Raw genomic sequence first — 72,089 nt, forward strand, 5'->3', positions numbered from 1 at the left:
TAGAACATTTGGTTGGACTTATTGAGCTTTATATTATGAAATACATTCTTGTCCATATCTTATATACCCCAAAAAATTTTAAGTTAAGACCCGAGTCATTATTTAAATGCATATAGGCCGGAATCTGATGACTTCTAATTGTATATATGCTTTAGGATCAATTCCTAAGTGTTTAGAGTCTATTAGAGGTGAATCAGGATCGTAAGGAACCTCTAGTACTAAGTCGAGTTCAAAGATCTTTTACTGATTAAGTTTTTCTATAAGATCTTATAAGGTTCAACTCAAATAATTATATCTCTCACCATACAAAGATTTAGGTGGCCTATGACTTATCAAATTAAAGGACTATGAGTCTTCTTTCCAACGCCACCTAATTTGCATCAATTGGAGTTTGGAGTAAAAAGTTATGCCCGTTTTACTGGGACTATCTTGTCGCGCGCTTGAGGCATTTTCCGCGCACTAGAGCAATGAGGCAGTGGCTACTTACCTCTCTGCGCATTGGCCGCGCGCTCGAAGAATTTTTCGCAGGCCTGTACTGGCCTTAATTCTTTTATAAATCCCCAAAGATGTAATTCATCTTTCTAGTTCAAATATTTACCCTAAAAAGAGAAGCTCTCAACAAACTAACTCCTTCCAAGGTTCATCCATCATCCAAGGTAAGATTTGACCATGAAATTCCATAATTTCTTCATCTTAACACCAATTTATATCTTTTACCCATGGAATCTATAGGTTTTCAAGAAACTCCATCTCTAAAGTTCAAGAAATGGATTCTTGCCATCTCTTCCTCCAAAGATCTCACCTTTCTCAAGAATTAGGAACGTATAAGGTATGTAAGTCTAAAATAAAACATGGACATTGTTCTTTTATGTGTTCCATGATTGTGATAAATTTATTTATGAATGATTTGAGTTTCCATGATTCTGTTTCAAGAGAATTTCCTTAAATTTACACATTTTACATAATATTGCGTAATGGATATTTTTCTATGAACTTCTTTCTTGAACAGATGATTTAAACTACTTATTTCATAAATTCTAATACTATTTTGACTAATATTGAATGTATATGTCTAATGATTGAGTCTAGAGCCTTGAACTTGTGAATGTATGATTGTGATTGGGATGTGAGCATGATGATAGTCTTGATGAAACTTGATAGTCTTTGCATCTTCTTTATTGAACTCAATTGAATGGTCTCAACTAAATGTTGTCATAAATGATTGTCCCAACTACTCATAAATGAATGATTTAGGAATGATTGGAAGACTGATTGTCCGAAAGGACTGCTTGGATAGAACTGATGAACTAATAAAAGTTCATATGAGACTTGTTCATTGGTTGATTGAGATTGATTGTCTTATGAGCATTGATTCTTGAGAGGCGTATCAAGCACCTAAGTGGGTAATATTAAGTAATAAATCTCATCCAATAACTACATAGCTAGCGTATGAGAGGATTGAACCATTAAAGTTGAATGTTTCTCTCTATTTTAATGTCCTGAAAAGATAGGACTTGATTGCTTAATTGGATCCTTGATTGGATGATTTGTCCTTTACCCTGGCAAAGTACTAGACGGTTGTGTCAACAGCAACAACCTTGTTGTACAGTTATTGGCTCATAAGTGATTATTGTCGGATAAGAGAAACTCTCATATAGGTCTTTGTAGTACTCTGATTTGATTGGATTGGATCAGATTGGATTGGATTGGATCGGATTGGATTGGATTGGATCATATATGATTGGTCTCTGTCTAAACCTTACTCTTGCTTTAGACTTATGACATCCTAAGTGAATTCCTTATCTTTCTGATTGTGATATCTGAACTAGTATTATTCTATCTTATACATGTTTCATTCTTCCATATTATATACTCGTACATTCTACCTACTGACATCCATTTGGGTCTGCATCATTTTATGATGTAGAGACAGGTACTAAAGGCCATCAACAGGTGCGTTATTGAGGATCTATTTTTATCCAACAGATTGGTGAGTCATCCCTATTTCGGAGGATGCCACTCTTTTATCATCCATCTTCAAAGTTTAGAATTTCATCTTTATTTGATTTGAAGTAGCTATGAACCTGTAATTATCACCACTTAGACAGTTGATAGAGGCTTCATACACTAGAATGTTGACTTGTTGATTTGAGATTGTCTTTTGGCTAGTTTCATTCGTACTAGTATTATTGATTGGATTAGACAGATTATTGTCTTTTGGCCTTATTCTATAAGTATTTATTTGATCATCTTGATGAGTTAAGTCTTTCACTGATAGAGAGTTGACTTAATGATTGTGTGAACAGGCCAAGTGGTTCGCTTAGAGACTAGCAATAGTCTCTAAGTGCCGGCCACGCCTAGGGTACCCTCCCGGGGCGTGACAATATCATTATGTGTTTATTGTGTAGATGTATTTTCTAACTCTTGTTCTAGGGATATTAAAGTAGTGGGTGGAGGATCTTACTGGGTTACATTTATATATATCTCACTCCTTACTTGCATGTTTATGCAGATGTTGTTGTAGAGGGTGAGGCTTGTGGTTGGGGTGAGCCTTCACATTGATCGTGGAGGCTACTGTTTCAGCTCTAATTATTTATAGCTTACACCTTATTTTCTTGGGGTTTTCATGCTCGACATTCAACTCATGTAACTCTATTACATGCCTCATGGTCTTATTGTAGGATTTGGGCTAGAGATATATTATTTAAGTGAATCTTTCTTTCATAAATTGATATGCGATTTTGGTTGGATAGTTATTTTGTTTTGATGAGTTTTGGAGTTGCACATGTTCTATCTTAGCACTCCAATAATTTGGGTAAGTGTATGGATATTTGGTTCTCCCTACTGGTGGTGTTAAAGGATGCTAGTCACGTCGAGGGGGTATTTTGGGATATGATAATAAGACCTTTAACAGACATATAAGACCATACGATCAATAATATAGAATCTGATGTAACTCTCACATCAAGAAGAGAGAGGCTACTTTGTCAAGGTAGACTCTGTGAGAACCTTCTTTAACATTGAACTATTTGTGGATCCATTAGCTAGGCCATATTGGCAAAAACTTATGCGGGCGACGTAGTTAGGGACTAAAGATTTCTACTAGGATTTCCTTGGGTCATTACTTGAGCTTCCGTGCCGAACCCCACCTTAAAGTCCTCTCGGTGCTTAGTCATTATCCCAATGGAAAGTCATAAATCATAGTCATTAACATCATTAGAAAAGACAATAATAGATATCAATCCACATCATAAAATATTCATAAGAGTAGTTCATTAACATGATTGATTCATACAAATCCATGAGTTGATGAGAAAATCCTTTCACCTCTTCAATATGATTGTGTGAGGGAAACCCATCAAAACCTTTATACATTACTTGAAGCATCATTGAAATCATAGCTCATCATCATTCATTACTTTTTATGATTTATTCATAAGCCTTGATAATCATTCATAATTCATTTATAGAAATCTTTTATGAATTATGGTCATAAATCCTTAAAATCATACTTGAAAATATCATATGACATGTGTCCATGAAAATCAATTTGAAATAATGCAATGCGATGTGAATTGTGCATAATTAGATCAATAATAATAAAAGAAATTATAATAGAGATGACCTAATGTAATTCCATAAAAATTAGGACTTAGAAGGATAATTCATAAAAGAAATTTGAGAAGAATCATGGGACTCCATGGATGGAAGGATCCATGGATGAATTCCAACATACCTCAAATTATAGAAGCCCTAAATTGCACTTGAATTGGAGACTTGAGCTTGAAACCCTTGAATTCTTGCTTGAGGAAGAAGTAGACCCTTGAGAGGGAATTTTAGTGAGACGATTTTGTAATTTGGGTGATAGGGAGTGAATGAGGGATTTAGGAGGGTTTAGGGTAGTTAATAGGATAGAATTAACCCCCAAAAACCGTCAAAATACATTAATGAACCAATGGAAAATAATCAAAACATCCATAACTTAACTGAACAAAGTAACCTGGACAGAAGGTCACCACGGCCTGTGAAGCTCACCACGGTCCGTGGTGATGGTCGTGAACATGAAGGAGAACTTAGGCCTGAGGGGTCGACTTCCACGAGCCTCATCACGGCTCGTGAGAAGCTTCACGGTCCTTGGGGCCAGTCGTCTTCCAGCTTTGGGGCCTTGGGTGGTGAGGTTCATGGATGGGTCCATAGTCCTTGGAGTCCACCACAATCCATAAACCCTGTCGTAGACTTCACCCCCTTCCTCAAATTTTCAAGGCTCTACCACGGTGCCTTTCACGATCCGTGATGAGGTACACGGCCCGTCCAGCGAGCCCGTGAAACCTGACTAGTGCCCAAAAACTGAGATTTTTTTAGAACTTCCTTTAAACTCCATTTTTTCTGCTTTCCAACTTCCAGGGTCTTACATCCACCCTAGGTCTAAGAATACTGATAATATAATTTTGATCTTATTGGTCTAATTCTATAAAACATTATTTTTGTGAAGCAAGACAATTAATCTTCAAGCCTCTCATTGATATTTTAATTTAGGTCGTCATATTTGATGATTCACCCTTAATTGTGAATTGAATATTCAATAACCGTGAAAAATAAGTTTAACTTACCTAATTTATAAAAATTCAGTAGCAAAGGGTATCAAACGAGAAAAGTAAAATCAACAATTATGGGCCAAAAGCCCATAACATTATTATCACCCATTAAATAGCATTTTAGGGCTCCATCTAAGTATAATTCAACAACAACAACAACAACAACCCAGTGAAATTCCACAATGTAGGGTCTGGGGAGGGTAAAGTGTATGCAGACCTGACTCCTACCAAGGTAGGACGGCTGTTTCCGAAAGACCCTCGGCTCAGTAAAATCAAAAAAGGAAGTTAGATACGAATAAGAAGTTCAAAGCAATATGAAAAAGCAAGTAACGAAAGTAGTCCAGATAAGATAGAGCAATCAAAATACAGAAAGTATAGAAAGTAATGAAAATAATAAATAATACCAGGTATCAGACGACAGGAAATTATAGTGCGCTGATACGCCTACTAATAAGGAAGAATAGCGAGACTATGAACTAGCCTTCTACCCTAATGTGGGTCCTCGACACTCTCCTATCTAAGGTCATGTCCTCGGTAAGTTGTAACTGTGTCATGTCCTGTCTAATGACCTCTCCCCAATATTTCTTCAGCCTACCCCTGCCTCTTCTGAAACTATCCATGGCTAACCTCTCACACCTCCGCACTGGGGTATCTGTGTCTCTCCTCTTCACATGCCCAAACCATCTCAGTCGCATTTCCCGCATCTTGTCTTCCACCGAGGTCACTCCTACCTTGTCCCGAATAGCCTCATTTCTAATCTTGTCACTTCTGGTATGCCCATTCATCCATCTCAACATTCTCATTTCAGCAACTTTCATCTTTTGAATGTGAGATATCTTAACTGGCCAATACTCCACATCGTATAACATAGCCGGTCTAACCACTACTTTGTAGAACTTGCCCTTAAGTTGTGGTGGCGCATTCTTGTCACATAGCACATCGGAAGCGAGCCTCCATTTCATCCACCCTGCCCCAATACGATGTGTGACATCATCGTTAATCTCTCTGCTGCCTTGCATAATAGACCCAAGGTACTTGAAACTACTTTTCTTTTGGATGGCTTGATCAGTAAGCCTAACTTCTGTGCCAACCTCCTGAGGTGTCTCACTGAACTTGCACTCTAAGTACTCTGTCTTGGTCCTACTCAGTTTAAACCCTTTAGACTCTAAGGTCTGTCTCCAATCCTCCAGCTTAGCGTCAACTCCGCTATGAGTCTCATCGATCAAGACTATGTCATCCGCGAAAAGCATACACCATGGCACCTCACCCTGAATTTGTCGCGTCAATCTATCCATCACCAAGGCAAATAAAAATGGACTAAGAGTTGATCCCTGATGCAACCCCATCACAACTGGGAAGTGCTCTAAGTCGCCTATGACTGTCCTTACCCTGGTTTTGGCACCCTCATACATGTCCTTGATCACCCTAATGTATACCGCAGGTACGTCTTTAGCCTCTAAATATGTCCATAGTATCTCTATGGCACTTTATCGTAGGCCTTTTCTAGGTCGATGAATACCATATGCAAGTCCCTCTTCCTCTCCCTATACTGCTCCACCAGTCTCCTCATAAGATAGATGGCTTATGTAGTTGAGCGTTCAGGCATAAATCCGAACTGGTTATCTGAAATAGACACGCCTCTCCTTACCCTCATCTCCACCACTCTTTCCCACACTTTCATAGTATGGCTTAGAAACTTGATACTTCTATAGTTGTTGCAACTCTGAATATCCCCCTTATTTTTATATAGAGAGATCATTACGCTCGACCTCCATTCTTCGGGCATCGCTGTCGTTTTAAAGATGACATTAAATAACCTAGCCAGGCACTCTAAACCTGCCGAGCTCGCGCTCTTCCAAAATTCCACAAGAACCTCGTCAGTTCTGATCGCTCTTCCCCAGCGCATCCTACGAACAACTCCCTTAAACTCCTCGACCGTAATACTCGTACAACACCTAAAATCGCGAGACCACCCTGTATGTTCCAGATCTCCCAACACAATCTCTCTGTCCCCTTCTTCATTCAAGAGTTTATGGAAGTAGGACTGTCATCTCTGTATAATGAGGGTCTCGTCTACCAATACTTTTCCATGCTCGTCCTTAATACACTTTACTTGATCCATATCGCGTGCCCTTCTCTCTCGCGCCCTAGATAGCCTGAACAATTTCCTATCCCCGTCTTTCTCTTCTAGTTCAGCATAAAGGCGTTCAAAAGCTACCATTTTCACTATCAAAACCGCTGACTTCGCCTCCTTCTTCACTATCTTATAAAGTTCCCCATTTGTCCACTTCTCCACCTCATCCTTGCTTTCCATCAACTTCGCATACGTCATCTTCTTTGCTTCCACCTTCCCTTGCACTTCTCTATTCCACCACCAGTCCCCTCGATGCCGGCTACGACTACCTGTCGAGACTCCCAACACTTCCCTTGCTACAACCCTAATACAATTAGCCATCTTATCCCACATACTGTTCGCATCCCCGCCACTATCCCAGTCCCCCATATCATTCAATTTCTCTCCCATTTCCAAGGCACTAGCCGTGGTCAAACTCCCCCATCTGATCCTAGGTCGGTCATCCCCGACCCTCCTCTTCCTCGTCATCTTGATCCCTAAATCCATCACCAAGAGCTTATGTCGAGTTGTAAGGTTGTCGATCGGGATGATCTTACAGTCTTTGAACAGACCTTTGTCATTCTTTCTAAGAAGTAAATAATCTATCTGAGTTTTAGTCACCGAACTGCGGTAGGTTACTAAGTGATCCTCCTTCTTCGGGATCACCTTAATGGTCGTAGAATCTTAACTAGCTCTATGGATTTTCCCGTTAACGTACCAATTTCCAAGAACCTACTCTCAGTCTAGACGCTCCTTTAATCTACTTACCTCTCCTTACCCTTGACCCTGTCCCTATTCCTGTCCCCGTCCCAGTCCCCGAGCGAGAACATGACTCTAGTCTACCATCACTATCTAAAGCCACTAAAATGCGTATGAGCTAATAAATTATTCAAATAGATTATTCAAAGGTCAAGTCAGCAAAATGTAACTACAAGTGTATGGACAAAGAATAGATATAAAAGGATAAAAGATATAAAAATCGGAGGTAACAACTCCAATTGAAATTAACCTGATTGCCGCCGAAAGTGAGTTACTCGGTGTGGACAGATCTGACCAGCCGTGTTCCTAGACACAAAACTAATGTCTTAAATGTGCGGCAATTACTGAGAATTTTCAACAGCGCAAAATGTATATCCCACTATCCGTAAACCTCAGATCTAATAACCCAATAACAATGAAGTGGAAAAATTATACCATTATATGTATAGTTATATACACACACTTTTCTATAGATAAAAATCTCTTTGGATTTATTTTTTTGCTGTGAGAGAAGAGAGGAAAATAAATTGAACGAAGATGTCGGTGGTTTCCGGCGAATTATCGGAGTTAAGTGCCGGAGAAAATGGGGGCGGCAGTGGCAGTGGAGGCTATGTGTGTGAGACATCGCCGGCGAGTATTCGACCGGAATCAGCAATCCAGATGTCGGTGATCAACAGTAGCAGATCGGAGAAGGCAATGTTCACTTTCTGGTTCGTGTTTTTTTTTTTTCATCCAAGTATAATTCGTGAAAAATAATTGCCTCCATAGTAGAAGTTCTCAACTACAAGAGCTAAAATTTATGTTGTTAAAATAGAATTGAAAGATAAAATCTTCCATCAACACCCAAAATGAAGCAAAACCATTAACCATTCTCAAATCCATCAACAATGCAATCTTGAAATTCTCTATTCTGCCAGTAAGTGAAATCTCCTTAAAGTTACAAATGAAATTCCTCTTATAGATACGTTTTACAATCTTGGCTTGCCTTAATTTCTAGCCCTGAAATTTATCAAGATCCATGTTAATATATCTATTGATAGCAAAGATTACACACACCATAGCCTTGTTTTGGCTCAACACAGGTACGTATCTGGTAATGGATATCAATACTTTTTACAGAATTATTTTGTTAGTTATTTACTTAATGGGTGTATATTTGAGTAACTTTTTACTCATATTTTAAGGATGATATTTATTTAATAACCTTTTATATGATGCATATTCGTGATATTCTTTATAATTGATTAAAATATGTGATTAGATGCATTTCAGGTGAAAATTGAATTAAAGCACCCCCCCCCCCAAAAAAAAGAGCTAAAAGACGCAATGTAAGAACTGGTTTAATAATCATGTTAAACTCGATTAAGACTGCACGAAAATTGAACAACCTTAGCTTACGAATAACGGTGCCCAGGGTCAGCAAACTGCGGTTTATGTGACAGCCTTCTTTCAGCCTTGTACCAGCTGACAATGACTGAGATGTCCGCTCACTTCCAGCCAAATCGACAAAATTCTGTGTTTCAATGATAAAACAATCAGTTGTTACCTCAGTACATTATTATAACAACACTCTCGAAACATTTTCGTACCACAGTAGCTGAACGGGTACTCGAGTTGTTGTCTCTGCCTAAGTGCTCACCAGAAGAACTTTCAATTGTCTGCAACAACTTGTACGTCAAAAATCTGGTTGTTTTAAAGCTCAATGGCCTGTTAGACAAGAAGTTTCAGTTCTTTTACCAGTCTGATGATTTGGTGAGATCTGGAGCTTGTTTCATTCAAGGAAGTCTCCCCAATCTGTCTCTGAGCTGCAACATTGAGTCGTAAAATTCAAAACCATGGTTAACTATAAAGCCATGGTTACTCATTCTCATACCTTCACAAATAGAAAGGAGATGAATCACATAGTTCCAGTCCCTCAATGTTTCCTCGGTGAGTTTCTCAATAACAGTCCCTCTCTGTTGAAATTACTCTACATGATTTAAGATGAAACGAAACAAAAGAATACAAAATGACTAAAACCTTGTTGATCAGTAAATCAAACTAATTAACCTCTGGATCATCTAGAAGTCGGAGTGGAGTTTTATCTTCACCAAGGAGATCTCGGACAGATTCATTATATATCTCCATAGCAGAAAACTTCAAAACAAAGTCTCTTTCTGTGGGCTACAAGTAGTAAATTTTGATAATTAGAGCAAGCAAAAACTCTTGGAACATAAGTGGTGAACAGACAACTAATGATCGGTCATGAAGTAGCATTAGCTTACCTTCTGCACATATTCGTAGATATCTGCTATGGCATATTCAGTTATTCCAGTCATAGTGTATGTCTTTCCGCTGCTTGTTTGGCCATAGGCAAGAACACTTGCTAGTCGATACATAAATAATTTTAGATTAATCATACAGTACATGGACTAGAAGGTCCAAAAACTACAAGCAGACACACATGAGGCAACAGACAAAAGTAAATAATTTGGTTTATTACTCACAATTGAATCCTTTGACAACCGAAAGAGCAACTTCTTTAGCTGCTTCTTCATACACCTGTCTTGTCGAGCAATCACTGCTAAATACCCTGTCTATAAACCAATAACGCAATAACGTCCACACACACAAACTTATGTGATTAACATATGATAATATCGTAAAACAGGAACCACAACTCTTCCCGAACTTGGATTATTGAGCAACAACAGTTAACAAAAACAAAAAAAAAAAGAAGCTCAAGCCTCATTTAAGAATTTCAAATTAAATGTAATCCCATTAAAAGGGGTCTAGGAAGCATAGAGTGTACTCAGACCTTCCTCCTACCTCACGGAGGTAGAGAAATTTAATTTTGTATGGGGGGTAAAATCTTTTCATTGTGCTTGGTTCTCATTTCATTAATTTTCCTTTACAAGTATCACAAACTCTTACTTCATATCAACATTGTCAAACTCAAAATTATGTCAGAAGACTACCATCATACGTTGTACAATTACAATATGTTTTCGACCAAATTGATGTACGTACGTAATGTAAGAACTTACCAAAGGTATATGCAGAGGGATACATCAAACGTTCGGATGGGGAAGAGCTACTATTGTTGTAGATAATAGTTGTGTCATTTATACATTCCCAATCTGAAACATCATTTCTCTCTTTCTCATTCAACGCCCTTAACCGCGCAGATACATAAATACTCTCTTCATGTTCCTCCATTTTATTTTTTCTCTAAACCAAAAATCTCATTTAAAGTCCAGCGAGATATTGGAAATGATCATGCACTCTCCAACAAGCTACGTAATAAAACATTCTATTGGATGTATTCTCTTATAAAAATTATGGTCCAATTTTTTACAATGTATATAACAATATTGATAATAGTTAAGAAGATCAATTTATTTTTTTATTTTTCTGGAAAATTTGATATGATAACTTTTGAAGAAAAAAGAACCTCTCTTTCTCTTTTCTCCTTTGTTTGGAATTTGATAACAGAGAAAAAGAGAAAGAGAAGGAAATAGATATAAAAAACACTAGAGAATATATAAGAATTGAATTTGAGAATCAAAGCATAAATAAAACAAAGAAAAGGGAAATACAAAGAGGAAAGCTTCTTCTTTTTTCTTTTTACCGAAGAAAAAAGGGAAGTTGGGTTTTTTTGTTTTTTTGGCTAATTTGTCCTAATTTCTCTTCATTGTGTTTTGCTTTTTTCTGTTGTGTATTAAAATTTGTGTTTATGCAGCAAAAGTAAACCATCAAATTTTCGCAGGTCATTTCTTTTGGAACGTTATTTTAGCAAATAGCTTCTTTTTTTTTCTTTCAACTTATGAGTCATCAACGATTTAATTTTTTTTATAAATTATTGGAAACATTAGATAATAGTCTAATATTTTAGAGTTGAATGATTACCTCAACAATTGGCCATCAAATCACTCATGTTTGTTGTCTTTCAAAAGGCATATGTAATTTTTTTGAAATAACAAACAGTTATGTGCTTTTATGTATCCATAAGTTAATATGTTATTTCTAGTTCAATTTAATTAATTTCTTGGTGAGCCAATTAATTCATAACAAATGTAATAATCTAGTACAAGTAAAGAGCTAATACTAAATAAAACACATCTACATTAAAAGAAGAACAGCCAACAAAAACTTAACTAGTATTGTTGGGGATCTCTTAAAGAGAACCCCTCCAAAAATAATTAGCGTATGCCACTAATTGCAACGCACACACGGTATTCTTTAGTAAAAGGCGAAAGAATAGTTCGCTATGTGTTCATTGAGTGGCTGCGTGATTTCTTGAGTTGGCGTAGGAGCTTATTTTATAGTGGTTTCAACTTCTGCTTCTTCAATTGTAGCCGATGTGGGACTTTGTTCAACATAGTACAATATCACTTTGGCATGGCATGGGCTTTAGTGGCTCTTTCCCATATCAGTGCTCTTAAAATGGGCTGCTGGGAATTTCATAGTGGTCTAACAAATTGGGCCTTGAACATGAACTTCAATCTTAATTTTTTTGGAAATCCTGAAATGTTTCCCTAAGTGGATTTAAGTAGCACATAAAGTAGGAAAAATTATGTAGTAAGGCAAATATGTGATATGTATGTATTTACTATACACTACTATAGTTTGAAAGAATTATAATTATAGCAATAGTTACGATTTTATTGCTATTTTTTCTCTCCTTACTTCATATCTCTCTCTCCCCCCCTTTCTCTTTTCCCTCTCTCGCTCGCCTCTCTCTTTTCTATTGCGCGTGCGCCTTTCTCTGCCCCCCCCCTCTCTCTCGCTTCTTCACTCTATTTCAATACAAATACAAATGTTAACTGTTAATTATACATATTCTTTTCAGTTATACAAAATACAAATACGCATGACAACAGATGAATACAAATACACACATGGCAACAAATACAAATACAAACACACAAGGCAGTAAATACAAATACACGTGGCAACAAATGAATGTTTTCTTTCAAAGATACAAAATACAAATACACATGGCAACAAATGTATACAAATATAGGTGCAATTTATTGCGAAATACAATATTGATACAATTGTATTTGTTGATACAAATTGTATTTCGTTAACACACTTGAACTTGACATAACCTTGATACAATTTTATTCGTCGATACAATTATATTCATTAATACAATTGTATTCATTGATACATATACATACTAGTTACATATATATAATTATCCAACAGACACTTGAACTTGATACAATATTGATACAATTGTATTTGTTGATGAATACAATTGTATGCACTGATACATATACATACTAGTTACATATATATATTTACCCAACATTGTATCGATACAATTGTATTCGCTAATACAATTGTATAAAAAATATTTTTTGATACAAATTGTATTTGTTACTACAATTGTATTCAATAATACATATACATACTAGTTACATATATACAATTACCAAACAAATATATAAATACAAAATCGCCTCTCGCCTCTCTCCTCTCTAGCTTGCCTCTCGGATATTGGGCATTGAAGTTTCATCAACTTAGTGTGAAACACTTTCCCCTTGCTCAAAAGTTTCCACCCATACCACTAAGGGATAAATTGGCTTTGGAAAAGACAGATACATCCTTCCATCTCCGAAAATTATAAATAAAGCGGGCTTAATGCACAGCTTCCCTTGCAAGTTCAACCAGAGAAACAACAAATTGCTGAACGCTTTGATCCAACCTTAAATCAAGAGATAATTTATTACTTAATTTTTATGAGAGTTTAGGGTTTGATTTTTGGGTAAAACAAAACCAAGCTAATATTGGTCAGATTTTAAATTATTAAAATAAAATCAAACCAAATATAATTCATATTTATTGGTCTGACTGTTGGCTTGATTTGACTTTTTTGATTTTTAACAAACATAATGATAATTCTCTCTTTTATTGTTTCCCCCTAATGTTAGAAAAGAATTCTCCATCTTATAACCCACTACTTATCTTTTATTGTGGTGGATATAATTTTCTTGGATTATGGAAAAAAAATCTATTAATATCTATTATAAGTTTTAATCAAGTGAACAAAGTTGATAAGAAGTACAAAATAATATTACATAGGTGAATCTCATAGTTGATTCTTGCCCAAACTTCAGTAGATAAAAAATGTACATTAATAGCATACTGCCTAATGAACTGCGCCAACCTGATTGGGCATCGAAATTTTAGGGCGTGAAAAGATGTTAGACAACAATTAATCCATCCCCTGCTAACTGCATGAATCAAAACGATGCTTCCTTATTCTCAACGTTCGTTAAATATAGTAATACCTATATTGTCATTGTGATGAAAGTTGAAAACAAATTCTCCATTTCCTTTGAATATTTGTTGTATGTAGTATCTTCAGATTGTCGTGACAAACTTTTGAATAAGATTCTCCTATTCTTGAATTGTTTTTATATATTGTATCTTAAAATTATCGTGATAAAAGGATGAAAAAGCTTCTCCTATGCGTAAATTTCTTTCATATATATATGACAAATTTGGTACATGATTTGTCATGTTTTTACAGTTGCCACATAATTAGAAAATTAATTAATGTTAATTCAATTCACTTTGGCTCACAAAAAATTTGATTTAACCCGCGTATTTGATACCCCAAGTTGATACGTTGAATTCGATACTACAACTAACTTATGCATATGCTTTTCTCGGACCTAAGATGATTCTTTTTTCTTCAAATTAAATTTGTAATGAAATTTGGTTTAATCATTAGTAATGGACTAAAATGATTTTCTAACTATCATTTGAATGCCATACAGAGAATATTAGTAGTTGTAACACCCTAAAATATTCTAACTTAGATCAATTTCAAAAGCCCTTAAAAAGAGCTTAAGTTTTTACATCAAAACACTGCTACGAGTGTCAACTACGGTCCGTAATAGTTTTACGGGCCGTAGGAGGGACTCATATGTCACTCCCATACTTAGTGAAAAATTGAGTTCATATGAATGGTGAAGTCTTGATCTTAATTGAGTTGCATGAATGCAATAAGTTCGCGTGAATCTCTAGGCAAACCAAGAAGATTGATGCCATTGACTTGAGATGCTTTGAAATTGTGTTTGAAGAAAAGATTGTCTGAAACTGGTGCTTTAAAAGAGTTTTGTTTAACCTTTGCCTAACGAATAGTGGTGGAATCAATAGTGAGTGGTGCATGTTTTAGAGTCATGTTGTTTGAGTCTTTTATTTTTGTTTGTTTTGAGTCAAGTAAATGATTGTGTAAATCCTATCTGGAGTGCAGCACAACTTGAATCCTATGCTTAGTGAGTGTTTTGCTTAAGGACAAGCAATAGTTCAAATTTAGGAATTTAATGAGTTGGTATGATACCAACTCAGTAGACTCAAATTCTTGAATTATTTCCATGATTTAATGTTAATTAAAGAGTTTTTAGGCCCTAATTCTCTTATGTGTAGGCATTTCTTAGAATAAGCAAGTTCAAAAGAGTTGGAGCTAAAAAACCACTGAAGCGCATCGACGAAGGAATGCCTCAAGCTGTATTAGTACCTGCACTACAAACGGCAAAATACAATGGATGATCGGCGATTCGCCAGTTTTAGTACAGAAGCTCCTAGAAGCACTGAAGGTTGAAGTAGGGCAGTGAGTGACGTCTCACAATAGTGAATCGACGGTTCACCCATCTAACGCAAGTCTCGATGCAAAATCTGATGGACCAAAAATGCAATTATAAAAGTTAGTGTTTCCTTTGGAAAGTTTCAAGGACCAAAATAGGAATTTGTGCAATTATTTATCATTATTCTCATTATCCATTTACAAAATTGCAGAGAGTAGAGAGAAGTTTCTAGAGAGATAGAACCTTCATCTACATAGAAAAGCACTCTTAGCTTAGTGACAAAGAAACCTTGAATATTATATTCTCTAAAGTTTGGATTTAGATTTTGTTCATCATTTTAGCTTGGAATTAAGATTTTCTTTATGGATATTGTCTTTATTCCCTATTTTATGAGTATCTAAATCCATAGCTAGGGGTGTATGTGCTTGATGGGAATGTAAAATCCCAAATGAGTTTTGCTTAATCTTCTCTAAAATTGGTTGTCTGACATGGATCTATTGTTGTTTAGAAGTTTTAATCCAAAAAATAAGTGGTTGCAAACATTGATTGAGATCTCTAATCCAAGTGATTTCTCATTTAATAATGCAAGCTAGAGATAGTCCATCTAATCAAGCAATGTTTGGTGTTTTGTTTGAAAGGGTCTTGATGTTCGGGAGAAACCAAGGGCATATGCTTAATAGTTCGGGAGAATATCAAAGTGTATCCTAGACTAAACGCTATTCATATGTCAATCGTTTTTGTTGAGGTTAATCTTAGCCTATTCGATAGAGTATTGTTGGCCTTTTTAAAATTTTAACTTTAACCCCAAGAAATATATTAGCAAATGTTTATCTTACTTCAATTCAAAACAATTTAAGAAACAAAAACATTTCCTAGTATATTAGGAAAACAAAGTTATCTTTATCCAAATCAGTTAAAACATTGGGTTTGTTGTTATTATTGTATCCTAATCAGTTTAAAAAAATATACGACGTTATTATATTGTAATTGATAAAATGAGATTAACAAGAAGAAAAACTTATTTTACATATTTTTTAATTACTTAAAACGATTTTTTTAAAAGAAAAACTTTCCTTTAAATTAACGTTTTTTTAGAAAAAGAACGTGCTTAAAAATAATATGTTTATTAAGAAAATGGTATTTTAACACAATTAAGTAACAATATGGCATTTTTGAGTCAAACTATTAACAGTGGGGGCATTCATGGATCAAATTAATAAGAAATGACATTTGTTCAATTTCACATAGTTTAACGACATTTATTTTTCGTTAATTTAATGATTTTGTGTATCAATAAGAAAAAATGTATTTGTAAACCAATTTCATTTTTTATAAAATTAAAAGATTGAATAGATTAAAAAAAAACTTAATGTGACTATAATTTTGTGCAAATATAATGATATTTTAATCAAGTTCTTTTACTTATTTAGCTAGGAAAAGAAGAAATACACGATTGGAACAAATAAAAATTGCATCTAAAGAAAAATATGAAGAAGGAAAAAAAAAAACTCAACCAAATGTTTTACAAATTTGACCCGGAAAAAGAAATAATGCATAGTTGAAATAAATAGTCATTACAAAAGAAATACATAATTTATTTTGGAAAAATAACACTTATACTTCAAAAAGAGAAAGTATTTACCCTTAAATGCCTCATTATTTTTATACCCTCTTTTTATTTTACAATGAGATAAATTTATTTTTAAATTCGCGCGCTCATCATGCTGACGTCAGTGGCCACTCTATATGATACCGATATAATATCAATATACTGACGGAGTATCACAAAGGATTAAACTCAGTTCTATATGATATCAATATACCGTCGGAGTATTACAAATAATATATTTACTAATTTAGACTTTAATAAATAAGATTGTGATTTTAATAATTTTCTCTTAATTGTTTTATTTTTATTTCTTAAAAAAGAGTTTAATCTTATATGATAACGATAGGGTATCAATATACAAATAGAATATCACAGAAAATTAAGTTCAATCCTATATGATACTGATATGGTATCAATATACTGATAGAGTATCACAGAGGATTACTTCATAACATAACAGTGATGTTGATGTCAGCATGACATCATGCGCAAAATGAAAGGAGAGAAAGTGGGGTAAAATGGTAAATAGTTTGGGCCATTAGTCTATTAAAGATAAATAGTTTGAGTTGAGTCCAATTTAACTAAATAGTTTCACAATTGGGTCTATTTTGTTTAATTTTTCCATTTATTTTTTTATATAAAAATGCATTGTCTGTATTAGGATTTTGTCTTGATTTTTCTATCATATTTGAATTTTACTTTGCTCTCGAAGAAAAGTCAAAGTAATACCATAAATGTTTTCACTTTTCTTGAAATAAGGAAAATATAGATCCTTTCCATATTTAATTTATTCCTTTCTTGGAGCAAAGTTTGGAGATCTATAAATAAAAGATTTTTTTCTCATACCAAAAACCATAGCATTCACAATGAAGATGTTTTAAAGAGTTTTATTTATGAGGAGATATTCTCTCTACAATTTTTATGATTTTTATTAGTTTTTAATTATGTAGGTCAATTGGACAAATTATATAATAATATTATGTTTCTTTTAGTATAGTTTTATGTGTCCTCTAATTTATCGTCACCATGATTTGTAATTGTAAACTTACGCATGCCCTGATTATTTCGAACTCAACAGTTTGAACATCATTAATTTGGTTAAAATATTTTTATTTGGCTATAGAGTTTTAACCAATTTATGTAGATTTGGATCCAAAAAAGAAAAAGAAAAGAAATATATAGTTGAAACAAATAATCATTTTATCTAAAAAGAATTGGGATAAAATATACAATGTATATTAAGAATAAATAAATAAATAAATAAATATATATATATATATATAATTAGAAAAAATAAATCATTATATTAAATTGACTAAAATCTGGTGTCACGCCCCGGAAGGGTACCCTAGACGTAACCGGCACTCAGAAATCATTTCTGGCTCCCAAGCGAACCACATAGTCTGATCACACATCCGTTCATTTATTCATTCACCAGAAAGTTTTAAAATAAAGAATAATTTAGAGGGCAACTCAAATCACCCATCCAACTCAAAGAATAAAGGTCATGGGCCGACAGATCAAATAAAATATTTGTCATTTAAAAATAGTTTGACAAGAATAATTTAAGGAAAGAAATACTCAATCGACGCATCACTATTTAGTCTATGAAGCCTCTATCACTACTATCTAATTGGTGCCAATGACATGTTCATGGCTACCTCAAATAAAAATAAAAAGAGCTAACTCGATGTAAGAATACACAAACGGTGTCCTCCGAATGTAGGGGAGGACTCACCAATACGCTGAGTGCAAATAGATCCTCAATGATGCTCCTATTGACAATCTCATAAACCTGTCTCTACGTCATGAAATGATGCAGGTCCAAATGGCGTCAGTACGTGGAATGTACGAGTATGTAAAATGGCAGAATGAAACATACCTCGAGGAAGAATAACATCGGTCCACATATCTCAAATCAGAAAGATAAGAGGAACTCAAATAAAGCGTCGTAAATCTAAAGTAAGGATACAGTTTAGACAGAGACCAATCATATACCATACAATCCAATCCAATTATGTATAATACAGTTCAACCAAATCATTTACAATTCGATCCCTTTCAATAATGTACGATCCGATTATATACACTCAACTCAACAATCAACTCAATAATCAAATCCAATCTAGTCACCTACCATTCTATTCAATCCAATCACAATTCATCTATTCTAATCCGACCATATACATTCAACTCAACATTCAACTCAACATTCAACTCAACAATCAGCTCCAAGAACTCAACTTAGTAAATATGCAAATTAAATTATGCAACGTTTTACAATTCAACTCAAAGGACTCAACTCAATAAATATGTAAGAACTCACTCAAGTGTCCTAAGTCTAACAAGAAATAGTTTAGACAGGACCAACTCATAACCCACTCAACTCAACTGACTCGGAGCACTATCAAGACCTAAATGGGAGTTTCTCTTATCCGACAACCATCACTTATGAGCCAATGATAGTACAACAATCAGACGTCGTTGCCACGTCCGTCCATACCTTGCCAGAGCATGAACGCCTCCCTAATCATGGATACCATCGATTAGTCAAGTCTTATCATTTCAGGATAATAAAAATGGGAAACATCCGACTTTAACGGTTCGATCCCAAGGGAAGCATCCGACTTTAACGGTTCGATCCCACGGGAAGCATCCGACTTTAACGGTTCCATCCCTACCTACGTTGGCGGCGTAGTTTTCTGGCGTTCGAGTATGGACTGTGCTCTCACCCGCCTCGGTGCTTGATACTCCTCCCATGACTCCATGCTCATAAAACTCCTCCAATCATCTCAAACAAGCCCTCACGGCTAGTTTCATGTGGAACATTGCCACCTCATCAACTCTGTTCTCATTTCAACTCAATTAACTCATAATGACAAGTCTCATTGGACCTTCTTTCAAATCGATTCATCTCAAATCATCAAACTCTTCTCTTTAAAAATTTATACAATCTCAACTCAATGAATGCAGAAAATATTATGTACATTAAAATGTAATTTCAACTCCTCAACTCAAACTCAAAATAGATACTTTAATGTAAAAATACTCAACTCATTTAAAGGCTCCTCATACTCAACTCATACTTAAACTCCTTTCTAAATCAAAGATGAAACTAATAGTTCTTTAGACTCAAAGTAGTGTATAAATAGTTTATGCAAAAAGGTTCATAAATAATTTATTTAAAGCTCCTCCTCAAAAGATTATTTATTTTCAAAATATTCCTAAGACTCCAATCAACTCAAATTATACACATCATGTACTACAAAATCACATTAGACTCCAATCCACTTCATCACACAACATCCTCATCAACATAACCTCTTCATTCACATCATCGTCAAGTATTATCATTCACATCGTCATCAAACATCGTCATCAAACATCATCATCATATATCATCATTCACATCATCATCAAACATTATCATCACATCATTGTCAAACATCCACTCCGAAATCCTTATTTTAGTCATATGTTCATTTTATAGAAGCAAAGGGACATTCTTAACTAACCAATTCATTCTTTTCATTCCAATCAATACATATATACACACAACTATCCATATCTACCTCAAGACATTTATGACAAGAAATCTCATCTTGGGTTCATGTGAATGAAACATGAACCCATACTCTCAACAAAACTCAACTCAAGAATATCGTCAATACCTATAAATCTATATACAAAGATACATTTGTAGTTAATAATATGAAAATAACTATTTTGAAACTCAAGTCATTAAAATCATCAATCAACCATTTGTATCTAAAAACATTCCATAGTTTAGGGAAAACTTTCAAGAAAACCTTTCTAGAAGGTGCAACTCTTTCACAACTCCTAACCAACACATCTATGGGCATATGGAAGAACTCAATCCATATTTTTTGTTAGCCTTACATACCTTGTTTTGAAGACTTTGAAGAAAACCTTGTGGTTGGGTCTTCAATGGAGGACTCAAACCTTGAAGCTCTTGGAACTCTTCTTGTTGGAGAAGAAGAAGAAGAAGAGAGAGAGAGATAGGTTTCTAGGGCTTTTAGAGAGAGAGTGAGGGATTAAAAATGATCCCAAAATGTGTTAGGGCTGATACATATATAATTTGGGTAAGTTCCCAAATTACCCCTCCTCAAAAGTTCTTAAAATAGGCTAAAAATGCACCTGACGCGATAGTGGCGCGTCGCGCCCTTGCAGCGCCAGGCTGATTACGCATAAAACCTGCACATCTCGTAGTGGAGCGCCGCACCAAGGACCAAACTACTAAGGCACATTCTTGGCGCGATAGTGGCGCGTTGCGCTCTTACAGCGCCAAGGCCAATATTTTCTGGGTTTTGGAAATTGGCTTGAAAGCCCCTGCACACCTTTTAGTGGCGCACCGCGCCAAGCCCCAAACTACTGAGGCTGTTTTCTGGCGCTATAGTGGCGTGGGGCGCCACTGCAGCGCCAAGCCTGAATTTTGCCCAGGCCTGAATATTTCTGAAGTACTAGTCCGTAGTAAAATGACCATAACTTTTGACTCCGAACTCCAAAAATTTCAATCTTAGTGGCGTTGGAAAGAAGACTCAAAGACCTTTAATTTGGTAGGTCGTGGTCCACCCAGGTTTTTATATCCTAGGAGATATGGTCGTTTGAATTTGACCCTTATACTAACTCATCCGAAAACTTAGTCGATTGGAGTTCTTTGAACTCGACTTGGTGTTAGAGATCCCTTATGACCCCTAAACGCATCTAACACACTTAAAATACTTAGGAATTAATCTTAACTCATGTGTAGAATTACAAGTCCTCCGGTCCGAGTCTACCCACACGTGAAGAAATGTTCGAGTCTTTGCGAAAAAATTTCCGGGGTGTCACATCTTGCTTATTAAATTTTTTCTTAGTTGAACTATATTAAAAGTCCTCATATTTAAGACTTTAAAACCAATATTTTTACCTTATATAAATCTTATTTAAATTATGATAAATAAAATAAATAAGTAAAAAAAATTAAAATATTGAAGAAAGAGTTTTACATTTTTTTAAATATCTTTTTTTTAACCTTCTTATATGAAATTCTTATAATTTAAACAGATATAACATTTATTTTAAGACACACATATAAATTCCGTACACTAAACTAATTTAAAAAATGTTTATAAGTTGTAAATTAGAAAGGAGGGCATATATGTTGAGCATGTAAATTGCAAAGAAATAAATTTACAAATAAAAATAAAAAGGTAATTTGTGCAAATGGCGTAGATAACTGCCCCACTTCCTAACCCAAATAGTTTTCCTTAGGCAACGTGGAGCAACCCCACTTCCTTCACGTACTAGGAATAGGACTAACAAAATTTGTCTTCTATTTTCGTCTTATAAATACTAGTACTACTATCTATTTCACAAATATTATGGCTTCCTCAACAATTTTTCTTGTGTTTTTGTTGCTTTCAGGGAAGTGTTGCTTTTCGAAAGCTAGAAATCTTAGAGATTATGATCAGCAGCTAGGATTGTGCAATGAAATATACATAGTTGGAGAAGGAAAAACACTTCAAACAATATCTGACAAGTGCAATGATCCTTTTATATTGATAGAGAATAGTCACATCAATGATGATGATATATATCCTGGTCTTGTTCTCAGGATTTACCACTAGGAATCTACGACTAATGTTTAATTAGTAGTGTACCTTTAATTCTTCGTTTTATTGTCAATGTTTTATTGTTAACTACCCCATGTTGTAGGTCATTGTCACCTGATGGTGTATAAAAGTTTACATTGTCGACTTATTTCCTGTTTTAAAAGCTTGTGGCGCAAGTTTAATAGGATGTGTTAAGAAAATACTTCTTTTCAAGAAAATACATTCCAATGTATGTTCTTGTAGAATTTGCGAAGTAATCGCGTATCGTTACAAATTAGTAATTGCGTATTTTTATTGCTACTCTTGTTAATATAATAAGCAAACTCTGTACCCCAATTTGCGAAAAATGAAACGACTACTGACTTGTGTATTCCAAGTATTTCAATATGAATAAAGAAGAACTAATAAAGCTTTAAGATGACCAGAATTCTGACTTTAATGTCACATTAGATTAAGTTCAATTACTTTAATGCGACAAAAATATATAACAGCTTCGCGATTTTACTATTGTATTAATTTCTTCTCCAATTTGTTATTCAATTCTTGTCCTTTTTTTGGACCGGAAAAGTCAGAAACAACAGATTTTCACATAAAATCAGTAGCAGGAGAGCAAAAAAAAAACAGAGGATGATAAATCCAGCAGAAATTCCATTTCATGTACATAAACCATACAATGCCCCACTCAGAAAACAGAGGATTTCATGAATATCAATCCAAGAATCTGCTGAATATATCTAATTTTTTTACTCTTGCTAATACCATCATATGAATGTAAATGTCTAATACTTCAATTCTTACCATTCAACATAAATTTCTTAAGCCTTTCATCAGCACTAGTAAAGAATGGAGTATTCAAAAGCTGACCAGCAGTTGGCCTGTTCTCTGGACTCTCTCTAAGACAAGCAAGAACGATCTCCTCAAACTCCTCCGAAAACGCCCTTTTCTTTTGTTTAACCAAATTCTTGAATTTCCCATCCCTCTTGTTCATCATCTTTTTAAGTGATTTTGGCAGTTTGTTCTTCTCCCTTATCTTCTTGACTATATAATCCAAGTCTCTACGATTCTTCACAGGTAAATTCCCATATGCTAATTCCATTGCTGTTATTCCCAATAACCAGATATCAGATTTTGGTCCACTGCTGTTATTACTCTGTTTTTCACTTCCAAACACCTCTGGTGCAGCACCCCAAGTAGAAATATTTTTCGGATTCAAAAACAGAGAGTTTGGAGTGGCTTCTTGATTTGGGATTTCAGAATCGTAAACAGATGCTTCAAATGCTAACTTGATCGACATTTCTTGAGTAGCCTCATCGATGTTAACAAAGATATCTCCAGCATTCAAAGTCTTATGAACCTTTGGATTGAACTCAACATGAAGTTCATCTCGTAGACCAATAAGTACTTCTTTAAGAATAACAGAAATGAAATCCTCTGGCAATTTCTTTTTGGGACGAGCGGATAGAATAGAACGAAGGGATCCCTCAGACATATACGGCAAAGAAACATATAAGAAATGCTCATCACTGAAAATTCTCTTAGATCCAATTATGTTTCCGTAAGGAATATCAGTAATGCCTGTTTGACCTTGAATCCAGAGCTCTCGACTTTCACTTTCATAGCGGTCCATATCAAGGATCTTCAAAGTGACAACACCAGATTGGGAAAGTATTGCAGTCTCCGGTGAAGATTTGGAATAGAGAGCTCTGAAAACACGACCTGATCCATTAGAGAAAGACCCAATTTCCGAGTTGAGAAGATAAGTATCGTCAGTGACTGGATCAGTGATGGTTTGCTCAAGTCTTGGGTTTCTTCTTGAAATAGAAGCCATTGATGGATTACTTGTTGAAGAATCAATTTGGGTTTTTGAAAAAGAAGGAATATAGTATGATTGATTTGAAGGAGAACCAGCATAGGTTGGTAGACTTGAAGAAGAACCATATTCTCTGGGAATGTATGGGTTTCTTGCACGCTGTCGGTTTCTGGGATTCATCTTTTTCTTGGAGAAAAGTTTCAAAAAAAATGGAATTTGGTTTGAGAGGAAGACAACAACAAGAAGAAGAAGCATTTATAGCTTTTGGCCGTTTGGGTTATTCTTCTCCCGCGCCTAATTGCTTCAACAAGCCCTTATTTTTATTTTTTCTTTAGTTTTCCACTTATGTCGCGGCTGAAATTTAAGTGGAAAACTAAAGTGGGGCTCTATAGCTTTGGACATTAGGTGGGTATTTTATTGTAATTACTGTTCAGAATGTTTTATTATTCTTTCACTTCAATTTATTTTTTTCTTGATTGTTTTGGACTTTTTTTTTTTTAAGTCATTTATCGTAAATAACCATTCTATTTCTAAGGTAAGATTGTATTCTATCTTTCTCGCACCTTCATTTTGTGGGATCACGCTAAGTATGTTGATGTTGTATACCTAGGTAGATTTAGTTTTAAAAAAATTGATTGGAACTAAAACAAATTAAGTAAAAGAAAGAGGAAGAAAAGATTAGTTCTCTAAAATTTCTTAGTATTTGTTAAATTTTCTTGTCCATTATGTTCTTTAATCCAAACGCGTACATACATTACTCTAAATCTAATTGTTTAACAAGGTCCGACTGATTCCAATAATATCAATTATTTGGAGGTATTTCTGGGCAAGTTAAACTTGGGCGATGCGCTTATAAAACATAACTTGAAAAATGAGATGATAATACTCGATAAAGTAAAGTATGATTTTTTGTATATATTTGTGTGTGTTTTCGTCTGCCACTTACAAAGTAATGATCCTACAATTTATATAGGGATAACTTTCTAAGGGTTGATTATCTATAATTAAACCTCATAACTTATGATTAATAACATAACTAATGACAATTAAGGTAGGGAATAACGTTCAAATCTGCTAGTGGGACGGTTTTAAAACGTCTAGTAAGCCTTTCTTTCGGGTGCTTTGGTCCGGTGTAGTTTTTATGGGGCAAATATCGTAGAATCTTTAATGTAATGTCGTTACTTTGACATACTTTCATGTGTGTTTTGCATGATTTGACAACGTTTCTTGTCTTCTCTTTCTTTCCACATGTCTCTGCATGAAAGCTTTAAAATCCATCATTATTGAAGTTAGAGTTTTAAATACGATTTTTAATTTTAAAATTTCTTCAATGATTGATAAATAAATTTGATCCAAATCTAATTTTTTTTTGCTCATTGTATCAAATGTGTGTTTGAAAATATCGTTGTTGTGGTGAAAGGTTACATGAAGATATGTGTTTAAATGATGAAATAACTTTCAGATATTGTATACAAGATGGACTAATTTCGACAATATTTAAAAATATAAGTCAATTTTTATAGCATTATCATTTTCGTTGTATCAGGCGCAATTAATTATATCTCCTCCCCTCTCTTTAACCAAACAAATATTGCTAAAAGAATTAGAAATCAATATTCTTTCACCTAATGTATCAAAAAAACAAAAAGATCACACACAAATTACTTTCTTCAAAAATATTTTTTTTGTTATGTTAAACAAGTTGTAAAGAGGTAGAAATTGAAACAAATGAGTATCAATGACCAAATTGAACCATGAACATCTTTCTCTATTGGATCTGCTGGCCAACAAAGGATCAACCATTAAGCCCTCTTCTCAGTTTCAATTTCTTCTTGAGGGGAGAATAAATAAAGAGTAACAGTTGTGTGTGTGTATGTATCAATGGCTTCAAGTAATGAAGATTTACCTCAAGGAACAGTAAGGAATGTGTTGGAACATGATACCCTAAAGTGGGTATTTGTAGGTGGGAAAGGTGGTGTTGGAAAAACAACGTGTAGTTCTACATTGGGTATCCTTCTTTCTCAGGTCAGATCTTCAGTTCTTATCATATCTACTGATCCTGCTCATAATCTCAGTGACGCATTTCAACAACGCTTTACAAAGGCCCCTACACTTGTCAATGGATTCAACAATTTGTACGCCATGGTACTTTCTCTCATTTCTTTAGGTTTTTCCCTTTTTTTTCTTATTTGGGTAGAGAGAAAAAGAAGGGGTTGAAGGAATTGTTTATCTGGGAAGGAATTATGAGAGGTTGGCTATTGTGGTTAAGAGGAGATATAGAGTTAGAAGAGATGATTAAATAGGACATGACATACATGTAGCTTACGGATGACATTACCCTGGATAGGAGGATGTGGAGAAGGTCAGTAAGTAGTCGAGAGTTGTATAGTTTCTCTTTTCAGTATTATTATTATTATTATTACTCTGTTCACTCCGGTCCTTTGCTTCAGTTACTGCATTATTTGTTGTTGCTTCTCTTTTTCTTTATTTTTAGCATGACTTTTTCTCTAATGTATTTCCCTTCCATACTTGGTTTTGATATGCTTTACTTGAGTCGAGGGTCTATCGAAAGTAATCCATCTACCTTCAAAAGTTAGGGGGTAAGACTATGTACACACCATCCTCCTTAGACCCCATTTATGGGAGTACACTACACTGCTGGGTATGTTGTTGTTGTTGTTGAATTATGACTCTCTCACTTTTACTTAAACTTTTATGTTTGTGTTCTTGTGTATACTAGTGAGTCAAAGAGTAAGTATAACTGTGAGATTTAGACAACTCTTAGTTTTAAAGAACCATTACTATGTCCTGGAAAACAAATTGTTGCTGGAATGTAAAGAGCAGAATGGTGTTTAATGGTTATTGAGAATTCATACTTTTGACTCAACTAGTTTGGGAATGGGACCTAGTTGTTGCAAGTCTTAATGTACTGTATTCAAAGGCTGATATCAAATATTTTAGCATTCTGAATTTAAGGGCAATCTTCTTCAGATATGATGTTATGCGTCAGGATTTTATGACTGAAATTATGTTCTTTAGGAAGTTGATCCAACCGTGGAGAATGACGAGACAATTGGATCAGATGGTATGGATGATTTTCTATCTGATTTGGCAAATGCAATTCCTGGAATTGATGAAGCTATGAGTTTCGCTGAGATGCTCAAGTAAGTGATGTTTCTCCATGACAGCTAAATCCCATATATGGCTGCTGCTCCCAAAAGAATAAGACAGTTTATGAACTTCCAATATCAAGTGTTAAGGACTGTACTTACATTAAGAGCCCGTTTGGATGGGCTTAAAAAAAGTAACTTTTATGTATAAAGTGCATTTAGAATTTTGAAGTGCTGAAAGTTATTTTTATAAATAAGAAGTTGAGTGTTTGGATAAAAGTGCTTAAATGAGGAAAATGATGTGAATTTTAGGGTTAAAAGAATAAAAAGGGTAGTTTGGGAATTTAGTTAAAATATAAGGGATATAAAAGTAATTTCCATGGTCAAAGAAAATGACTTTAAGCACTTAGAAAAAAAAAGTTAGGAATCCTAACTTTTCATTTTTGACTGCTTTAAGAACTTTATGGCTTAAAGTTAGCATTAGGCAAACACGTCCAAAAGCTAAAAAGGGGCTTTAAGTTGATTTTGACCAACTTAAAGCCTATCCAAACGGGCTCTAAGTCTTCTCAATTCCTGAGTAATAAGGATTAGCATTGGATTATATAATGATATATGAGATGGGATTTGTGTTTTGTATGATATGGGATGACAAAGGGTTCTTTGGATTTTTTTTTTTTGAAAAGGTAAGCATTATATTATAGCACAAAGCAGCCTGGCACTAAGAAATTGCAAAGGTAGCACACTGTCTAGGAATCCCTCATAACAAACCAAAAACAAAAAGAGAGGATTCCTCACTACTGTCTAGGAATCCTTCATAACAAACCAAAAACAAAAAGAGAGGATTCCACTGTACAAAAACCTATTCCTGTAAAGTATCTATAAAATCATGCATTCATTGTTCATACTTTACATCCTGAAGATTACACCAAAAAAACAGCAATCACAAATATTTGTATTTGAATTTTTGTTCGGTATGTGTTTTCCCTTCAAAACATCTGTCATTTCTTTCCAGCCATACAACCCAGCAGACACAAGCAGGTACTGTGTTCCAAATCTTCTTCAATGGCTTACTGATTTCTTTGAGTCTCCAACAATATTAAACTTTCCCTTTAACTAAGTATGGCATAAAGAAATGTACTTCAATGAGTTCTTTGGATGCTTTTGTTCACTATAAATAGTGAATGGAAAAGTTGGCTAATTTTCAATATTAAATCCAGTAATTGCATTAGATTTTAGGTTAGGCCAGAATTTAGTTACTATAACTTGAATGATCCACGTCCATCATCTTAAGATACCTTGCCATCGTTTACATCACTGGTCATTACATCCTGACAGTTTCACTCTCTTTATTATTTTTCTTCATTTGCTAATATATTCTTCGAGGTAGTGGTAAGGTCTGCGTACATTCTACCCTCCCCAGACCTTACACGTGGGATTTCACCGGGTATGTTGTTGTTGTTTTCTAATATATTCTTCTTTCCTGTTTAATCCAATTTCATGCCCATATTTCAGCATCCGGACTTGCCACTAGACTCACAAAATTAAGTCGTTTTCTAGTCTCTTTTGATCTGCCATTAGATGTTTCCCTTTCTTGTTCCAGATAAGACAGAATGTAATTATGATTCCCAGAAGAAATTCAAATATGAGGGAGGAGAAAGTATTAGTAGCATATTTCACTTGCTTATCAGGTGAATAAAGATATTAAGGTTCTAGGAGATTAATGTCTTGGGGGTAATTTATATTCAAATTTCAAAGAGCTTTGGAGTTGCACTGGGTCCGAACTAGGATTCCAAATTATTTATGTATTTTTCAGTGGTTCCAGAATATTTATCACTATAGATACTCTTAACATGCCCAATTCCCAACATTCATTTGCTTATGGTACATTCTTAGTGCTCAGATGTTACTATTTTGTAGATTCTGTAGAGGCCATGAAATGTGCTGGGCATTTGCTAATATATATGGTGTGTTGTTTTTATCAGTTAAGACTAAAGTTCATTTGTATTTGTTTCTTTCTAGATTGGTGCAAACAATGGACTACTCTGTCATAGTGTTTGATACAGCCCCAACTGGACATACTCTACGGTTATTACAGTTCCCATCTACGCTAGAGAAGGGGCTTGCCAAAGTGATGAGTTTGAGGAATAAATTTGGCGGCGTTATAAGTCAGGTAAATCTCCCCCCCCCCCCATGCCTGAAAAAGCTTCTTTTTCTACTTTTCCCCCTTTGAGCTTCTAATATGATTATTCGAGGGCCAGGTGGGGAGGTTGCTACTTTTACAACGGAAGGATCATTTGGAATGTTTCAGAAAAGATGTTTCATCTTCATCTGCCAGCTTGAATTTACTAAAAGATTACATGTCTATTGCAGATGAGTCGTATATTTGGTGTAGACACTGAATTTGGTGAGGATGCGGTCCTAGGCAAACTTGAAGGCATGAAAGATATAATTGAACAAGTGAACAGACAGTTCAAGGATCCAGTAAGATTTTTACCTTGAAATGGTCATCCTTATAATGAAAAAGTTACTTTTATGTAGTTATTGCTGGACCATAGTCTAATAATTAGTAAAGTTCAGAAAATCTTCTTTTTGGACCTGGGAAACTGTTAATAAGTTTGAATAAGAAGCATCAACAAAATCAGGAAGCTGTGGTAGAATCTCTTTTAACGGGAGCTGAACTACTTATATGTCTTGTGTTTTAGTGGAAGTAGTGACACATAATATCTCCTCCTCGATGAGACATTAGCAGTTAGCACTAGAATTCCATACGACTGAGCATTCATACCTTTCCTTTTGCATTATTTATTATAATCCTGTTTGCACACCCCATCCCCAACTCAATCCCAACAGCTCCCCACCCCTATCCCAAAAAACCCACCCAATGTAGCTTTCTATTCAGTCTGTTGTTTTGGTGAATGGGGCTGGCAGTAGTACGAGAGGTCTTATTTGGCTTGAACAAGAACTAAGAACTTTACAGCTTTCAATTACTACCAGAAATGTTCACTGGAGTTTGGAATAAATCAACAACTCGATTTTTTTTAGCCGATTCTTTTTACAAAAAAATGCTCTTATCTAATGATTCCTTATATCAGTTTGGTTATGGAAGAGAAAATCTTCTTTATTTCTGGTGATGAGTTCTTCGAGGTAATTGATTTAAGCGATGACTATGATAGGAGAAAATCTTCTTTGTTTCTGTTGATAAGTCCTTCAAGGAGAGTTGGTTTCTGCTGATACAGCACATTAGGAGATTTACAAGTAAAAATTAAAATAGATGAAGAGAAGTTGCGTAAGCAAGCTTTGGTGTGGGACTGGGGATCGTTTTAGGAGACGGGGAAGAGAAATTCAAGTATTATATACAGAGTTTCAAAGAATTTCAACAACTTCTGTCATTATGTGAGAATGGATCTTGGTTGGGGGAGAGGAAATCTGCAACTATTATCCCAGAGAGCGATTACAACAGGAATGGGGAGACAGTTGATAAAATAATTTACTTCTTAGGTAAATCTTCTTATCAGAGATACAATCTCTCCAACCTTGGGACAAAGTCATATGCCGATGCGAAAAGAATCCATCAATGGCCAGACAGGTTAAGACATGTAGCTAAAGTAGTTCCTAACAGAATACTGATCACCCTGAGGCAGAAAATGACAGTTTTGAGTTCCTTTCAAAGTGCCTGATAGGTTGTTTCAATGATTCTTTCAGCATCAGCCCTAATCCGAAGGTGATTCAGAAAGATGAATGGGATGTCAATTCTTTTCTCTTCAAGTTTATGGATATGTGGTTACAAGTAGAGGATTTCTTGATGAAGTGAAGGAATGGCAGAGCTATTTGATCGAGGAGAGTTTTGAATTCTTGTTTATGCAGAAATTAAGGAATCTCAAAAAGGACATCATTATCTGGAACAGAGAAGTTTTGGTGAAGTAGAGGCAAGAAGGAGCAAAGCACTAGATGAGCTCCTACCATTAGAATAGGCCACTGAGAATAGACCTCAAATACAAGCATAAAAAAACATGATGTTTAACCTGAAACCTGAGCTACATCAACTTGCAAAGATGGAAGAGGTATCATGGAGATAGAAATCTAGATGTCTGCGCCTAAAGGAGGGGGACAAGGATACCGAAGTACTCATTGTGAATTACGGCTAAGGATCTTCTGAACAACATTGTGGAATCAATTGCTGATGTTTGGTCAAATCAGAACTCATTGTCAAAGCAAAGATCAGCAGATCATGCTACTTGGGAATTCTTTAAATGCATTGACGATAATGTTTCCTCATTTATATCCTTGAGGTCAAGGATCTCTTATAAGGGGGGAGTACTGATATCAGAATATTATAGTTTGTAGCTCAGTCAGCATAATTAGTTCGCTGATTAGTGCCATTAGCTGAAGGATACAATTAGCAGGAAGGTTGGTTAAATAACAGAATTAATTAGATAACAGAATTGGACTCAGAATCCATTCATTGTAACTCAGCTATAAAAGCTTGTACACTTTACATTGAATATCAACTGAATATACAAGTATAATACTTTTCCTACTGAATTCTATTCTTCATCTTCTTCTCTTTTCATCCTCCATAACTGTCAACTCGAGTTTCTCTGTAAAACTCCTGTCCAGCTGAGAAACCTTGGATTCCTTTGAGAATCCCTGCATTTTGGCTAACACCAACCAGCCCCCACATTCATCACCTATGTTCATTACATCTTTGTTCCATAAATGTAGGGAAGGGCCTAAAACTCTGATCCAGTACTAGTCGATTCTGGTTGCAGCTGGTAGGACACCTTTTATTGGTAACCACCAATTAAGTCTCAATGTTTGGCCCTGTCTCCTCCATTCACCCATGAGTACATGTTCTGCAGCTCTTCTTGACTGGAATTTGAAGAGAAAATGGAAGCCATTCATGTCATAAACCTGGATATTTGAAGCACCTTTCCATTTTTGAATCGCCCATCTCCTTACATCATTTCGAGTGGGTGCCTCATCCCCATCAAGAATATTCCTACCAAGCATCTTCGCAGCAAATCGTTGTCATCAGAGATGGAAGTTGTCATCAAAATATTACTGTTCTTAGTGACCTCAATCTCCTTCTGACACCATTTATTCTTTGTAATGGCCTCTTTATGGTTTCCTGCACCAATTAATGTATTAGTGTTTGAGTTCCCAGATGTAATAAATGTCCCAAGGGTGTTTAACTTCCTATTAATGAATTCAACTTTAAGTGCAAGTTTTCTCCATCATTAAAATTGTTTTCTGGCAAAATGATTACCGATCTGCTCTGTCCTATAACAGTTATGACTGAGATAAATCTACCATATTTATTGAACTTTTGAGAGCAATAAATATAAGTAGAAAGGTCTCTGCATCTCCAGGATTTGAAGCTCTTTCCTTTGTTTTCGGAAGCATCTTTCAGTCTCTTACATAGCCATAAAAGGGCACCCTTGCTTAGAACCATCCTCCTCATTGAGAGTTAAGCACTCTCCATCCAATCATACCAAGTTTCTGAAGCTGAGAGAGACTGTGATATCATAGGATTTACCCCCCATTCTGAAATAAAGCCTGTTATCCATATCAGAGGAGAGGAGAAAAGAGGGGAAGAAAAAAGGAAATTTTAATTAAACAGTCATCACGTGATGTAAAAACTGAGTTGTTTTGAAAGAAATATGGATCAATTTCCTGCAAGTCTACCGGAAAAGGGAAGTTCTGCAATCCTAGAAAGTAGGAGAGAGAATGTCATTGGTGAATGTGCCTGGGAGCATTTAAAGAAAAGAAAATTGTTTTTTGGATTCCTGAAAAAGTTTGCTTTCTTGTTTTTTCATCTTATTTTGATTTCTGGGAACCTAGGGCATGTTCATGGACTGGCAAAGCGAACTCTCAATTTGATCAGGAGAACCTAGAGAGCTCCCTATCTTTCCCCAGCTTCTAAAGAGACTACTTTCAAATTCACTTGCCCTGGAACCTGCTTTTTATTGATATTGATCTAGAATCAGACTGCTTGCCCTGGCCAAGGCAGGGGAAAATTCCTTACAGATAGTCTTACTGAAATGACTGAATATATTTCCGTCTTTCTTTGTTTCCTTGAACCTTCTAGAGTACTTCTTGATTTCTCCTGATCTTTAATGCCACTTCTTTAACAGGACTTGACGACATTCGTTTGTGTTTGCATTCCGGAATTCCTCTCTCTATATGAGACTGAAAGGCTTGTTCAGGAACTCATTAAATTTGAGATTGATACACACAACATTATAATTAACCAAGTGCTTTTCGATGAAGAAGGTACAAGTCTCGTATGTTTCCTGTACATAATATTAATTCTTTATAGTTTCTTTTCAATTGTGTTTGGTCTTGTCTGTATCACCTTTTCCTCCTAAGCTTGTTTTCTGTGAGAGAAAACTAACTCTTGGAACCTGCATCTGTTTTTAGTTGTTGAATCCAAGCTGCTGAAGGCCAGGATGCGGATGCAACAAAAGTACTTGGACCAATTCTACATGTTATATGACGACTTCAATATTACCAAGCTGCCTTTGCTGCCACAAGAGGTTTGAAGATGCTTTTGCATATATTCTGGATATTCCTCCACCCAAACCCCCGACATAAAATGACTTCTTTATTCACGGGAAGAACTTGATCATAAATTTTCTAAACTATTCAAGTTTTGCCAGTCTGATAAGTGATGTGCTACTCTCTGATAGGTTTGTGGTGTTGAAGCGCTGAAAGTGTTTTCACATAACTTTCTGACACCGTATCAACCTTCACTTCTTCGAGGTTCAGTGGAAGAGCTGGAAATGAGAATAGCCACACTGAAAGAACAGTTGAAAGATGCCGAAGAAGAACTGGAAAAACTTAGAGCAGGCCAACAAGAAAGTATAATGTAGAAAGACTTGGCGGACGGAGGTCATTATGTTGCCTTCACTCTTTCTTTATCTTTTTTTTTTAGGAAACATTGTCATCTGAAAAATTATATTTTTCTTGAGAGAATTTTTTTTTAAGGAACTTTTTCCATTTTTTTTGGTTCTTTTGTACCTTCAAGAAGACAATAAATAATATTCATGAAGTAAACTTGACCACCATTATAGTGTATTTTCAAGTGGACTTTGATGAATGCCAGCGATTATTAGTGAGAAAAAAAAATGTTATTTTCTGTGAAATTAACGTGGTGCATTCACCAGGTTTAAGTTTCATTGGAAGTAAGGACTAAGGAAAGACTCTTAACACCCCATTTGTTTGCCCTTAACGTAAAGTCTTAATTTTAATTATTCAGACTTCCAAGGAGATTATTGTGGAGGGTGGATTCAAACAGAGGAAAAATCATTGCAAGTGGGCGAGGGTGAAGGTTAAAGGCGATGGAAGTGTTGTGCTCAAATCTGTGAAGGTGAGGTGTGATGGTGTGGTGTTGGAGATCCAGGTATGGTGTGAGGCTCCGGTGAGAACTAGGATCGTAGCTCCAAATGGAAAGAATATAAAGGACTGCTGGACAATGGGTGTTTCTGAAGTTACACAAGATGGCTGGACAATGGGTGTTTCTGAAAGTACACAAGGTGGCAGCAAAACGTGGGTTGTTCAGAGGTTAGGGTTTTTCACGTTAGTTGGCATGTTAGGCTGGTTTAATTTTACACAAGTCTCAAAAGAAGGTCCGTGGGACCAAAAATCTGTTGGCCTAATCCATCTCTGTGTCTAATGATATGAAGGCCTGTGATGTTGTATTCAGAAACAGACCCATTAACGGCTAATGCCCTGCGTCAAAGGGAGAAATCCAACTAGGAAAATATGGTGATTGTCCCAACTACAACTAATCAGGAGATTGAAAGTGATGAGGCAAATACTGATCCACAATCACCCTTAGAGCAGGAAAAGTTGTTAACTATGGTCAACAATACTGAAGATAACATCAGAGAGACTCAGATGCAAAGAGACAGTGACATGCAAATACAAGTGAATTGGTTCCTGTCAAACAGGTTACTCTTGACAGGGTTGCTTCTGACCACTTTCCTGTGATGTTACATTGTGGGAATTGGTTTCCTGTCAAGTCATATTTTAAGTTTGAGAATTGATGGTTACAAACAAATGGTTTCAAGGACATAGTTAAGGAATGGTAGAACTCATTTTCATGTGAAGGGAGGCCTGGCTATATTCTGGCTTTCAAGTTGAGGCTCTCAAAGCAAAATTGGAGGAGTGGAGTAAAACTATTCAAGAAAACTTGACTATGCAGAAAGCCCATGTTCTCAGTCATCTAGTTGAACTTGAAGAAATTCCTGACCAAAGGAATTTGATCGAGGAAGAGCTGGTTAGAAAAGCTTCCCTTTCTATGGAGTTTGAAGACATAGCAAAACATGAACAAGTGACTTGGAGACAGAGATCTAAGGCTCTGTGGCTCAAACAAGGGGACAAAAATACTAAATACTTTCACAAGAGTGCCAAACCCTCATAGAAGATTTAACAACATTGATAAGTTGTTAATTAGGGGGGAATATGTGACTAATCCAGAAGATATTAAACAAGAAATTGCTTCATTTTACAAGAAGTTGTACTCTGAAACTGAGGAAGGGAGGCCCCAGGGTAATTTGAGGGACTGTCCCAGGACCAATGAAGTGGACAATGTTATGCTACAAGGGCCCTTTTGAAGCTCAGGAGATTTGGTATAGTGTGAAAGCTTGCTCGGGGGATAAAGCCCCAGAACCTGATGGGTTTTCTGTGGCTTTTATCATCCAGTGTTGGGAAGTGGTCGGATATGATGTGATAACATGTAACACCCCAGAAAATTTCTAAGCTAAGACCGGAGCCATTCTTCATATTGGTATAGGCCCGAACCCGATAATTTTAATTGTATATATGTGTTAGGATCAATTCTCAAGTATTTGAAGTGTATTTGATGCAAATTAGGGTCATAAGAAACCTCTAGACTTAGTAGAGTTCAAAGATCCTCTACCGATTAAGTTTTTGCATAAGAAAATGCAAGAGTCAACTTCAAAATATCATATCTCTTAGCAAATAATGAACTAGGTGGCCTATGACCTATGAAATTAGAGATTTATGAGTTTTCTTTCCAATGCCACCAAATTTGCCTCATTTTGAGTTCGGAGTAAAATGTTATATTCGTTTTACCAGATATTGCCAGATCAAAGTTCTCATGATCAGTAGCTACGGACCTGACCTTACGGGTAATAAGTCAAGTTACGTCCTCGTAGTGTTTACTTGTGCAAAAAGTCCTGTAAGTCAGCTTTATGGGTTCAATTCCTACGGACCCAACTACGGATCGTAGAAGCACCTACGGGTTTGGGCCCGTAGAATGAAGTCTAGAACCTCGAATTTTAGCCAAGTTTCTATAGTTGACTTCTATGGCCTATAGAAGCTTCTACGAACTGTAGATGGCCCCATAGACTACTTTGACAGTGTTTAAAGAAGGGTTAATTTATTCTTTTCCCACCCCTCCTAAGCCTAAACCCAGACAGTTTTTCTCCTAATTAAAGCCCTAACCATAATTATTCGACCTCTTTACACTCAAACACATTCTCAAGTCTAAGAGCAAGATTCAAGAGGAGAAAACTGGGTTTTCAACCATCTTCTTCAAAGTTCTTCAAGAAACTAGTTCTTCAAGGTATGTAAGGCTATCACAACGTTGGACTAAGTTCGTCCTCATGCCCTACACCTTCATTCAGTCGAGTTAAGTTTGAGTTTGAGCCCGATAAATTGAATTCTTGAGTTATCTTTATAATTTCTATTGAGTTACAACAACAACAACAACAACAACAACAACAACCCAGTGAAATCCCACAATATGGGGTCTAAGGAGGGTAGAATGTACGCAGATCTTACTCCTACCAAGGTAGGACGGCTGTTTCCTGGAGACTCTCGGCTCAGTAAAAGCATAAACGCATAAAAAATGTTAGATAAGAATAGAAAATTAAAAGCTTTATGAGAAAAACAACAAACAAATAACGAATAGATAACAAATAAATACAAATAAATAAATACAAATAACAAATAACAAATAAATAAATAATGAAAGCGTCACAAATAAAATAGAGTAGTCAAAGCATAGAAAGTAATAAATAGTAACAGAAATCATAAGTCAAAGCGCAAGAGATCGTAATTCACTACTACGCCTATGAATAGAAAAGAATAATGAGACTATGAACTAGCCTTCTACCCTAATGTGGGTCCTCCACACCCTCCTATCTAAGGTCATGTCCTCCGTAAGCCGTAACTGCGTCATGTCCTGTCTAATCACCTCTCCCCAATACTTCTTCGGCCTACCCCTACCTCTTCTATAACCATCCATGGCCAGCCTCTCACACCTCCGCACTGGGGCATTTGTGTCTCTCCTCTTCACATGTCCAAACCATCTCAATCGCATTTCCCGCATCTTATCTTCCACCAAGGTCACTCCTACCTTGTCCCGAATAGCCTCATTTCTAATCCTGTCGCTCCTGGTGTGCCCACACATCCATCTCAGCATTCTCATCTCGGCAACTTTCATCTTTTGAATATGAGAAATCTTAACTGGCCAACACTCCGCCCCATACAACATAGCCGGTCTAACCACCACTTTGTATAACTTGCCCTTAAGTTTTGGTGGCACATTCTTGTCACATAGCACTCCGGAAGCGAGCCTCCATTTCATCCACCCTACCCCAATACGATGTGTGACATCATCGTCAATCTCTCCGCTGCCTTGCATGATAGACCCAAGATACTTGCAACTACTTCTCTTTTGGATGGCCTGAGCACCAAGCCTAACTTCCACGCCAACCTCCTGAGGTGTCTCACTAAACTTGTACTCTAAGTACTCTGTCTTGGTCCTACTCAACTTAAACCCTTTAGGCTCCAAGGTATGTCTCCAATCCTCCAGCTTAGCGTTAACTCCGCTGCGAGTCTCATCAATCAAGACTATGTCATCTGCGAAAAACATACACCATGGCACCTCACCTTGAATTTGTCGCGTCAATCCATCTATCACCAAGGCAAATAAAAAAGGACTAAGAGTTGATCCTTGATGCAACCCCATCACCACTGGGAAGTGATCTGAGTCCCCTCCTACTGTCCTTACCCTGGTTTTGGCTTCCTCGTACATGTCTTTGATCACCCTAATGTATGCCACAGGTACACCATTAGCCTCCAAACATGTCCATACCTTGAGTTCTTGTATATAATTGAATATACTTTGATAATTTTCATGAGTGGAATTCTTGAGATTATGGTTTCATGTTTGCATTCATATGAACCCTAGTTGAGTTTTGCACTAACTATTTTATGCATTTTTTGAGTTAAAAGAATGATATATTTTCATCGTTTAATTGAGATAAGAGTTTGAGCATGAGTTGAGTTTTGAGAAATCCTACTTCACTAATTTTGAGCATGATTCCAATCAAGTTTAAATGAGTTAAAGTATTGAGAATAAATAGTATTTTTAAGCATGAGTTTGAGGAAAAGGTTTGACTAGTGTGAGTTAAAGATATAAGAAAGCTAAAAGAAGCATTTTGAGTTTTTACTCACAGTTTTAGTATGAGCATTTAATTGCATGTTTTGGGAGTAGTATTGAGCACCGATTTGGGCAAGAGTTCAGACAACTCAAGTTGCATAAATTACGTAGCCAGCGTAGGATAGGATCGTACTAGAATTCGGCTAACACCTCACTTGCCTCTGAGAAGGCCTATTAGATGGATCCATAAGTTAAAGTTTGTCCTATATCCCGGCAAGGTATAGGATACCTTTGGCAACGTGGGTATGACGTTGTATCATCACGAAACTCCTAGTGGTGGTTGTCAGTTAGAAAAACTCCCCAAGAAAAGAAAAGTTACTATTTTAAGAATTGTTTTTGTTACATTACTTCTATTATAAAGCTTTGAGGTTTTCATTACATTTGCATGCTTCACTTCAGTCGAGTTATTTTCAGTATTCTCTTCAGCATGGGCATTCAGTGTAGTATTTTCATTCAGCTTTATTACATACCGTATATTCCATGTACTGATGTCATTTGGCGCTGCATCGTTTGATGATGCAGATTTAGGTACTCACGATTTCAGACTTTTAAATAAGATCTCTTCGAATCAGCAGTTGGTGAGCTCTCCTTGCTTTCGAAGGGCTCTAGTTTAGTTTGTTCGAGTAAATTATTTTATTGGTCAGTTTTATTTGATTTATAGTCCAGTAGCCATAGTTCGTGTCTCGGCACCTATCTTCAGTCAGTAAAGGCTTCATAGATAGTCTGAGTGAGTGAGTCAATTAAGTTTATTTACTCTAATGTTTTAAACATTATTATTATTTATATTAAGATCTATCTCAGACTTTTACATAAGATGTCTTAAATATTTTAAAGGTTCACTTGATAAAGATTCCACATGTATGCTTAGTCTTCAGTTCAGTAGTCAGCCAGTCCAAGGATTCCTTCAGAAGCAATAATGATTTTTGAGTACCGACCACGTCTAGGGTGTACGCTCGGGGCGTGACATAGCGGCTATCTAAAACTTCTATGATCAAGATGTGTTTGAAATAAGCATTAATTCTACCTTTGTAGCTTTGATTCTAAAGAAAGTGGGCGCGATAGAGTTACAAGACTTCAGACCTATTAGTTTGATAGGTTGTATTTACAAGATCATTTCCAAAATTTGACTGAGAGGTTGAAGAAAGTTATAAATAAAGTAATGGATAATAAACATATGGCGTTTATAATAGGCAGACAAATCTTTGGATGTAGTATTGATTGCGAATGAGTGGTGGATACTAGAACTAGAATTGAGGAGCCTGGTATATTATGCAAATTAGATATAGAGAAGGCCTATGATTATCTCAATTGGAATTTTCTTTTAGATACTTTGAAACAATTAGGCTTCATTGTCAAATGGATAGGCTGGATTAAATATTGTATTGGCACAGTAAGATTTTCAGTCTTTGTTAATGGGTCTCCATCTGGTTTCTTCCCTTCAAAAAGGGATTTGAGACAAAGAGATCCTTTATCTCCTTTTCTTTTCATTATCGCGATGGAAGGACTTTATGATATGCTTCAAAAGGTTGAGGAACGAAATTGGATCAGGGGATTCAAGGTGAGTTCCAGAGTGGATAATACTTTGAGGATTTCACACCTACAATATGCATATGACACATTGGTGTTTTGTGAGAAAAATTGTGATCAAGTAAAAATGTTGTGGATCATTTTTATCCCGTTTGAAGCTATATGTGGTTTACATATAAACTGGACTAAAACTTTTCTTTATCTAGTAAATAGGGTAAACAGTTACACTCTTTAACCAGAATCCTTAGAGGAAAAGTTAGTGCCCTGCCTATTGAGTATCTAGGGATGCTTTTGGGAGCCAAAAGCAAGTCAAATGACATTTGTAATGATATCTTGGAGAAATGTGAGAAGAAATTATCTAACTAAAAAAGTAATTATTTATCTCGAGGGATAGGCTAATTTTGATAAACTCTATATTAGATTTCATGTCTACTTACTTGATGTCCTTATTTCCTATCCCAGAAAACATGAGCGAGAAATTAGACTATATCATAAGAAACTTTCTCTGGAAAGAAAAGAGTGACAAGAAAAAATTCATCTGGTAAAATGAATTTCTATTTTAGTTGGCAAAAGAAAAGGGAGATTGGGTATCAAGAACCTTAAGATCCAAAATAATAGCTTACTGATGAAATGATTGTGGAAATTTGTGTCTGAGGAACAAACACTATGAAAAAAGTGATTATTGACAAGTATGAGAGAGAAGGAATGTGGACTACAAAATGATTTAATGGTTCATATGGGATTAGTCTAAGGAAATCAATCATAAATCGTTGGTCAATGATTAAGGAGAAATCTTCAATCAGAATAGGTAATGGTAGAAAGATATCATTTTAAGAAGACAATTGAGTAGGCTAAGGACCTCTGCTTCAGGGCTTCCTAGAAATGTTTGTATTTTCTTTACAAAAGGAGGCAATTGTAGCTGATCTATGGAGCCTCAAGGGTGGAACCTCATTTTTGGGAGATCACTTAATGATTGAAAAAATAAAATCTAGTAGAATTATAAAAAGTTTTGGAAGAATTCAAGAACCTGTCTATTGCTGAGGATAGTTTAAGGTGGGATGGTGAGAGTCAAGATAATTTTATTGTCAAATATCCTTACAACGAGGACAACATTTGCAACTTTCAAATTGAAGAGTGTCTATGAAAGTTGATATGGAAGGTAAAAATACCTTACAAGGTTGCTTGTTTCACCTGATTGCTAGCTAGAAAAGTAGTGCTCACACAGAATAACCTTGATAGGAGAGGATATATGTTGATTCTAAATATTATTTTTGTGGAGAGGAGTTAGATACTATTCCACATGATCCCTTTTGCTCTGTAAAGTGATTTTACAATTGTGAAGAATGTTTCTCAGCCTCAAGGGTATAAGTTGGGTTATGCCTATCAACATTGTAGATGTTCTAGTAAGTTAGAACAGAGAAGGGGCCAACTCAAACCAGAAGGAGAGATGCAAGGTCATTTCGGCCTGTATTTGATGGACAATATGGGAAGAAAAGAACAAAAGATGCTTCAAAGATAAGTCAAGTCATATCTAAAAGATAAAGCTGAAGTGTTTGGTACTTATGTATTTTTGGTGTAAAGGAACCTATGTCGAAGATCATGATTCAATTTTTGATGTTTTAGATTCCTTGTAGATGATAGAGCAGCTGTAAGTGTGGTCCCTTTTACAGTACTATAATTATACCGTCTTTGTATAGTCTTATTATTTATATAAGATATTTTACCCGTTTTTAAAAAATATCTTAATCATGTCAATCTTAACTATTAAGTGCATTTATTTTTTATGATACAATCACTTAATGAGTCTTTTTTAAATCTAAATGATTATGATATGTAATAATCTTAATATTATTAAGATGTTTATTCAAATATATATCTATTAAGATAATAGTTCACCAATTTCATCTATTCACTTACCATTATCATCACCACCCACAATCATTATCGTTGTCAATTATTACAATCAATCATTATTATCACCACCAACTACCATTACCATAATAATCACCAATCACTATCGATAATTGCCACTACATATTGCCAATTAACACCAAAATCCACCACCACAATTAGCTACCATTATCTTCCGCTATAACTATTGGCCGCTGCTATTAACCACTATCATCACTAACTACTATTAGCAACATCACAATGAGTCAATACCATCCTCAATCGACACAACCTCTAGCTATCACCATCACGAACTGACATATAATTTTTCATTAAATTTGGTATTTATTAATATTTAAATAAAGATAAGTTCATGTTAAAAAGATAAAGTGCTTAAATTATTTAGTATTTAGATGTTAATAGCACATCATTCAAATATGTATTCAGACCAGGCTATTCAAATCTTAATGGACATCTTAATATTTAAATATGCATTCAAATTTGAACATCTTAATCTTAATAAAATCAAATAAGTCGTAAATTCCCTTGGAATAAACCCAACAAAAAGGTGGGATTAAAGAAGAAATCAATATTTAATTTAGTTAAGGGTCGTTTGGTAGGATATATAAGAATAATGTTGAATATGGTGTACTAGTAATGTTGAGATTAGTAATATTTGTATTAATTATGATGCTGAAATTATTTCTTATGCAGTGTTTGTTTTGATGTATTAAAAATAAGAAAAAATAAGATGTATTGCATAATTTCTAGAAAAGATATAAGTTTACAAAAATATCTTCACAAATATGGTGGAAATAATGTGGAAATTACTTTGAGGGCAATTATATCTTTAGTCATGCTAATGCATGTATTGAAACTCTTTGCATTACTGGCACCATAGATTTTCATGTATTATTTAGGTATATCTTAATGCCAAATAAAGTGTTGCATTAATTTTAGATTAAAAAACTATACCAAAAAAGATATTAATAATACACAAAAATAACATATACATTAATTATTTTTTTCTAATGCACTCAACCAAATGACCTCTTAGCTTAGAATATAACTTATAAGTTTAAACTGCATTTTGTGGTGAAAAGTTTCTTTTTTATTTTCATAATCTCGATAGTTTTTGTCAAATTGTAGAAAGATGTTTCTAATATTCATACAACAATTTTTTTCCTCCACTCATACGACACCAATTGATGTAAGTTAACATGTTACACAGGTGATAAGAACGGACAGATGTTTGTTAAGTCAGATATCTTAAAAGTGTCTTGTTTTAACCAAGACAAAAGTTGAGATGGCCGAGTTGGTCTAAGGCGCCAGATTAAGGTTCTGGTCCGAAAGGGCGTGGGTTCAAATCCCACTCTCAACAAATTTTGCCTAGTGCAAATTCTCCTTTTTCCTTCTTATTCCTTCATTCAATATCTTTAGCAAAACTCCTCGTCACTTCTACATTTTTTTTTATTAGTTTAGCATAGAGATTTGGTTTGTTCTAGCTGGGTAAGAGATCGCATAAAATATTTAATTAAAAAGATATACAAATTAACTAAAGTAATGGCATATTTATTCTTGTTGTGAGTTCTTGCTGTGAGTTTAATTAAAGAAAAACAATAGTATAATAATATTACTTAAGATGTTATAAGTTGGTGCAATAAGCAATTAGTGATTGAATAACAAAAGATATTATTTTCATTCAAGCGAAATTATGGGGTCGAGTTTAATTTACATTTACTCCGATCATGAATTACGTTAGGCAGTGAGAAACTCTGATCGATTTTGCTGATACGCTGTGAAAGTGCGGGGGGGGGGGATTGTTCTTTTTCTTCTTTCCTCAATAGTAGTCAACTAATTGTTCTTTTTCTTCTTTCCTCAATAGTAGTCAACTAGTGAGACTGGTCGATCGACTGTAGTTGATAGAATCAGAAACGCAATAATGAAAGTGCAGAATAATAAAATTGACACAAATTGTTTTATACTGGTTGAGATTCAATGTGGATCTTACTCCAGTCCCCTTAAGTTGCAAGGATAATAAAATTGACACAGAGTATTTTATACTGATTGAGATTCAATGTGGATCTTACTCCAGCCCCCTTAAGTTGCAAGGATAATAAAATTGACACAGAGTATTTTATACTGATTGAGATTCAATGTGGATCTTACTCCAGTCCCCTTAAGTTGCAAGGATAATAAAATTGACACAAAGTATTTTATACTGACTGAGATTCAATGTGGATCTTACTTCAGTCCGCAAGTTGCAAGGATGTTCTCTTCTAGCCCTTTTGAAATATTTGAAGTACGAAGTTTGAGAGTAGATCCTATTACTATGTTCAAAATTTTCTCTCTTTCTTTTTGATACAATGCCTCACCAACAAAGTTATTATCTCCTCTCTTTTTTTAATTACAAAGTAAACCTCTCATTAATACAATATTTAATAAAAAGTAGAACAAAGAAAGAGTGATTGATTTAGACTTATTCTATATGTTCCTTTCGATGCAACACTTTTATATATAGTGCAAGTCTAATCTTTTCCTTTTTAGAAGAGAGCAATCCAAGAGTGTTGATCCTTGAAAAAGGCAATGAGAATCCTTTTCCAAGAATAAAGATGAAGGCTTTTACTTTGGACGAGATATCTTTTCTGATTTTAAGTATCTTCGTGATGTGCTGAATCTAGAAATCTTCAATAAGTATTCATCTGGAAGGTCTTCAATTTACCTTAATTCTTCAATCAGTACTAATCTTTGGAAGGTATTTATTTAGTCATCCTTTGATTATGGCACTTGTTGATTTGTTCCCTTTCTTGACAGCCAATCTTCAATGGATTCTATCAATTCAGGAATTTCTTTGATCCCTTTAGTTATCTCCTCAGATTTTGGGGAATCCTATCTTCCAATCAATATTAAGTGATTGATTGATGCTTTCCTTTTTGTTATAAGATTTGTCATGCAAAGAAACAATTAGTTATCATTAAAATCTTGCACTATCAATCTCCCCCTTTTTGATGATGACAATTGTCAGTAGTGATACTTTCCTGATATTTATGTGACATAGTCGGCTCCTGTTTTGCTCTCCCTCAGTTATATGCCTTGTTTGATATATCTGAAAAAATATTATATATGCAAGCTCCACCTTAATGGGAGTATACAATAGCTCCCCCTTAATAGGAGTTTCTGTTGTTTTGATAGAGATTAACTCTATCCTTAATACCTGAAAAAGATATAATATTTGCAATCAATATAACATACTAGACAAGGCAATATGTATGCAGCATATATATGCAACCAGACAAGGTAAATATGTGTGAAGCATAAATGTACAAATAGGAACATAACATACTAAATAAATCTCCCCCTTTGGCATTAGCAAAAAGGAAAGACAAACCAAAACATTAAAGGGTGAGAGCATGAAAGCTCATTAACAAAACATAGTTTGAGCAAGCCAAAATAACAAATTGTCTTAGGAACACAACCACAAAAGCTAACGAGGACGCAGGAAATAGATAATTGGATCTTGTTTGCAATCTTCACAGCTTCTTTGATGACTTGTTCAAGCCTTGGACAAACTCGAGCTACATCAGCACCAGTTTCCTTGGTGACATCCTAAACTTTATCCATTTTAAAATGTGTTGCAAGCAGGAGATCTTTGAAGTTATCGAACCTTTCATCGAAATCAGTGACATGAGTGAGAATGTCACTTAGCTAAGTAACAGAGATAGTCAGGGAATCTAATTTGGCATTAATATCAACAATCTTCTCAAGAACGGCGTTCAATTTCTCAGAGGACACAGAGGTGGAAGAGGAGAGTTTCCCTTTAAAGGTGTCCCCAATAAGATCATCAGCTTTATTTTTAAGCACCGAAGAGGAATCAGTACGAGAATAGCCCACGTTGATGAATGCACGAGAATCATAACACTGCTTAATGAAGAAAGGGGGTAATCACCCAAGCACAGATGATTAGCTTCCAGGATATGAGAGATAAGAATACCAAAAGGAAGGCTAGAAGGCTTAGAAATAACTTCTTCCATGGCTGAGAGAATGAAGGATGAGAGATGAAACTTTTTCTAAAAGACAAGATAATAGGTCAGCAAAGTATCACGTTGAGTGAGAGTAGATGCCACAATATGAGCTATGACACGGGATTCAAACGACAGGTGCTTAGGGCCCAGTTGAGATGGAGGTATGGCAAAAGGATCAAGAGAAAGTTCACGTTTGGCCTGATCAAAAGACACTTCAAACTCAGAAGGCATAAAAATTCTTTTGCCTACAACTAGGGATTCAATTTCACCAGCATTAGGAGAGCGAAGATTGGCATAAAAAAAGATGAATATGGGATTCATAAGCAACCCTGGGAGTAGAGAAGATGTTTTCCCATCCTTGTAATTCGAATAGATGCTTAATGTGACAGTTGAGAGAAGAAATCAGATCAAGATCAACAACCCTTCCATGCACAAGGGTTTTAGATTTGAAAGAGTAGAACAGGTTTTCATGAGATGAGTTCTAGAAATCTACCTTTTCGTCAAGAGAGTTGTCCAAGTCGAACTTAAATTTTTTCTTCGAAGAACCACAATCACCAAAATCCTAAAGAAGCTTTCCAAGAGACGATGTAGAAGACATCTGAGGAGCAATCACTTCAGAATAAATCAGATTCAACCAGAACAGGGGATGAAAACTTTTCTTTACCCTTGTTTCGAGTACTTTTTCTAGTGGCAAGGGAAGAAAGCTTCTGATTTTTAGCCATAATAGAAGATGAGAAAGATTACAAGGAAAGCAATATAAAGAAGAGGATGGAGAAGGTGAGATACAGAGTAATGTGAGGAAGAAGGGTTTTTGATAAGAGCATTGAACTGATATGAAGCGACGGCTAAGTAATGATGACACTTTTTACAGAAAAGAGAACTAAAAATCAACCACAAATAAGGTAACAAATAAGTGCATTAGAACACACAATATATGAAGTGTCAGATGAACTCTTCAAACAAGGAAAATAATTAATGCACACACAGTCTATTCAGATACCAAGGGATTTGCAATGATATTTAAGAAAGTTCCAAGTGTACGAAATCTTTCTTTCAAAAGTGGTTTAGTAAAAATATCAGCTAATTAAATATCAGTATTAACAAAAGAAATTTTAATATCTCAATTTAAAATATGATCTCGAATAAAATGATACTTAATATCAATATGCTTAGCACGAAAATTATGCATAGAATTTTTTGATAAGAAAATAACATTTGAATTGTCACACATAATTTTAATAGGCTTAAAGTTTAAACCATAATCACTGAGTTGATAAATCATCAATAAAATTTGAGCACAATATTGTCCAATTGCAGTATATTATGCCTCAGTAGTGGACAAGGATACATACCCCTATTTTTTGGTATTCCAAGAAATTAGTGACTTTTCTAAAATTTGACATGTTCCACTAGTCCTTTTGTTGTCATCTTTGTTACCTGCATAGTCAAAATTCTTCAAGAGAAATTATTTTCTCTTGGGTACCATAGGCCAAAAGAACATGTGTCAGTCGGGTATCTAATAATTTATTTTACAGCAGTTAAATGATATTCCTTAGGAGTCGATTGGAATCTTGCACACCTAGATACACTAAGCATGATGTCTGATCGACTAGCAGTTAGATAAAGTAAGGAACCAATCATACCTCGATATTTAGTTTTATCAACAAATTTACCACCTTCATCCTTGTCTAAAGAGCATGTGAAACACATAGGAGTTCTTAGAGGTTTTTCGCAAGACATACCAAATTTGTGAATTAATTCCTTTGCAATATTTAGTTTGACATAGAAATATACATTTGTCTAACTGATGAATTTGTAGATCAAGGAAGAAGGTTAATTCTCCCATCATGCTCCTTTCAAATTCACTTTGCATAAGAGTGGAAAATTCTTCACACAAAGAAAAATTAGTACTTCCAAAAATTATATCATCAACATAAATTTGTATTATAAGATTGTCAGATCCAAAGTTCTTGATAAACAGGGTAGTATCAATTTTTTCTCTTGAGAAATTGTGATTAATAAAGAAGGTACTTAGATGATCATACCAAGTACGTGGTACTGCTTAAGTCCATATAAAGCTTTAGATAATTTAAACTGTTACACCCGTTAAAATTATCAAAACACCCCTAGACTAAAAGAATGCTCGCATATCGCATTGTTCTTAATTTTTTTGGTCAATCCGAAGCTGGAATATCGACCAGGGGAAAATTGTGTGGAAAAATAATCTTGGTCAAAGTTTAGGCCAATCGGATCGAAAGATAAATTTTCGGAGTGAAATGACAGAAAGCAGAGGAGTGTATGCCAGGTCCGCGACTTGCACTTAATCTTATCCTGCATATTTTATATGGAGTGAGAATTTGATCGAAAAATTTTTGGAAAAAAATACACTATGAGGGAACAAGTCTGCGTCTCGCACTTGTTCCCTCACACGCTAATTTTTTGCTCATTTTTATTTTTAAGGGAGGGGCATTTCAATCTTTTTCCACCCCTCCTATACTTAAGCCACAACTAATATAGGTCATTTTCGATCTTAGAAGAGTTTTTAAACATTCCTAAGTTCTTCTACGCATTCTAACTATAGACTTAGGGCCAAGGAGTGGAGAAAAGGCTAAGATTCTAAAGATTTGAGCAAACTCTTGCAAGATTGATTGTCCTGTCTTCATCCCAGGTATGTAAAGCTAAACTAAAGCATGGACATTGTTCTTCCATGTGTCTCATAATTGTGATAGGTTGATTGTGAATGATTTGAGTTCCCATGATTGTGTTCCAAGAGATTTTCCTTAAATTTAAATATTTTACCTACTATTACGAAATCGATGTTTTTCTATGAACTTGTTTCCTGAACAAGTGATTTAAACAACTTACACCATAAACCCTAATAGTATTTTGACCAACATTGAATGTATATGCCTAAGGATTGATTCTAGAGCCTTGAACCTATGAACGCATAATTGTGATTGTGATATGAGAATGATGATACTTTTGATGAAACTTGATAGTCCTTGTATATTCACTATTGAACTCAATTGAATGGTCTCAACTAAATGTTGCCATAAATGATTGTCTCAACTACTCATAAATGAATGATCTGGGAATGATTGGAAGATTAATTATTCAGAATGATTGATTTGATAGAACCGTTGAACTAATAAAAGTTCATATGAAACTTGTTCATTGGTTGATTGGAATTTATTGTCTTATGAGCATTAAGTCTTGAGAGGAGTATCGAGCATAGAATTGGGTAAAAGTAAGTAATAATTCGAACCCAATAACTATGTAGCCAGTGTAAGAGAGGATTGAACCGTTAAAGTCTGATGTTTTCCTTGATTTGAATTGACATATTTTGTGCTGGATTTTATATCAAAAAGAATCTATGTTAGTTTCTGTGCTCCTAGTTTTATATTAGAAGAGCTTGTTGAATTATGGGTAATACACCTATATCGGGTGAAATATTCTTAAAGAAAATGTCTGACTCACCTCAAACTTCGATAAATTCCATACAAGTGTTCGTAATGAAGTGTTTTTCATAAGATTTTCAATAATTGTAAGGATATTTACATCATGCTCTTATGGAAAAACACAAAAGTAGTTGAGAAAGTGAAGTAATTTGCTGCGGAAGCCTTTGTTGAGGCAGAGATCGCAGCCTGTACTTGTATTAAAAGCATATTTGTCAGGTAAAATCTGATGCATAATTGATTTTTGGGAATATTTGATGCTATGAGAGTTTAAATTGATCGTTTAGGATCTTTGATATTGGATTTTTTAATATTTTATTATTTTTGGATTAATGTTTATCTGACATAAAACCTTAATTTAATTTGCTAAGTTAGATTTTTTTAATGTCAAATCATGTTAAGTGATTTCATAATATAAAATTCATAAATTGAATGACTTTATTAATATAAATTAAATTTAGTGAACTTTTGAGATATTTAATTACTCTGTATTTAGTTTAATACAAAACTAAAGTGACTTTAAAACTAGAGTATGTGAATCTAAAGTTTGTATACCACTAAGTATTTAGTTTAAAATCCAGTCAATTTCTTCAGTGAAACTACCATAAAGATGTTGGGCTATTCAAAATGAATCATAATGGATAATTCAATTGCAAATTTTGATTGCTGACTTATTGATATTGCGTTATCGAATTAATGGTTGATAAACATATTGAAATTTTATAGTTAACAATTTATCCATGAGGAGACAATCCTCATCGTGACTTCTAACTCTTCATCACTTCTGATTTTCTTCTTATTAATGTAGCACAGAGATTTGGTCTGTTTTTGTTGGAGAAACGATCTGGTGAGAGATGCTAAATGACCCAAAAAATTTGGTTCAAATTTGACAAAATGTAGAAAGTCTATAATATCCTTATTTCAATGTTTTTATTTATTTCCTTAATACTTTTCCCTCCAAGACAAAATTAATTGTCTTCTATTTTCTAAACTTCTTGAACAACTAAAATACAACCTCTTTGTTTGCTAAGAGAAATGAGAAGCTTTTTTGTGTGTGAGATAGTTCATTCAATTAACAAAAAATATATGATTTATTTTTAAAAGCAAATATTATTCGGTTAATTAAAAAAAGTTTTACGCTTTAGTTAAAAATTATTTTTGTAATTTCATTTTTATTATGTTAATATAGTTTTTACTACTATGCCATACAAATTATATTATACGTATATAAACCTCCATTCCCTCCCCCACCCCTCTCCAAAACTCAATTATATTCATAATGTACCAATAAATACCTTTGAAAAAATATTTTTTTTGCTTAAAATAAATCACTCTATTGATGGAGACAATTAAATTTCTCATTAATAATAACTATAAATGAATATCTTATCTACTTAAAATTATACTTAATTATTTCATAATAAAAATTTAGTAAAATATACTGTAGTAATTAAGCGTGAATTCAAAAAATTATAATTGAATTTGTTTCTTTAAATATAACCAGCTAAATAAATTAGTCGATACAATGCATGTTTTTCAAAAGAAAAAATAATGTAATTTTGAAAATTAGATATTGATTAAAAATAATTGATGATATGACATTTATAACTATACCATGAATAAAACATTAATTGTTTTCATATAATAATCATTCCAAAACAAAATGTAATATATAAAAAAATTGGTAAAATCATTTCACCAATTTTAACCACAAATAAAAAATTTAGTTACTCCAAAATACTTTACTAATTAGGAGGAGGTTTAAAGAGCAAATAAGTAAAAGATCACTCAATATCTAAATATCAATTACAATACTTTAAAATATGTATATTGTATGCAGGATACTCTATTAAATTACAATATGTTTAATGTCTATAAATAAAGTATAATATAATTAGGATATATATATATTTTAAAATATTTTCATATAATATAGGATTTTCTATTGAAGGAGACAATTGAATTTTTTGTTAATAATAGATATAACTAATATTTTATTAATTAAAAAATATATACTAATTATTCAGTAATACACAATTTAATAAATTGAATGGGTTTTCAAATTTACAGTTGTTTTTTCTTTAAATATAATCAACTAATAAAATTACATACAGTTCTAAATGATAAATTGATCGTTCATACAACGTGTGCTTTTTTTTTTATATAAAAAAATAAGAATATAATTTAAATATCAAATGTTTTAAATATGAAAAAAACAATACATTTATAACTATACCTTGAATAACATATAAAATTTTGTATATTATAATTGCTCTAAACAAATAATAATAATAATAATTTATAGTAATTGATAGAGTTATTTCACCAATTCTAACCACGAATACATGATTAGTTACTTCAATTATATTAATTAAGAAGATGTTTCAAAATTAAAAAGGATCATATGTATATGTATGCATTTTGTGTGTGTGTGTATATATATATATAATTCTTGATTTGATAAGGTGTCTAATTGTACCGCTTAATCATAGTTCTCTTGGGAATTTTATTTTTATTTTGGTAAGTTAATATATAGGACATGTATAAATAATTTATTATTAATTATATTAATATTTTATTCGTACATGAGAAAATTATAATTTTCAATAATTGATCTTTTTTATTTATAATATTGATTTGACTTTATTTGTTTGTACCATCTCGCATTTAAGTAGATTAAAATCAATATATACATATATAATTCATAATTAAATAAATAATTTAATTATATTGTATTTATTAATTTAGCTATTAAAATAGAGCATTGCAACATTTTTTCTCCCTACCTCAATATTGATATGTTCATCATTCACAAAAGCTCAAAGTTTTGTAATAAGATTAACAATTCAGGACTAAAGTGTGACTACAACATTAATGTGTGACTCTCTTAGGTTACTATCAATATGGTCGATACTTATAACTATATAATTTTTTTTATGATTTTTAGGGTATGTCATTGTCTCTAGTGTAAAAGTGTTTTGAGTTTGATAGTTGTTATTATAATATTTTTAAATTACATTAAAAAAATTATTTAAATATGTAGTTAAATTTATTTAAACATAATAATTAATAAAATTACATATAGAGAAATATAGGTAATGATTCGCAGGTTATCAAATCGGTGTAACATAGGGACACAAGACTATAATGTTAATGTGTGACTCTTTTGAATTATTGTTAACTGGGGCCGACACTTATCCACTATATGAATCTTATGATTTGTACAATGTATTAATGTCTATCATGTGTAAAGTGTTTTGAGTTTTGATTGTTCTTATTGAAATATTCTCAAATTATATTTAAATATGTAGTACAAAATTATTTTTACATAATAATCAATAAAATTATTTAATTAGAGATCATATTAATAGTAAATATAAGTAGTGATTCGCAAGTTATTAGATCGGCGTAATATAAGGGTACATGACTAGAACATTAATTGTGATTCTCTTGAATTGTTGTTAATTAGGATCGACAATTATGAACTATAAATTTTTTTGTTATTATATTTGTATAACGTATCAATATCTACCATATTTAAAGCGTTTTGAATTTTAACTACCGTTATTAAAATATTATCAAAGTATATTTAAAAATTACTTAAATCTATAATTTAAATTTGCTTAAACATAAAAATTAATAAAATACTTAATTAAATAACATATTAATAATAAATATAACTAATGATTCGTCAATTATCAAATCAGGGAAGCATATAACATTGTGTAACATATGTAATGACATGTCCTTGTCGTTAGGAATGGGCCAATGGGGAAAGATTTCGGGCCAGAAAACTTCGAATAGTAACTTCGAAAAAACTTAGCCTAGGCCAGGCTTGGGACGAATTCCGAGTTAGGTGAAGTCTAGGGTGATCATGTGAATGATGAGAGGTCAAACCTCTAATTTGATTGGATAGACTGATAGCCAGGACGATACAAAGCATTTGCGGCTACACGGAATTGCATTCGAACGAGTAAAACTCCCAAAATCAAAATTGGCATAAAGGATATATTTTAATACGTCTTTGGAAAGGGTTGTGTTGTGAAATGAGGGATTTAAGCACAAACTCCAAGCTCACTGTTTTTGCATATCCCGCCATAGCGGGATTATTCCCGCCAGATTGGCCCCTCAGAGCAGTATGGGTTCCGCCAGAGTGGGGCAGTCGCGACTTAAGTCGTGAAAAACTCCAAAAGTCTTTTTCTGCAAAATCGGTTTCTAGGACTTTGCGTGGCGACCTAGGGTGAATTCTATCAATTTCCCACGGATTTCCACACTTAAATTAAGGATTTTACTCCTTAAATTCATACTTTGATTCCTAGAACCTAAAAAGTGTGGCTGGTAATCATTGGGGGGAGGGGTTTGAACTAAAAACTAATGATGGAAAATAGTCCTAGGGTGGGGTTATGATCAAGGGTTTGGCCTAGATGTGAATTGTGCTATATTTAATGATAGTTAGGCCATTGTGTTGATCCTTTATATGTATTTACTATTTTCTAGACCAAAAGCGAGAAGAACGAACTCAGAAAAGGATGGTTATTGCATTATAAGGTTGTTGAAGTGTGAATTTGAGGTAGGTGATGGTTTAGTTTCCCGTATGTGTTTTATATACTTGTTAAATTGCTTCATTAGATGCATGTGTATATGAATAAGGTTGTGTGTGAAATGATCACTTGTTGGCCTATTTTTTATAATAGACCTGTTCTTGGTGATATAAATGCTGTAAATACTGAATGTATTTGTGATTGTGATATGCTTGGATCAGGTGTCATGTTCCGACACATATTTAGATTGGGTGTCACATTTCGACACATATTTGAATTGGGTGTCACGTTCCGATACAAAGTTGATCATTTGTAGGTCCCTTGAGAGGACCCTTGTTTGAAATTATAGTATGTGGAAGATATTGAGTTGTGATATTGCTGAATATAGTTGAACTTGAGATTAGTTGACTTGTTCTGTATATGTATATGCCTATTGTGTGGAATTTACTTGTCTATGATCCACTTACTGACTAACCGCGTGATCTTATCAGTACACCATTATTTTTTGTACTGATACTACTCTTGCTTTGCCATTTTATTGAATATAAGGCATATTCAACCGACTGCGAAGAGGCCTCAGTTGGAAGATTGGAAGCTTGTTCAAAGTCCAAGGGTGAGCTATTCTATCGTGCTACTATGGACTTTCTCATTAGTCTCAGTCCTTCTTTCGGGACTCAAATGTTCAGACACTATTTTAATATTATGATTTCTTTTGGGAGTGTTTCCCTTTTCTTATTTAGATATTTTGCTAGAATTTTGGTACGGACGACTTTCAGTTTCTAGGATGTTTTCGCACTTCTTTTGATATTTAATTTGCTAGCTGAGTTGATGGAAACTCGATCTTATTCTAGTTTTATTCACGCTTCCGCAAGTCTCTAACTTTTTATCTCATAAGTTTGATAAGTTGGGCTGAAGGAAATGGTTCTCCAATTAGAGGGGTATTATGGGTGCCAGTTACAATGGTTCAAGATCATGACAAAGTTGGTATCAAAGCCTAGGTTTGTTGATCTCATCATATTAAAAAGAGTTTAGTAGTGTCTTACGGAATGGTACAGAGACATATGTACTTTTCTTCGAGAGGCTACATGATTTTAGGAAAAGTTTCATCGTCTTCTTTCGTTCATGCTATAAAATGAATCCACTTGGTATCTGGCAATCCAAATTGGTATCTAACATTTTTCACTCTCTTTTCAGCAGATGGTAAACACTTGTTATAATAGTGTCAGGCCCGTAGCTCCAGTGAAGCCAGAAGAAGAGCCAGTTGTTTGAGAATGCCGCAGAGGAAGAGGTAGAAGAGGGAGGCGAGGCATGAGTAGAGGGAGAGCAACACCTGCCAGAGTGGAGATCCCTATTGAGGATGTGCTAGTAGATGAGGCCGCCCCTCCTGCTCCCCAAAATAAGTTTGAGGGAGAGATGGAAGTTGGAGAAGACCAAGAGCAGGCTGAATAGGAGAAGGACACCCAAACTAGAGTTGCTGGTATTCCCCTTCTAGATCCAATATTAGCTCAGTAGATCCTGGCCTTTTTGAGTGGGCTAGCTGGCACTAGCTCCATCCCCACCATGCCTGCAATATTTGCTCCTGTTACTCATCTGTTTGCTGTTGCAGCTTAGCCAACAAATGATATGGTAGGCACAAATGCATTTTTCAGGCCACTAATAGGTCCTGTGATGACAGGTACTGAGCATCACGTGCTCACTAAGTTCCTCAAGCTCAAATCTCCAATCTTCCATGGTACTGAAAATGAAGATGCCTATGAATTTATTCTTGATTGCTATGAGAGGCTGTACAAGCTGGGTATAATGCATCAGCATGGAGTGGAGTTTGTGACTTTTCAGCTGCAGGGTGAGGCCAAGCAGTGGTGGAGGGCTTATGTGGAGTGTTGTTTGTCTATGTTGTCCACACTTACTTAGGTTCAGCTCCATGCTTTGTTCCTAAAAAAGTATGTGCCCCATACTTTGAGGGACATAAAGAAGGATGAGTATATGGCCCTTGAGCAGGGAGGGTTATCAGGCTATTTATAAGGCCAAGTTTCATGCATTGTCCAGGTATACTACTCAGCTGGTCACTACAAAGAAGGAAAGGATCAAGTTGTTCGTGAAAGGATTCAACCTCGAGTTACAAGTACTATCTGTCCATATGACTTTGTCTGACAGGAGTTTCAACGAAATCACAGACTTTTTAAAGAAGGTGAAAGGTTTGAGAAAAGATGGGCAAGCCAAAAGTTTGGCTAAGAAGCCCAAGAGTATAGGTAACTTCTAGGGATCATATTCCAGAGGGTCAGGTAGGCCGGTGATTGCAGCCCGGCTAATTCAGTCGACATTGCCCATTTCTATTGGTAGTTTTTCATGTACTCCACAGTAACATCCTGAGGGTCAGGGAACATCATTCCCAGGTAGCCGCCCTTACTTTGATCGAGGTTGTTTTAATTGTGGACAGTCAGGCTATATACAGAGGGAGTTCCCTCACCCCGAGGGACAATTTTACCACACCTTCAGGGCAGAGCAGTGGTCCCAGCAGTTGGAGGGAGAAATGGTAGAGGACGTCCACAGGTTGGGCGAGGAGGCAGTTTGAAAGGTCGTGTGGGCTGAGGTAATGCTAGTGCAGGTCAAAAATCCGCCCAAATAGGCAGGGAGATAGTCCGTCAGGATGATCGGGCTTAGTTTTATACATATTTGGGTAAGACCAAGGCAGAGGTGTCTGATGCAGTTATCACATGTACAATTTTTATCTGTGACCGGATGGCTACTTTTTGTTTGATCCGGATTCTACTTATTCTTATGTGTCAGTGAAATATACCTTGGGTTTTGATGCACCGTATGATATATTGGATGTCCCTGTTCATGTTTATACCCCTATTGGATAATCAGTCATAGTTACCCATGTGTATCGTGCTTGTTAAGTTATGTTTATGGGATACCAGACTTGGGTTGACTTAGTGATCCTAGACATGACAGATTTTGATGTGATCTTAGGCATTACTTGGTTGTCCCCCTACTTTTCTGTACTTAATTATAATGCAAAAATTATTGCTCTAGAAATCTCGAAGAGAGAAAAGTTAGAGTGGGAAGAGGTGTACAAGCCTAAGCCAGCTAAGGTATATCCTTTCTCCAAGCTAGAAAAATGGTGGGGTAGGGTTATTTGGCTTACTTTTCCCATATCCAAAATATAAAGTTAGAGTCTCCTACTATTGAGTCTATTCCAGTAGTGTGTGAACTTTCAAAAAATTTCCCATTAGACTTGCCTGGTATGCCTCCTGAGTGAGATATAGATTTTTGCATTGACCTAGAGTCGAGTACCCATCCAATTTCCATTCCTCCTTACCGTATGGCTCCGACAGAGTTGAGAGAGCTTAAGGCTCAGATTCAGAAGTTTCTTGACAAGGGGTTCATTCATCCTAGTGCTTCCCCTTCGAGTGCTTCAGTGTTGTTTGTCAAGAAAAAAAATGGTAGTATGAGAATGTGCATTGCCTACTGACAACTGAATAAGGTCACCATCAGAAATAAATACCCTTTGACTCGTATTGATGATATATTTGACCAGTTATAAGGTGCTTCAATCTTCTCAAAGATTGATCTCAGGTATGGATATCATCAGTTAAAAATTAGGCCTAAGGATGTGCCCAAAATGGATTTTAAGATCAGGTATAAGCACTATGAATATTTAGTAATGTCCTTTGGGTTGACCAATACATTTGTAGCCTTTATGAGTTTGATGAATAGGGTGTTCAAACCGTTCTTGAATTCATTGATAGTGTTTATAGATGATATATTGGTGTACTTAAAGAGAGAACAAGAACATGCAAATCACCTTCAAATTAAGCTAGGTGTTTTGGAAAGACAAAAGTTGTATGCAAAATTGTCTAAGTGTGAATTCTGGCTGCCTTCAATTGCCTTTTTAGGCCATGTTGTTTCAAAAAAAAGGGTACTTGTGGACCCACAAAAGATTGAGGCAGTTAAGAACTAACTAGGCCTAGTTTCATGACCGAGGTAGAAGTTTTGTGGGACTGAAACCTCTATTATCGTCGGTTCATGAAACAAATTGCTTCTATTTCCACTCACTTGACTAGGCTAAAGGAGGTTCCATTTGAGTGGACTGATAAGTGTGAAGAGATCTTCCAAAAGCTTAAGACTCTTCTGACCACAACACCAATCCTGACCTTGCCGGTTGAAGGTAAAGACTTTATTATTTATTGTGATGTTTCACATTCTGATTTGGGTGCTATGTTGATGTAGGATAAGAATATTGTAGCATATGCTTCGCGTCAATTGAAGGTGCATGAGACAAACTATCTGAATCATGACTTGGAGTTGTCAGCGGTAGTGTTTGCACTGAAAATCTTGAGACATTATCTATATGTTGTCAAGTGTGAGGTGTTTACTGATCACCACAACTTACATCACGTGTTCAATCAGAAGGACTTGAATTTGAGACATCGAAGGTGGATAGAGCTTCTTAAAGACTATGATGTCACTATCCAGTACCATCCGGTTAAGGCTAATGTGGTAGTAGACACATGAAGCTGAAAACCGGTGAGCATGGACAGTTTAGCCTATTTGGGGACTTAAGCGGCCCCTAGCTAGAGAAATTCAGGCCTTAGAGGCCAGTTTTATGAGGCTAGGCATCTCAGAGAAAGGTGGGATAATGGCCGGAGTTGATCTAAGGCCCACTTTCATAGAAGAGATCAAGACCAAGCAGTTTGAGGATGTGAGTTTAAATGAAATTAAGGGAAAAATGTTGATGGACAAGGCTCAATACTCAACACTTGATGCAAGTGGGGTGCTTCACTTTAGGGAACGGATTTGTGTTCCCCAGAAAAATGGACTAATTCAGAAGATCCTATCTCAATCTCACGGTTCGTGATACTCTATTCACCCAAGAGTGACTAAGATGTATCAAGACTTGAAACAGTTGTATTGGTCTCATGGTATGAAGAAAGACATAGCCAACTATGTAACCAAGTGTCAAAACTTCCAGCAGGTGAAATACGAGCACCAAAGACCTGTAGGTTTGCTTCAAAGAATGCACATTCCTGAATGGAAGTGGGAGAGAATAGCCATGGATTTCGTGGTAGGACTTCCCAAGACTTTGGAAAAAAATGACTCTATTTGGGTGGTGGTTGACAGGTTAACAAAGTCAGCACACTTTATTCCGGTTAGAATGGACTTCAATGCACAACAGCTAGCTAGGATTTATGTGAATGAGATAGTAAGGCTGCATGGGGTGCCCCTTTCTATCATTTCAGAATGGTACATAGTTCACTTCCAAATTTTGGGGTAAGTTGCATGAAAAGTTGGGTACTTAACTCACTTTCAGCACAACTTTCCAACCATAGACAGATGGGCAGTCAGAAAGGACTATCCAAGTGCTGGAATATATGTTGAGGGCATGGGTGATATACTTCGGAGACATTAGGACAAGTTTTTGCCTTTGTGTGTGTTCTCCTACAACAATAGATACAACTCCTGTATTGATATGGCACCATTCGAACCTTTCCATGGGAGGGGATGCAAGTCTCCCATAGGGTGGTTTGAAGCTGGGAAAGTGGAGCCATTGGGGGTTGACTTAATGATGGATGCTCAAGATAAGGTAAGGAGCATCCAAGCTAAGCTTCTAGTGGATCAAATCGTTAAAAGGAGTATGCTGACCAAAAAGTAAGGGATATGACATTCAAAGCTGGTGAGCAAGTACTTCTAAAAGTGTCACCCATTAAAGGGGTGATGAGATTTGGAAAAAAAGGGCAAACTCAGTCCTCGTTATATTGGCCTTTTTGAAATTCTTGACTGTGTAGAGCCAGTGGTGTACGGATTGGCCTTACCACCTAGATTGTCTGGTTTACACCCGGTGTTCCATATGTCCATGCTAAAAAGTATCTTGGGGATGGGGACTACATCATTAAATGGGATTCGGTGTTATTAGACAAGGCATTTCAGTATGAAGAAGAGTCAGTTGCAATTCTTGATCATGACGTCCGAAAGTTGAGGACTAAGGAGATCAATATGGTTAAAGTGCAATAGAAATATCATTCGATAGAGAAAGCTAATTGGGAGACTGAGAAAGACATATGAGACAAGTATCCTCAAGTTTTCGATAAAACAGACACTACTTTATCTTTACTTTAGTCTTGTTTTCCATAGTTATTCACTCGAGGAAGAATGAGGAGTAAATTGGTATCTATTGTAATGACCTATCTCTGTTTTTAAGAATAGGTCAATGGGGAAGGATTTAGAAAACTTCGGATAATAACTTCAGAAAAATTTAACCTAGGCCAGACTTGGATGAATTCTGAGCCAGGTGAAGACTAGGGTGATCATATGATTGAAGGGAGGTCAAACCTCTAATTTGATTGAATAAGCTGATAGCCAAGATGATACATAGCATTTACAACTTTGCGAAATTATATTCGAGTGAGTAAAACTCCCGAAATCAAAATTAGTGTGAATGGTATATTTTAATATGTCTTTGGAAGGGGGTGCATTGTGAAATGGGGACTTGGTGCACAAACTCTGAGCTCACTGTTTTTTATATCCTGCCAAATCGGTATTATTCCCACCAGAGCGGCCCCGCTATAGCGGGATGGGTCCCACCAGAAAGGGGTTGTCACGACTTAAGTCGTGAAATACCAAGAAATAGTCTTTTTCTACAAAATTAGTTTCTAGGACTTTGAGAGGCAGCCTAGGGAAAATTCTATCAATTTCTTGTGGATTTTCACGCTTAAGATAAGAATTTCACTTCCTAAATTCATACTTTGATTCCTAGAACCTAGAAAATATGGTTGGTAATCATTGGGGGAGGGGGAGTTGAACTAAAAACTAATTGTGGAAATAGCCCTAGGGTGGGGTTAGTATCAGGGGTTTGGCCTAGTGTCACGCCCTGGGAGGGTACCCTAGACGTGGCCGGCACTTAGAAATTATTTCTGGCTCCCAAGCGAACCACTTGACCTAATCACACATCCGTTCATTTATTCAATCAGTGGAAGGCTTAAAATAAAAAAATAATTAGGTGGACAATCTCAATCAACAATCTAACTCAAGAAAGAAAGGTCATGGGCCAACAAATCAATCTCCAATCTATGTCATTAAATAGTTTGACACGAACAATTAAAGAAGATAAAATACTCAATCGACCAATCACTATCTAGTCTATGAAGCCTCTATCACTATTATTTAATTGGTGCCAATGACATGTTCATGGCTACCTCAAATCAAAATGAAAGACTAAACTCAACGCAAGAATAACATAAGTGGTGTCCTTCGAATGTAGGGAAGGACTCACCAATAAGTTGAGTGTGAATAGATCCTCAATGATGCGCCTATTGATGATCACTTAAACCTGTCTCTGCATCATGAAATGATGCAGGTCCATATAGACGCCAGTACGTGGAATGTACGAATGTATAATATGGCAGAATGAAACATACATCAAGGTAGAATAATATCAGTTCAGATATCTCAAATAAGAAAGATAAGAGAGACTCAATCAAGGTGTCATAAGTCTAAAGTAAGAACATAGTTTAGACAAAGACTAATCATATACAATCCAATTCAATCACATACAATCCGATTCAATCATGTACAATCTAATTCAATCCAATTATTTACAATTCTATCACATACCATCCAATCCAATCCAATCATATTCGATCCAATTCAATCTTGTACAATCCAATTTAATCCAATCCAATCGTTTACAATCCAATCACATACCATCCAATCCAATCCAATCATATACAATCAACTCAACAATAAAGTCAACGGACTCAATTCAATAGATATGCAAATTAGAATTTAGCAATGTTTTGCAAATCAACTCAATCAGATACAATCTCATTCACACCAATCATATCAACCACAATTCACTAAATTGAGAGTTTTCTCTAACCAACAACCATCACCATATGAGCAAGTGATAGTACAAAAGGCCGACGTTGTTGCCACGTCCGTTCATACCTTGCCAGGGTAAGAACGAATCAACAATCATGGATCCATAACCAAACAAGCCCTATCATGTCAGGACAGTAATTTAGGAAACATCCGACTTTAATGGTCCAATCCTCTCCTACGTTTGGTGACGTAGTTATTGGTTTGAGTATGAACTATACTCTTACCCAATTCGGTGCTCGATACTCCTCCCAAGACTCAATATGCTCATATTTATCAAGTGAGTAAAATACTCAAAATACTCATTTAGTCTCTTAGGACTTATTTTTAAATCAACTCATTTGGTCTCATTGGACTCTTTTCAAAACTCATTCAATCTGGTCTCATTGGACCTTCATTCACAATCAACTCATCTCAATCATCAAACTCTTCTTTTTGAATTTGATACCATCTCAACTCAATGAATGCAAAAAATATTAGATGCATTTAAAATATAATTTCAACTCCTCAACTCAACTCAAAATAGAAATTTTTATGTAAAAATGCTCGACTCTTTTATACTCAAAATACTCATGTTCAAAAATGATAATTTAGAGACTTCTCAAACACAACTCATGCTTAAACTCTTTTTAAATCAAAAATAAAAATAAAAATTTTTTAAACTCAAAATAGTGTATAAATAGTTTATGCAAAAATGTTCACAAATAATTTATTTAAAACTCCTCCTCAAACAATAATTTATACTCATATGACTCCAATCAAATGAAATTATGCAAATCACATATAATGTAGTCACATTAGACTCCAATCCATTTCACCTCAAACATCATCATCAACATACCTCTTCATCAATCATTCTACCCATGTTAAATAACCACCATTCACATCATCATTTACATCATTATCAAACATCTTGCTCCAAAATTCTTATTTAATTCTATATTCCATTTATAGAAACAAAAATGACATTCTAGCTCTATCAATGTTTCATTCCTTTTTATGCCATTCACATTCATAACTATCCCAATTCACTCTTTTCATTCCGATCAATACATATACACAAAAACCATCCATCTCAACCTCAAGACAAATTATGACCAAAAAGGAAATCTCATCTTGATTTTCATGTGAATGAAACATGAATCCATACTCTCAACAAAACTCCACTCAAGAACACCATCAATACATATGAATTTATATACAAAAATTCATTTGTAGTCAATAATATAAAAGATAACTATTTAGTAATTCAAGTTATGAAAATCATCAATCAATTAATAGTATAAAAAAATATTCTATAATTTAGAAAAAATTCAAGAAAACCTTCATAGAAGGTTCAAACTTTTCACAACTTCCATCCAACACACCTATGGGCATATGGAAGAACTTAATACATATTTTAGGTTAGTCTTACATACTTGACTTGAAGAACAACTCAAAGATTTGATGGTCTTACTTGAAGAACTTGAACTCTAGCCCTCCTTCTCTTCTCCAATTCTTTCCCTCAAGTTCTTGGGTGTTTTTGGAGAGAAAACCCTTAGAAATTGATGTGGGGGGCGGAAATGGTGATAGCTAGGGTAGTGTTTTAGATATAGGATGGGTGGGAAAAGTCCATAATGCCCTTTTCTCCAAAAAAATCTGCAAAACGCGTTCCAAAACCTGCAAGTGCAATAGTGGCGCATCGCGCCAAGGGCCAAACTACTAAGGCTAGTTTCGGGCGCCACTGGAGCTCCAGGCCTGAAATTCCTACAGTGATAGTTTGTAGTAAAATGGTCATAACTTTTAACTCCGAACTTCAAAAAATGCAATCTTAGTGGCGTTGAAAAGAAGACTCAAAGACCTTTAATTTGATAGGTCATAGGCCACCCAATTTATTATATGATAGGAGATATGGTCATTCAAAGTTGACCCTTATACGAACTCATTCGGAAACTTAGCCGATAGAAATTATTTGAACTCGGCTTGGTGTTAGAGATCCCCTATGATCCTAAAACACATATAATACACTTAGAATATTTAAGAATTTGTCTTGACTCATATATGAAATTACAAGTCATTCGGTTCGAGTCTACACACATGTGAAGAAAGGTTCGAATATTTACGAAAAACAAATCTGGGGTGTTACACCTAGGGTGTGAATTGTTTTATATTTCATGATAGTTAGGCCATTGTGTTGATACTTTATATGTATTTACTATTTTCTAAACCAAGAACGAGAAGAACGATCCGAAAAGAAAAGGCTCTTGCATTGTAAGGTTGTTGAAGCGTGAATTTGAGGTAGGTGACGGTCTAGTTTCCCATATGTGTTTCATATACTTGTTAAATTGCTTCATGATATGCAGGTGTGTATAAGAATAGGGTAACATGCTAGATTATGTGTGAAATGATCACTTACTGGCCTGTTTTTGTGATGAACCTATTCTTAGTGATATAAATATTGTAAATACTGAATGTATTTGTGATTGTGGTATGCTTGGATCGGGTATCAATTTTCGACACATACTTGGATCGGGTATCATATTTCGATATATATTTGGATCATATGTCACGTTCCGGTATAAAGTTGATCGTTTGTAGGTCCCTTGAGAGGACCCTTGTTTGAAATTATAGCATGTGAAAGATATTGAGTTGTGATATGCTGAATATAGTTGAACTTGAGATTATTTGACTTATTCTGTATATGTATATGCCTATTATGTGGAATTTTCTTGTGTATGATCCGCTTGCTGGCTAACCGCATGACTATATCAGTACACCATTATTTTTGTGTACTGATACTACGCTTTCTCTGCCATTGTGTTGAGTACAAGGCATGTTTAGCCGCTGTGGAGAGATATCGATTGAAATATTGAAAGCTTGTTCAAAGTTCAAGGGTGAGCTATTCTGTTGTGGTGTCGTGTCCTTTCTCATTAGTCTCAGTCTTTCTTTCAGGACTCAGATGTTTAGAAACTGTTTTAATATTATGACTTCTTGTGGGAGTGTTTCCCTTTCCCTATTCAGATATTTTGTTAGAGTTTTAGTATGGACGACTTTCAGTTTCTAGGATGTTTCCTCACTTCTTTTGATATTTAATTTGCTAGCTGAGTTTATGGGAATTCAGTCTTATTCTGATTTTTATTCATGCTTCCACAAGTCTTTAACTGTTTATCTCGTAAGTTTGATAAGTTGGGCTAAAGGAAATGGTTCTCTCCAATGGGTGTCAGTCACGACGGTTCGGGGTCGTAACAATTTCTTGAATTGCTATTAACTAAAATTGGCACTTATAGACTATATGATTTTTATGATTTATATAATGTGTTTATGTTTATCATTTCCAAAGTGTTTTAAATTTTATTTGTCGTTATTTAAATTTATTTAGATATAATAATTTATAAAAGTACTTAGCTAAAAGTCATATTCGTAACATATTTTTTTTAAACAAAGTGATTATGACAAAATTTCAGTTGTTTCAATAAAATTAATTGAAAAAGACATTAAAATACCTTGCATACCTATTTGGTACTACTACTTAAAACATTTGTTATAATTTAATAAATGTATCCCTTTCCCATGCATTGAAAATGTCTTCAATGTATGGGAAAATAATTGATAAATAAATTAATAAAAAAAGTTCAAATTTGAGAGGAAGGACAAAAATCTCAAAAGAGAAACTAGTTTATAGTGTGAATAATATGAACATTAAATTTAATTTTGTAGTAGTAGATTTTTTCTTTGCGTATATTGGTTGTTTTTCTTCTCCACTATTTTTTGTGAATCCATATTTAAAGTTTAAAATAATTAAAATATAATTAAAAAAATATAAATATAATAAAAAATAAAGTAACTTAATAAATAAATAAAGAGATTAAAGTTGGAACGAATTTACCGAATGTCTCTGTAAAAGCAGATGTATAACCAAAAGCCGGAATTGAGAGATGTCAACTGAAGCTTGCAAATTACTTCAAAAAACTTAACAAATAACAAAAATATAAAATTTATAATCAAGTATTCAACAAGAAAGTTTGAGAATTGAGAAAATTTGTAAGATGTTAATAAAATATTTTGTCAATTTCTGAGAAAAATAGAAGAAAACGTTTTTTAAAAAATTAAATCTTACCGGTAAAATCAGATCGAAACCGGTTCAAACGGAATCGGGTCAACCGGGTAAAATTCTAGGATCCGTACCAGTATCCGTTCTGGTACCATATATTACCGGTACTTATCGGGTCAACCGATACCGATTTAACCGGAGTTGGAAACAGAATCGAAATCGGAACCGGTCTGGACCGGAGAAAACCCGACCCGCTGCCAGCATTACTTCTAACTCTTCATCACTTCTGGTTTTCTTCTTATTAATGTAGCACAGAGATCTCGTTTGTTTTTGTTGGAGAAACGATCTAATGAGATATAATATATTTAAGGGAAAAGGGTTTGATATACCCCTCAGCTCGGTGATTTAGAACTAATATACCTCTCGATATGAAAGTGGCTCATATATACTCCTATTGTTACACAAATGACTCACATATACTATTTTCTTCTAACAAAAGTGAAAAAAAAATAATTTTAAATTAATTTTTCAAAGTTTTTTATAAAAAAAATAATACATGTAGGGGCATATTTGATCCTTCTCACACATAATTTTTTTGATTCAACGGCTAATTTGAATTTATTATTTTGATGTCAACTTTATTTTTCTCACTATTTTTATTGTAAAATTTATTATACATTTCCCAATTTTTTATAGATACAAAAACTAAATTAAAATATAGCAGCAAAAAAATTAGTTTTAAATTACAATATAATTTTAAAAAAATAATTCCTGCGTGAAAAAAATTATATATATCCGTAAACTTCGCCATTTAAGAAAAAGAAAAGGGGGAAAAGTAAAGAAAAGAATGAAAAAAATAAAATAAGGGCCAATTAGGCGCGAAGAAGAATAACAATCCAAACGGCCAAAAGCTATAAATACTTGTTCTTCTTGTCTTCCTGACAAACCAAATTCCATTTTTTCTGAAACTCTTCTCCAAGAAAAAGATGAATCCCAGAAACTCACAGCATGCCAGAAAGCAATTCAATCCCAGACGATTTGAAATCGGTTCTTCAAGAAGTCTAGACTTGAACAAACCATCAATGGATTTTGATTCTTCTTTAAATCAACCAACCCTTGGAGAAACCATCACTGATCCACACACTAATGATACTTATCTTCTCAACTTGGAAATTGGGTTTTTTTCTAACGGACGAGGCCATGTTTACAGAGCTCTGTTTTCCAAATATTTGGAGGACGATGACATATTCGTCCCTTCTGGTTATGTCACTTTGAAGATCCACAACATGAACCTCCATGAAAATGAATTCAACTTGATTCAACGTGAAGGTACCACAGCCATTATTAATTCCAACATAATTCGATCCAAAAGAACTTTCATTGCTGCGAATTTGTTTTGTATTTCTTTGCCGTATATGTCAGAGGGATCGATTCGTTGTATTCTCTCCACTCGTCCCAACAAGAAAGTGCCAGAGGATATAATTTCAATTATTCTTAAAGAAGTACTTATTGGACTAAACGAAATTCATGTTGAGTCCAATCCAATGGTTCATAAGACATTGAATGCTGGAGATATATTTGTTAACATCGACGATGCTACTAAACAAGTTTCAATCAAGTTAGCATTTGAAGTATCTGTTTATGATTCTGAAGCCCCAAATTGTAACCACGGAGAAGCTAGTTCATCGTCTTTGTTTTTGAATCCGAAGAGTATTTCTGAATGGGGTGCTGCACCAGAGGTGTTTGAGATTGGCAATGAGAATAACAGAGGACCAAAATCTGATATCTGGTTAGTGGGAATAACAGCAATGGAATTAGCATATGGGAATATACGCGTGAGGAATCGTAGAGACTTGAATTATATAATCGAGATGATAAGGGAGAACAAGACATTACCAAAATCACTTGAAAGTGTGATGAACAAGAAAGATAGTGTTCGTTATGGGGAGTTTTCGAGGGAGTTTAATGAGATGGTTCTTGCTTGTCTTAGAGAGAAACCAGAGAAGAGGCCAACTGCTGATGAGCTTTTGAATACTCCATTCTTTAGTGCTATTGAAAGGTTTAAGCAATTTTTGTTGAATGAAGATCAAAATAAGTAGAATTTGACATTTGGTATTAGTAAGAGCAAAAATTTACGTATATTCAACAGATTCTTCAATTAACATTCATGTATAATGAAATGGAACTCGTGCTGGATTTATCATTTGATTCTTGTTCTGTTTCTTTATTTTCTGCTACTGATTTCATTAGGAATCTCATTTTGTTTGCAAATACTGTATGAACATATATTGGAAAGTAAATTTCTGAACAAATCCTAATAAACTTGCACAAGCTTATAAAACAGGTATATAATTAGTCGACAGTGTAAATTTTTATACACCATCACCTGGCAGTGACCTACAACATAGGAATATATCTACAATATGTTTATATAAACATGCAATCTATTTCTATTTTCATAATACATAAATGACTTTTAACTTGGTTCTAGATAACTATGATCTCTAACTTTACTAATGCACAAGTAGGCACTTTAATTATTCAAAACTTGAAAAAATAGACACATTCGTCTTACATGGCAATTTTGTGTCCTACGTGGCATTCTACGTGTATTGTGCCACGTAGAACATGTGTGTCTACTTGTTTAATTTTATACAAGTTTAAGTGCCTACTTGTGCACACCCAAACTTGGAGGGCATAAATATGAAATGAAGCTAAGTTAAAGGGCATATTTATGTATTATGTCATTTCTATTCGAATTGAAACTTATTTACAAAAGAAGTTTTTTTTTTTTTTGCAAGCGCGATTTTTTCAATCAAATATAAATTAATTCCAAAGTTATGGCTAAGTTATTCGAAATTAGAATATGTTATCAAACATTAAACAAAAATATTATTTCATTGAAGATGATAATTAAATTATTCTTATATAGAAAACACAAGTTCTATTCTGAGCAATATATGGTGCACGGTTTAATTTATTATAGCATCAACTAACTAAAAGAAATTTAACTTTACTGAAATATATGTTTAAAATCTGATGCATAATTGATTTCTGGGAATATTTGATGCCATGAGAATTTAATTTGATATTTTGATCTCTTAGACTTGTGGGTGGGTTGGATTGTTGACATTGGATTTTTTAAAATATTTTATTATTTGTGGGTTCATATTTATCTGACATAAAAAATCAATTAATTTTGCCAAGTTAGATTATTATTTTTTATGACAAATCATGTTAAGTGCTATTGCAAGAGAAAAATAATAAGTTGAGTGATTTTATTGATACAAAATTAAATTCAGTGATTTTTACTAAATAATATCACATACTTAAGTTTAAATGAACCTTTGAGATATTTAATTACTCGATTATAATTTTATTGATCTTCTCTTTATTGCTTTTTCATTTTTCGCTTTCTGCTTTCAGATATTTAATGTTTGGAAAATTGAAATAAAATAGAAATTAAATATAACCTTTTATGTACTAGATTAAATTCATGGTTAATATACCTTTATTCTCGAAAAACATACTCTAATTTTAACAAGAAATCTTAAAATAATATATAGTGTGATGATCCGGTTGGTAAATTTTGGAAATTTGCGTGAAATTACTATTTTATTTCTCCCGATAGCTGCCCCAAGTCGTATTTGATCAGATTACAATATTGGTTTTGGAAATTCTTGGAAAAGTTGTGATCTTTGCAAAGTATTGAGTTTTAGGCTTAAGTTGTTAAAAAGTGATTTTTGGTGTCTTTCGGAGTTTTGAGTCTCGGAATGAAATTACATCGACGTCATCAGCCCAAAATGTAGAAATTGGTCTAGGAGAGTTGTCGATTTCAGATTTAGGGTTATATTGTGGAATTGAGGTCCCAAGTTGTTGAGATTTTGGCCTTTGATTTGACTTTGATCAACATACAAAATTTAGATGCTTGGAACGGATTTCCGACGATTCCAGTGGATCCGAGAGATGACTTTAGGCCTAGGTGAGGTCTTGGTTGAATTTTCTGAAGTCCCGAGCTTGTTTTAGTGTTTTTGAACCTTAAATTAGTTTAGTTGCGACTAAAAGGATTTCGGGTCAAGAAGACCTCGAATTCAAATTCTGACAGTTCCGTTGGATCTGGAACGCAGAATTTTGTGGGGTAGCATATATGGTTTGTGTGCACGAGATTTCGAACGAATCTTGAGGGTCCATTTTTTTAACTTTGTGCTTTGTACTTTTGTTATGTCTTTGATTTGTTCATCCCTTTTTCGTGTTTGGGGAAGCTTATCCGACATCGCGAAAGGCTGAAGAGGTTGCCTTTGTGTTCGTGGAAGCTTGCTGCATTCACGAAGGGCCTGACTTGTTGACCTTTGCGTTCACGGTGCTCATGACCGCGATCGCGAAAGGCCTTGACAATTGACCTTTGCGTTCGCTAGCCCTAGGCTGCATTCGCAGAGGGTTATTTTAACTGAACAATGTTTTAATTTTCAAAAGTCAAAAAATGCCCACATTCCTCCATTTTTTGGGTTTTGAGAGATATGTAAAGGCGAATTTTAGAGGGGTTTTTCAAGATTTTTCATTTGGGTAAGTGATTTTAACTTAGATTCTTCAATATCCATTGATTATATTTTGATTTCAACCTCTAATTTCTTGATTTTGATTCCAAAAATGGAGTTTTGCTCAAGAATTTGAGTTTTACTAAAATTGTGATCATGAGTTGAATACAACTCCATTTTCGAAATGGTTTTTACTAATGGATTCCAAATACTTTGAGAAAATTTTCATATAAAATTTTTCAGCTTTAAACCTTATTTTTGAAATCGAATTTTTGAGTCGTTTTGACTCTTTAGTCCGATTTTGTAAAGTTGGTGTTGTTAGTTCCGAAATCTTATTATGAATCATTATTTAATCAGATTGTGGTGATTTGGCTACTATTCAGAAGGGAAAGAATCAAGTTTTAGATTGATGGTGTTTTGTTTAAGACAAGTGAATTTCTAAAACTCCATAAATCTTTTAGAATCCTCGAATTTCCTTTTTTGTATGTGTTGGGGAGTAATGGAAATGAGGTGATGGGTTATTTATACACATTAATTAACCTTAACAAATGAATGGGGTTAATAAAAAGGTAATGTGATTGAAAAGTGTGAAATATTTTGATCTTGATATTGATGCGTATTTGATGAATCTTTGATAGCTTCATTGTGATTGTGAATTTCTTAAACTTGTCACTTCCTCATTATTATGTGAACATGCTGATTTGCATTTTTTTCTTGAATAATATGATGGGATGGACATGTGTGATGCTGAGGTCATTGTTGGCGAATCTGTGATGTCGAGGTCATTATCGATGAGAGTTTGTGATGTCGAGGTCATTATCGGCGAGAGTGTGATGCTGCGGGCATTGTTGGAGAGTGTTTGATGCCGAGGTCATTTTCGGTAAGAATGTGATGTCGAGGTCATTTCTGACTAGAGTGTGATCCTAAGGTCATTGCTAATAAGTGTGTGATGCCGGAGTTATTTCCGGCGATAATGTGATGCCGAGGTCATTGCCGGCAAGTGTGTGATGCCGATGTTATTTATGGCGAGAGCGTGATGACAAGGTCATTATCGACAGATTTGATTGACGCTTGATCACTATTTGTGCATGAGCATTCTTGCATCTTTGTGTGTGATGTACTTGATTCTTATGATTGTTCTGTGTGATACTTGTGATTAGTGCTTTGTAACGAATAAACTGTGACTGTGGAATTTAATTGAATTGTGCATTGTAAATTCTAGATTTGGCTAATTTCTGTGCATGTTGTAGTTACGGAGGTTCAGTTGGGATGAAAAGAGTTCTTGTACTCTGGTAGATTTGCCTTGTTCTATTGACTTGATGAGTACTGTATCGCTTGGTACTCACTCCTTGCTTCTACATTTGTGTAGGTTTTGAGCTCAGACAATGAGTAGTTCCCCATCGTGATCATCCGAGGCGTTTCAGGAGATATAGAGAGATAACTCTTTGCCATCCGATAGACTCTTTTATTCCTATATTGATACTTTATTCTATTCGAGAAACAAAGACATTTTTGAGACTTGTATTTACCTTTCATTTCCG

The 72,089-nt window shown here is 34.8% G+C and overlaps 5 protein-coding genes and 2 non-coding genes across 8 annotated transcripts; 3 read left to right on the forward strand and 4 right to left on the reverse strand.

The window, feature by feature from the left end:
• Window positions 1-6,425: 6,425 nt before the first annotated feature.
• LOC129875789 (kinesin-like protein KIN-7F) lies at window positions 6,426-9,785 on the reverse strand. The gene is made up of 8 exons (XM_055951027.1): window positions 9,732-9,785; window positions 9,517-9,630; window positions 9,341-9,422; window positions 9,205-9,272; window positions 9,057-9,125; window positions 8,791-8,980; window positions 7,487-7,569; window positions 6,426-6,569 (listed from the first exon to the last, which is right to left on the reverse strand). Exons 1-8 carry the CDS (start codon window positions 9,783-9,785, stop codon window positions 6,426-6,428), a joined length of 804 nt encoding a protein of 267 aa, XP_055807002.1.
• Window positions 9,786-9,819: 34 nt separating this feature from the next.
• On the reverse strand, window positions 9,820-10,665 carry LOC129877866 (kinesin-like protein KIN-7H). Its single transcript, XM_055953397.1, has 2 exons — window positions 10,494-10,665; window positions 9,820-10,043 (listed from the first exon to the last, which is right to left on the reverse strand). Exons 1-2 carry the CDS (start codon window positions 10,663-10,665, stop codon window positions 9,946-9,948), a joined length of 270 nt encoding a protein of 89 aa, XP_055809372.1. The 3' UTR covers window positions 9,820-9,945.
• Window positions 10,666-11,616: 951 nt separating this feature from the next.
• On the reverse strand, window positions 11,617-11,735 carry LOC129877973 (U5 spliceosomal RNA). Its single transcript, XR_008763681.1, has one exon. It is a non-coding gene; the product is annotated as a U5 spliceosomal RNA (small nuclear RNA).
• An 11,167-nt stretch (window positions 11,736-22,902) lies between these two features.
• On the reverse strand, window positions 22,903-24,400 carry LOC129877157 (serine/threonine-protein kinase BLUS1-like). The gene has a single exon (XM_055952641.1). The coding sequence runs from the start codon at window positions 24,337-24,339 to the stop codon at window positions 23,062-23,064; it is 1,278 nt and encodes a 425-aa protein (XP_055808616.1). The 5' UTR covers window positions 24,340-24,400; the 3' UTR covers window positions 22,903-23,061.
• A 1,295-nt stretch (window positions 24,401-25,695) lies between these two features.
• Window positions 25,696-34,261, forward strand: LOC129876230 (ATPase GET3A-like). Of its 2 annotated transcripts, XM_055951599.1 has the most exons (7): window positions 25,696-26,229; window positions 27,124-27,248; window positions 29,214-29,364; window positions 29,565-29,675; window positions 33,329-33,467; window positions 33,615-33,730; window positions 33,884-34,261. In XM_055951599.1, exons 1-7 carry the CDS (start codon window positions 25,966-25,968, stop codon window positions 34,064-34,066), a joined length of 1,089 nt encoding a protein of 362 aa, XP_055807574.1. In that variant the 5' UTR covers window positions 25,696-25,965; the 3' UTR covers window positions 34,067-34,261. The 2 variants fall into 2 exon arrangements, with proteins under 2 accessions (XP_055807574.1, XP_055807575.1); XM_055951600.1 differs by lacking the exons at window positions 25,696-26,229; window positions 27,124-27,248 and adding an exon at window positions 28,110-28,232 and having other exon boundaries at window positions 33,884-34,184.
• A 9,126-nt stretch (window positions 34,262-43,387) lies between these two features.
• On the forward strand, window positions 43,388-43,468 carry TRNAL-AAG (transfer RNA leucine (anticodon AAG)). The gene has a single exon. It is a non-coding gene; the product is annotated as a tRNA-Leu (tRNA).
• Window positions 43,469-66,999: 23,531 nt separating this feature from the next.
• LOC129875790 (serine/threonine-protein kinase BLUS1-like) lies at window positions 67,000-68,112 on the forward strand. Its single transcript, XM_055951028.1, has one exon. It carries the CDS (start codon window positions 67,000-67,002, stop codon window positions 68,110-68,112), a length of 1,113 nt encoding a protein of 370 aa, XP_055807003.1.
• The last annotated feature ends 3,977 nt before the right edge of the window (window positions 68,113-72,089 follow it).

Source organism: Solanum dulcamara, chromosome 12 (genome assembly GCF_947179165.1).
Source record: "Solanum dulcamara chromosome 12, daSolDulc1.2, whole genome shotgun sequence".
Classification (NCBI taxonomy): Eukaryota; Viridiplantae; Streptophyta; class Magnoliopsida; order Solanales; family Solanaceae; genus Solanum; species Solanum dulcamara.

What these genes read in the sequence shown, in the direction of transcription:
- LOC129875789 (XM_055951027.1), bottom strand. Translation starts at nt 9,785, where the DNA reads ATGACTGGAATAACTGAATATGCCATAGCAGATATCTACGAATATGTG. An exon ending in TCTCCTTTCTATTTGTGAAG is followed by an intron (nt 9,273 to 9,340) that starts GTATGAGAATGA and finishes TCAATGTTGCAG; the next exon opens with CTCAGAGACAGATTGGGGAG. An exon ending in CTCACCAAATCATCAGACTG is followed by an intron (nt 9,126 to 9,204) that starts GTAAAAGAACTG and finishes AAGTTGTTGCAG; the next exon opens with ACAATTGAAAGTTCTTCTGG.
- LOC129877866 (XM_055953397.1), bottom strand. Translation starts at nt 10,665, where the DNA reads ATGGAGGAACATGAAGAGAGTATTTATGTATCTGCGCGGTTAAGGGCG. An exon ending in TCCCTCTGCATATACCTTTG is followed by an intron (nt 10,044 to 10,493) that starts GTAAGTTCTTAC and finishes ATTGGTTTATAG; the next exon opens with ACAGGGTATTTAGCAGTGAT.
- LOC129876230 (XM_055951599.1), top strand. Translation starts at nt 25,966, where the DNA reads ATGGCTTCAAGTAATGAAGATTTACCTCAAGGAACAGTAAGGAATGTG. An exon ending in TTGGCGGCGTTATAAGTCAG is followed by an intron (nt 29,365 to 29,564) that starts GTAAATCTCCCC and finishes TGTCTATTGCAG; the next exon opens with ATGAGTCGTATATTTGGTGT. An exon ending in ACAGACAGTTCAAGGATCCA is followed by an intron (nt 29,676 to 33,328) that starts GTAAGATTTTTA and finishes CTTCTTTAACAG; the next exon opens with GACTTGACGACATTCGTTTG.
- LOC129877157 (XM_055952641.1), bottom strand. Translation starts at nt 24,339, where the DNA reads ATGCTTCTTCTTCTTGTTGTTGTCTTCCTCTCAAACCAAATTCCATTT.
- LOC129875790 (XM_055951028.1), top strand. Translation starts at nt 67,000, where the DNA reads ATGAATCCCAGAAACTCACAGCATGCCAGAAAGCAATTCAATCCCAGA.